The sequence below is a fragment of the Dipodomys merriami genome, unplaced genomic scaffold (assembly GCF_024711535.1).
Source record: "Dipodomys merriami isolate MVZ:Mamm:240054 unplaced genomic scaffold, mDipMer1.0.p SCAF_319, whole genome shotgun sequence".
Classification (NCBI taxonomy): Eukaryota; Metazoa; Chordata; class Mammalia; order Rodentia; family Heteromyidae; genus Dipodomys; species Dipodomys merriami.
In genome coordinates this window covers 1-72089 of record NW_027204704.1, presented here as the reverse complement: position 1 = coordinate 72089, position 72089 = coordinate 1, and the positions used below count along the sequence as shown (strand labels likewise).

Genomic DNA, 72089 nt, shown 5'->3' with positions numbered 1-72089 from the left:
TGCAAATTGGTCAAGAAATAAGAGCAAAAATTGAAAATGCTTTTGCATCAAATTAAACAACTTCTGGATGTCAAAGTAACTAAGTATTCGAATCTAAGGAATATCTATAAAATGGAAGAAAATGTTTTCTAGCTATTTGTCAAGTAAAGGACTATACTTTAAAAAAATTCAAAAAAAACTGAAAACTGAAGAAAAGAATCCAGTTTGTATCTGGACAAAATAAATGACCAGACAATTCTCAATGAAGCATATGTCGCCCATGGATGATTTTTGTTGTCGTTGTTGTTGTTGCTTTGTGTGTCCCTCCCCCTCGGTATAACCCCTGTTTTCACTGTAGTTGATGTTGATATAATTTGTGGAGGGGAAGGGAAAAAACAAATTGTTTAAATAGGAATACTGGTGGACCCATTTCAACAATGAAATGTACAAGACATTAAGTTGAAAAATGATTTTTACAACTTGAGGGTGTGGGGGACTAGATGTGGTGGAGGAGGAATCGCGACAGGGATGGTAATGGGACAGAAAGGAGGAGGCAACACTGCTTGATAAGAAATGTCCTCATTACCTTGCTCATGTAATTGTAACCCTTCTGTACAGTATTTTCACAATAATAAAACTTAATAATAAAAAATAAAACTGTCCAAGCCACAAATAATTTTTAAAATATCTCTATGGAAACCTAACCATCTTTTTAATCCTTTCACAAGTTCTCTAAACTGAATGATGTATTTTAAATGTTACTCTGATACCCCTACATATATTTTATTGTCCTAAGGAAACTGTCTTTAGCACATAGTCTATTGATTGATATTTTGTGTGTCAACTTCCCAAAATATGTTCTGCTCTCATATCCAACTAAAAAACTCTCATCTTCATCTTCCTTTTTGAAAAGTAAACACCTGTCATTTAGATAAGAATCAATACATGATTGCATTCACCAGATATTCAAACTGTCATCTCAGTTGTCAGGAATAATAGAGTTCATTCTATATACTCATTTATTCTAGATCAAACTCTTTGATACATTCTCATGACATTGATAACAAAACCAAGCATCAATATACATGACTTTATTTCATCTCATGTTCACTCTGGAATGTTTAGAAAATTGTCTCTTAAATGTACAGCCACAGAGTAGCTATATTTAGTTGATTAATAAATTATTTTATTTACTAATCTAATTATTCCAGTAATGGGGCTTGAACTCAGGGACTCAGTGCTATTGTTCCTTAGATTTTATGCTCGCAGCCATATCTCTATATGGTAGCCATATCTCTACTTCCTGATTTCATTTTTGTTACTGTTGTGTAACTGAAGATAAGAGTCTTACAGATTTACTTGCCTGTGTGGGAATCTGAGTTCTCAGCCTCCTGAGTAGCTAGGACTATAGGTATGATGCCCAGTTTCATACTTAGTTAATTTTAAATTATATTTACTCAGAAAGGCATCTAAGCAAAAATGCTATTTTTAATATTTTAAGATCCTAACAAACTCTATAGTCCTCTCCTCATTGTTGATGGACTCTTTTGTCCAGAGATGACTATTATATGGGTCCTTATAAGAAATTTATGACAATATGTGAAAAGAAACAAATTTGTAATTGTATACTGGAAAAGCAGAGTCTTATTTGCAGGACTACACCTGGTGAATACTCTCCAGCTGTGAACTCGTGAAAACTATAGACAAGGATGATCAAGAATGGCCTAATTAGGCTAGGATTCTAACCAGTGAATTTGAGGTGAGTAACCAGGGCAAATACAAGGCTTCATGGTTCAAATTTGATCATGAGACTCTAAGGGGAGCAACTGACAATCAGCCTCATCTAAAAGATTAGCTGGGAATGGGATTCTGGAGAAGAAAGTGTTGGTCATGAGTTTTTCCAACCTAATTGGGATTAAGATTTGTTTACACATGATTTCTCCAGGAGAGGTCACCATGACTGTCCATTCATTGAATTGTGTCACACTAAATAATGCCATTTCATCAAAAGTGATTTAGAATTACCGAGATCATCTTGGAAGACATTGAAGAAGATTCCTTTCTTTGTTCCTTCTGAAGAACTTTAATGGATGAAACTGGAAAGATGAAGGACAAAATTCACTCACTTTTGTGGCTGGGAAGGTGGCTCAGAGTGGAAGAGTGCTTGCATCGAATGCATGAGGCCCTGTGTTGGATTCCTCAGCACCACATAAACAGTTTAAAAAAATGCCAGAAGTGGCACTTTGTGTTCTAGCTCAGTAACAGTAACCAGGCCTAGAGTTCAAGCCCCACGACTGACAAAAAAAATAAATCACTTTTTTTTGTTATTATTCTTGTATGCCCGACAATGTTTTCTTCTCATAATAATTTTTTTGAATAACAAATTCTAAACTTGTCTGTTTCTGTTTTAGTTTTGCTCTATTTTGTTATGTCTTTCTTCCATACTTTAAATATTCTCCTCCATTTAATTGTTGCTTGCAAAAATTTAGAATATTTTGATAAAATCTTTATCTGTGTCCTTCTGAAGTAAGGCTCCACTGTGTGAAATTTTCTTTCTTTTTTAAATTTAATTTAATTTTATTGTAAAGGTGATGCACAGAGGCTTCATAGTTCCATAAGTAAGGTAGTGAGTTCATTTCTCGTCAAACCTTTTTACTGCTCCCTCATTTTTTCTTCCACTTCTCCTCTGACTCTCCCCAACTGAGAGACATTGTATTGGTACCAGACAGTCTTTCTTTGTCTCTTAAAAATAGATTTTATTGGGCTGGGAAGGTGGCTCAGTGGTAGAGTGCTTGCCTTGCATGCATGAGGCCCTGGGTTTGATTCCTCAGCAACACATAAGCAAAAAGAAAAAAGCCAGAAGTGGCGCTGTGGCTCATGTGGTAGAGCGCTAGACTTGAGCTGAAGAGCTGAGGGACAGCGGCCAGACCCACAGTTCAGGCGTCACAACTGGACCAAAAACAAAAAACAAAAAACAAAAAACCAAATAAAACCCCAAAAAACAAAAAAAATATATTTTATTATTTCTGTACAGCTAATACACAGATGTATTGTACAGGTAATGTTATAATTATGTAAGTCAGATAATAAATGTATTTCTTTTTCAACTCTGCCACCTTTTCCTTTGGTCTCTCCCAGTTTTTCTTTCCCATCCCTACTCACAGAATTAGTTTAATTTAAATTTAAATTTTATTGTCCAGGTTTTGTACCTAGGGGTTACAGTCACATAAGTAAGGTAGTGAGTACATTTCTTGCTAACTTTTTACCCCTGCCTTCATTTTTCTCCTGCTTTCTTTTCCCCCAAGTCCTCCCCCAAAGTTGTACAGAACATTTCCAACATATGGTTTTTTGAGTATCACTGTTGCATTGGTTCCCAACTTTGTCCTTTGACTCACCATTTTTTGTTACCCTTCCCTCCCCTAATTGAGATAATCATTTATACAAAACCCAGGGTACTAAAATCAAATACAGTGACAACAGGATACTATAGGGCAAAGAACATGCACAAAAACACATAGTACATAAAAACCACATAGTACATTAAAAAACACCACCAACAAAGAAAAACCTCTTGTGTCCATGTCTTGGGATTCATTTTTCTTAGCATGATCTTATATGATCATATATACATAGCTATTGAGCTATTCTGCTCATCTGCTAAGATTATCCTAGATGTATACTATTTATTACACATAAGGGAAAGGATGGGACCTATGTTTCTTTAGGTCTGGCTTACTTCACTTAATATGATTTTTTCCAAGTCCTTCCAAATGGGACAGTGTCATTCTTTCTGATAGAAGTATAGAATTCATATATATCTTTTTTTGGTCGGTCATGGGGTTTGAACTCTGGGCCTGAGCACTGTCCCTTAGTTCTTGAGCTGAAAGCTAGAGCTCTACCACTTGACCTACATGCCACTTCTGGTTTTTCTGGTGGTTTATTGGAGATAAGAGTGTCAAGTGCCCAGGCTGGCTTTGAACCACAATCCTCAAATCTCAGCTGAGTAGCTAGGATTATAGGCATGAGCCACTGGCACCCAGCATATATCACATTTTCTTGATCTATTCATCTACTGAGGGGCAGTTCATTTTCTATATACTGTCTAATGAATACCACTGCTGCATTTGTTCTCCCTTTGTCCCACCTTTTCTGTGCCCCCCCATCCTTCTAATGACAAATAACCTACCAAGAAACACTAAAGGAAAAAACAAAAACAGCAGCAGCAACAACAAAAATCTTATTTCCATCTCTTGGAGTTCATTTCTTTAAATATTATTTTATACGATCATATGCATGTAGCGATTGTTCCTTTTTGATCTGCTGCTATTAATATCTGCCTATAGTCTCACTGTGTGGTAGGTGACTTTTTTATTTCTGCTGTTGGTGTTCTGCCATTAAAATATGATTTTTTTAAACATTTTGCTTTGTTTTCTGTAAGCTTCTGGAATTTCATATAAATTTTGTTTAATTTTCCACTATTATCATTTGAACAGTTTTTCTGGCCTTTGTATTCTTGCTTCTCTGGTATTCATTATACATACATTATACCTTCAATAATTATCACATAGATGCTGTATATTATATTTATTTTAATTCATTCCTTTTCCCATCCCAATTTCAGGTTGGTAACTGTCTATTGAAAGGGCTTTAAGCTCACTGATTCTTCATATGTATTTTTTCCCACTACACTGATGAGTTCATCAAAGCCTTTTGTTTTCTATTTTATACTAATATCGTCAGTGATATTTTAAAAATTCTTTCTAATGTTGCTGTCTCTCTCCTTACCTGTATGTTTAATTCATGATGTCCAATTTGTTCACTACAGCACTCCATGAAGTAATTATGATTATATAATTCTTTGAAATTGTCAGTCTGATAATTGTTATATTGGATTAAAAATTCATACATATTTTCTGAACCTGGCTCTTAGTGTCTCTTAAATTTTTGTGAAAAGACAAATACATCAAGTACATAGAATACAAGTAAAAAATGCCAGTACTATGAGGATTTATATTTATCTGCCCAGGCATTAAGATCTATTTCAACTTTGCTGTACTTGTAGGAATTAAAAGTTCTTTACTTTTAATATTCTTCTTTTATTTATTCCGCCCTGCTGGATTTGGGGAAAATAAAACACCTTGCTGTTATATAGCATTTGTTATATCACCATCAATCACTTATACCCAAACCCTGTGGTAGGTTTGAAAGGTATCTGTGAAGATAATTGCTTTGTATTTTATACCTAAGTTTCTCTTGCTTTCCGTTTCCCTCTGTTTTCTCCATCTTGGGACCATCAGCCCAGTCTCTCTTTTTCTCTTTCTCTCTCTTCCTCTCTGTCTTCCTTTCTCCCTCTCCAAAATTTTTGGGCTTTGACTTTCCTAATACATGACAGAAAGGCAAGAAGAGGGTGGGGTTTCAAACAATCCTTCCCCTATTTCAAATCACACAATAGTGACACCGTTTTTCTTAACCAGAAGCCTATTGTTGCCAAGAACAAGATATTTTGGGACCATCTCTTTTCCTCGGATGTCAGAAATTATTAAACTCTGAACGTTATAATGGGAACTTGTTAAAACTCTTACAGGTAAATTTCATAGAAATATATCCTCATTACTCCCACTAAAGAAGGTTCTCACCAAGTTGTAACTGAACCTACTTCTCACCCAGTGTCTAGCAACTTAAAGATGTTATTGTGTGTGAGAGGAAACTGAGTGGATTTGAACATGGGTTACCCCAACCTATCTTTGTGTTAACAAAGATAGGCAGTCTCTCATTTTAAGTGATGTAAAAGAGGAGAAATTATTCTAGTGGAGAAATTGTAACTTGTCAAGAAGAGATAAAGTGGAGAATATCGATGCTAGTAACATTTTAAACTAGGAAAATCAGTAGGAAGTGAAAGGGATAAAAGGGATCAATATGTTTCACTAAGATATTTTTGTTTTATTGTGAAAATATCCTATAGAGAGGTTACAATTACATGGGCAAGATAATGAGTACATTTCTTATCAAACATTGTTGCCTTCTCTTTGTTTCCCCTTCCCATCCCTGCCCATCTCCCTCCCCACCCGTCCACGCCCCCGCCAAAGTTGTAAAGTTCCTTTTTTGACAAAATGACTTGTACATATCATTGTTGCAATGGGTCCACCTGTATCCCTATTTAAATGATTTGTTTTTTCCCTTCCCCTCCACAAATTATACCAATATCAAATACTGTGAAAGCAGGAGTTATACCGTGGGGGAGGGACATAATCACTAAGATATTTTAAAGGAATGTTCAAGCTTCATTGACTTCAATTCCCACGAAGAATTTCTTAAGTGAAATAATACTTCTTTGACCAGATTGAGACAATATGTAGAACACTAACTAAAACTTCGTTATACATTACATCAAAAAAACATACCACTTTGAGCAAGACCCAGTACCTTAATTTCCTTCTGTAACACTCCTTGACCAACACATTCTGAACTGTAGGTAAAAACCAACGATGTCCTTTTCTGGTTGACTCAGACATATACTAGATATTGCAAAAAAGGGAAACCATGGGACCTATGTTAATTTGGGCCTTACTTCACTTAATATAATTTTTTCCAAGCCTTTCCATTTCCTAACAAATGGGGCAATGTCATTCTTTCTGATGGAGGCATAGAATTCCATTGTGTATATATATACCACATTCATCTGGGTTGGTTCCATATCTTAGCTATAGTAAATAATGCTGCAATAAACATAGTCGTGCTGGTAGCTTTAGTGTGGTCTTGTTTGTAAACATTTGGGTAATTGCCCAAAAGTGGGTCATAGAGGAGCTCTATGTGGAGTCTTTTGAGGAACCTCCATACTGCTTTCCAAAGTGGTTGAACAAGTTTACACTCGCACCAACAATGCAGTAAGGTTCCCTTCTCTCCACATCCCCCTAAGATATGTATTCAAAGGTTTTTTTTTTCTTTCATGTGATTGGTTCTAACACATTTATAAGATTATTTCTTTGTTTCTATGTATGTCCTTCCCCCACAGTATAACCCCTGCTTTCATTGTATTTGATGTCAGTATAATTTGTGGAGGGGAAGGGGAAAAACAAATGGTTTAAATAGGGATACAGGTGGACCCATTGCAACAATGAGGTGTACAAGTTGTTATGTCGGAAACAAGCTTTACAACATTGGTACCGGGGAGGGTGGAGGGAGGGCGGGGAGGATTGGGTGGAGGGGCAGGGGGAGAATGGGAAGGGATGGGAAGGGAAAATAAAGAAGGCTACAATGCTTAATAAGAAATGTACTAACTACAATGAGAAGTACAAGGTCATGTCGAAAACGAGCTTTACAACGTTGGTGGGGGTGGTGGGGGTTGGGAGGGGGAAGGTTTGGGTGCGGGGGAGTAGGGGGGAGGTAGGGCAGGGATGTGAAGGGTAAACAAAGGAGGAGGCTGCAATGCTTGATAAGGAATGTACGCATTATCCTGCCCATGTAATTGTAAACCCTCTGTACAGTATGTTCACACACAAAAAAAATTAAATTAAAAAAAAGAAATGTACTATCTTGCCCATGTAATTGTAACCCCTCTGTACACTATTTTCACAATAAAATAAAATAAAATAAAAACCCAGAGCTGTAAGGCTACTATCAGTATGTCCATAGGTGAAACATTTGAGAGATCATGTATTAGAATTAATACAGTGAAGAGGCTGAATAAATTAGTAAGAACAGTGATAGATACTTTCAGTTGTGACAATAATTCCTAATCCACAAACCACAGCCCCATGTCCCTTCTGAGAACTATGCTCTGTCTGATTCCTCAGGCAAGTTCATTTCCCCTCCTAGTAGTTACCATTAACCTTCCAACAGCACCTAGTGATTGGGACTGTTTAGAGGAATGAGTACAACCAGAGTCTTGTGATCTAGGAAGTAGAACGAATCTTTGCTTAAGGCAAGGAAGCTGAAAACATGTTGTTCTTCTTTGCCTTTCTGCCTCTGCTCTGTAGGGCTTGTCAGAGTTGACAAGGTATCCTCCTTCAAGCATTGCTACCCTTCATTGCTTAACAGAAAGAAAAAAAAACAGGACCATCACACACTACTGTAATATCTCATGTAGACCTGTTCCTAGAAAGGTCGTGTACAAACACATGTGAAGTAAAGGCAGGAGTGCTAAGAAATCTAACAAGGGAGGAACAGAACAGAAACACTTCTAGGTAAACAACACAGAAACCCAAAATACAAGTGTAATATAAATGGAGTCAAAGCAGGCCCACACTTCACAATTTCACTATAATTGTTACCATGCTCATTTTACACCTGGGGAAAGTTTAATAAACTCACATGGGTTAAGAGCATTGTTTCTTAGTCATGGAAATATAAAGGCATAGTTCCCTGTTTTTCCTATTCGGGAGAAATACCCAACTTGCTGTCAGAGCTTTGTGAGCCAGTTTCTGGCACCTGGAGGCAAAAGTGCTTTGGAAGCACAAACTCTTGAACCCTGAATAAATCATCAGTCCAATACTGGAGTAACATGTGTAGGATAGACTCCTTCTTGGGTTCTGCATCCAGCTCGCAGTTCCTACCTGACATTGGTTCTGCAGCCTGAGATCCCTTCATGTTACACCTCCCAAGCTCCACTGAAGAGAAAATTTCCAGCAGCAAGGCAACTGGAAAGGAACTGGAACTTGCAGGCTGAAAATACCCACAGGGGGTGGGGAGGTACATGCTCAGAAGGATCTTTACCTTGCTTTTTAAAAAGAAAAAAAGAAAAACTAAACAACAAACAAACAAACTAACTAACTCTTCACTTTCAAAGGATCTGTGCTGCAATGCAGTCTAAAATTTCCACAATGCACTGTGCCACTCTGGAAGAAGTGGGGTTCCACAAGTGCAAGACTCTAGGTCCCAGGATTGTGCTAATGCAAGGGGACTTTTCTCTCCCAACTGTGGGAACATAGGTGATGTTTTGTTTTGCTTTGTTTTGTTTTGTTTTGTTTTCATGAAAAGCACTGTGTGCCTCCTGAAACATTGTTAGACCACTCAAAAAACTGAAATATATTGGGAGCATGAGATAAGTTGGCTTTTTAATTCTTAGTTCTTTTAATATAATTGAGGGTTGTGAGATTTTCTTGTGTTAATTTTTAACAGATAAGTTCTGTTGAATATAAATTATGTCTGTTCTTTACATTTTGTAATGGCCCTCTGGTCATTATAAAAAAGTATTCACAGCCATTGAACGGATTCTTGAATAATTTTCCATACTCTAATATATACACAGCAATAAAGTTGCAGAGTTGCTTGATACATATACAGCATAATCCTTACACCAATTTAGATTTTTAAAAAATCTAAACATTTCCCAGAAATGCCCAAATCCCATCTCTGAAATCTTCAGGAGTTTTTGGCTATTTCCAAAGTTTTCCCTTTTAAAAAGTTTTTTCATTTCTTTTCGTTGTTGGTTGTGTGGCTTGAACTTGAGGTGTCAATATGACCTTTTCTCTAACAATATTTTCAGCTAAGTAGTGAAAAGGATCCTTTGGGTGGGAGGAGGTCTTAGAGCATATTATATCACCATCATTGCTGTTCAAAGACATGGTGGTTTGGGGAGATCCAGGGGAATGTGGGTGGTGTGCAAGATTGAAGTGAAGAGTAGGTCTATGTGAAGCTTGATGGCTTGCCATCTGTTTTGCATGCCCTACTTTGGTTTGAATTCCTACCTCCTCTCTGATCTCAAGAGTTCCTTGCAGTAACTCTAAGTTACCTCAGAGTTGTCTGCCCATGGGGTTGGAAGGTGGCTCAGTGGTAGAGCGCTTGCCTTGCATCCCTGAGGCCCTGGGTTCGATTCCTCAGCACCACATAAGCAAAAAGAAAAAAAAAGAGTTGTGTGCCCAGATGTTACCCATTAGACTTTTGATTAAATCTTTATTATCTCAGGTCCTGCGTGTGGTAGCATTCAGGGGCCACTTCTAGAAATCAGGGTTGTGCCATGACCTTTGGCATTTGCCTCACAGTCAGGAATAGACAGGCATCATTGGGACAATAGTGTTCCTTTACTGATAATGCAGCTTCAACAGAGAATTCCTAAATTCCTCATGAAAAGTTCTCTCAAAATAAATGTGTAAGTTTAATCTATAAAGGCACAGTGGTACACCTATAATCCAGCAACATGTAAGGCTGAGCAGGGAGGATCATTTAAGCTCAGGAGATGAAGGCCATTCTGGGTAACAGGAAGATTGAGTCTCAAAGCAACACAAGTGCATTTCTTTATCAGAGGCTCCTGGTTTGATCCCCAGTACTAGAAAAAAAAACTAACCCAATGCATAGCATTTTTCACTAATAATACATCACTTTTAACAATGAGTGTACAATTGCTAATTTTTCTTTCTAATGATCAAATGTGAATCTTCAATTTCATGAAACTGCTAAATGAATGTAGAGGAAGTACATGCTTCATTTCGTAGCTTTGGGTAGAACCATGGGAGTAGAAAACAATTTTCAGGCATTTCTTACCTCATTCCAATGACATCGAGGATATGTTGCCAGTGTTCATTGATCTTGGTAAGCTTGTCATCATCTTGACAAGTCTCATATTGCTGCTGGCCATACCAACTGCTATCCCATTTACTTCAACTGGGACTGGATTGTACTGAGGAAGATTCTTTCCTTCATGCAGTCTTGCAAGAAAAAGTTAAATCAGGAAACACCATTATTATCCCATTTACTGTTTTCTTTTCTTTTTTTTTTCAATTCCAGCCCCCAAAGGCATTTCTTCTTTACGAAAAATATATGCATGCCTCTTAATATTTTTTGTAATTGAAAAATTCTCATCATATTGTGACTAATCTCAATTTTACAGGGAAAGGCTAAAAACTCAAGCAAGACCACCTAAGCATATTCACAAGTTTTGTTACTTGTCACTTTCTTAAGGCAACAGCCTCTCTAATTTCTCTACATTCTAACTTGAGATGCTACAGATGGATGGAATTCAGTTGGATTAACTATAGGAACAACAGTCTTGTTACTTACACCACATCTGGGGCCTAGTGACCACATAAAATTACCAAATTCCTTGAAATTGACCTCTGCCCTTTGGTAGTAACTAGAATCCGTCACAGGTCTGAGACAGCAAGATACTTCAGGAGACACAATTCCCCTGCTCCTACCAGATTTCCCAACCCAGAGAAAACAACTGCTCTCACTATGTGAATACCTACAAGGAGTTCACACTTTTCACCTCTTTGGACTCTTTTCTTTTCCCTCAGATAGATGAAAAGTAGTTCTAAAAATTCCTCAGTTGTTATAGGAAACAGCTATGTAACTGATTCTCACCAGTGGGAAGAGGGTTCTAACTATGTCCACCTGAGAATGCCTGCTGGCTCACCTTCTGAAATGTCACAACCTCTTCTTCAATGCTGAGGTCTGTTGTCTGTAGAACTGATTTCCATCAGGTATTCACATAGCTCCTCGTTTTCATCATTTAATTGAATCCATATATTGAGTCTGTCTTCAATCTCTACTTCCCTGATAGTCATCTGCTTATAAAGATGCATTTGGTTGCTAAACATACTCAACATACCATTCCCTCCTAAGAAAGGGCTGTGAATTTCATTCATTTTAGTCAGCATCATTAGGGATTTAAATACCTGTTTTTTCTGTCATGAGCCTTGAGCATTCTCAAGGATTGGTGATGTGATACCAGTAGCAGTGCAACAAAACTAACTTTTACTCATGGCAGATCTATTACCATCACGTTATATCAAACATGACAACAAGAAAGGCTGAATATATTAAATACCACATGAATTTCTTCTGTTTTCATTCCTTTGGATATTCAGTTATGAATGTTGATAATCTGCGAATTTAATTCTGACTCAAACCTTTCCCTTTTCCAAAACTATTCAAAAACTTACATTGTTAAAACCAATTTTCCTCTCATTTGATTTATGTATAATCCCCATCATGCTATATATAATCCATTTATAATACAGTGCACCAGGAATAATAAAGCCATAGTTAGAGCATTGAAAGAAAAGAATGAAAAAGCTAAACCAATGTCCACCAATCACTTGATCCCACACTTCACATGATACAGTATAGCTTTTGTTTGGAAATCATAGAAATGTCAACCTAATCTAGTCTACTCTACACAGGGAGATGCAAAATATCCTATGTGTCTTTGCTTACAAGCAATTCTAGCAAGCAGGCTTCAGCATAGAATCATTCTCCTCATAAGTTTAAATGGGTTACTGTAATAAATTTGAGAGTATATAATGCAAACCACCCTAGATAAAGGTACAAAGGAATTCTGAGGTCCTAAAAACCTTGAAATAACTTTTGTTAAAAAGGGGACACAGGAGGTCTCTCACAGGTAGTCGCACTATATGTCTCTGACCAAAAGAATATCTAGAGGCACAGCCACACTTTACCTGAAGAGATCCACTCCAATAAGACCCTAAATATGTTGACTTTTCCTACTACAAGAGGACTATTATAGCAGGCAAATAAGGAAAGCAAAACAAGATACAGTGAAGCGGAACCCTGTCGAGTTCCTGCACCAAAGGGCTCAGTGTGCCATGCCAGGAATTCCTAGCTTCATGCAGCCAGCCACAAGGCTGCCCACTGCCTCCCACTGTTTCTGCTGCAGACCAGCATGGACTACGCTGCCCACACCAGCCCACCAAAACAAGAGCCACCAATCCTCCCAACACCAGGACTTCCCATGCTGCAGAGGAGGCCCTTCAGCTGCTGCAGATACCACCCCCCAACCTGGACCTGCAAACACCCACACCCTCTGACAGAACCTGCCAATTCCATCCTGGCAGCCATAGCACAGGCTCTGTGGTCCAGTGCACTACCAGCTACAGACCTAGTGAGTTACCCAATTGGGTCCACTCCCTGGAGGTGGCAATTCTCTGTGGGATTCCAAAGGCCTCTGATTCAAGCCCCATTCCAAAATGGGGGATCACATCAGAGGCTAATATGGACATAGGGTCTGTTCCCAAGCCTCCCATGGCTACCTGGGAAAGCCTGAGAACATAGATCCACACCTGTGATAGCAGTCTAAAACCCTGAAACCCCCAAACTCCCTGCCACCAGGCCTGAGAGTAGGACTCTAGACAGTAGGCACACTCCCTCATCAAAAGGCCATCTTTTCACAACCAATACCCAAGGAAAGTGGACTATTGAAGGCAGACAGGTTCTATCAGGAAACAGTTTTGAGGACTACGTGGAGACTCAAGCTCCCACAAACAACCCGAAAAACTAACTTTTTAGGATTTTTCTTTGTTTTGTTTTGTGTTTTGTTTTTATGTCTTCTCATTTGCTGTTTGTTTTTATTTCTGTGCATTACTTTTGTGTATTCTGTTTTAGGATTTGCAATTTCACTTAAATCTTAGATTTTTCATTAGTATTTTATGGTTTTTTTTTCACTTTCCAATTTCCTAATTTGTATTTTTTCCTCTCACTCTCCTCTTTTTATTTCCCTCCAGATTATACTACTACTCCATCAGAACTACCCTGTTTAGTTCTATACACAAAGTAAGGTCTCCTTCTATGTGTGTAAACAATAATTAAAGGAGATATCTTAGAATAAGTGACTTTATAGTAATATCTGAATAAAACTTTTTCTAATGTCAGCAAATCTCTCAAATACACTTTTATGTAAGTTTTTTTCTTATCTTCATCTAGATCCCTAAGCTATTCTCTACATAACCTTTCTTTGAATTATTTGCTCCCTCTTACACTCGGAAACAAGGTCTCTATTCTCCTACTAATATAAATACCTCTCCTCCAAGCTGTTTTTACCCCACTACTATCATTATACTCAATTTCTCTTCTAAACTTAAATTTATATATCTCCAATCTTAGTCTTTCTCTTCTCCATGTGCTCCAGTCCATTGATCCCTGTTTAGATCTGATTCAACTTACAGTTGGTTCTTTTTAGACCATAAAACTGGTTCCAGTTGATTATTTTGAGTACAAGGGACCCATCTTGTTAACACTAAGGGCAAACCCAGATTGTCTCAAAAGTTACAATTAGGGCGCTGGGAAGGTGGCTCAGTGGTAGAGCGCTTGCTTTGCATGCATGAGGCCCTGGGTTCGATTCCTCAGCACCACATAAGGAAAAAAAAAACAAAGCTGGAAGTGGCGTTGTGCCTCAATGTTAGAGCACTAGCCTTGAACTGAAGAGCTTAGGGACAGCTCCCAGGCCTAGAGTTCAGGTCCCATGACCAGACCAAAAGAAAAAAGTTACAATTAAACATAATCTCAACCCCTGAGCCACAACAGCCTTCTCCAAGGACAGAAAGAGAACTATATAGGAAAAAAACCTACACATAACTCTGAAATTTAAGATTTATACATCTACATGACACAGACACACAGTTGGCTCCAGTCCTAAAAGACTGACCTATTCTCTACCAGTGGGTCCTTGTCTCCAAATGGGTAGACATAACTGCAGAAACAAAAGAAACATTGCCAATCAACTAACCCCTACAACATCTCCACATCAACAAGCTACAGAGTAGTCCCAGAACAACCTAGAGGATAATGCTCAAGATACTTTAAAAACATGGCTGGTCTATATGCTGAATGAAAAATCGAACACCTTTCATAGGGCTATAAGAGAACATGATGAGGCCAACCAGAAGCTAATAGATGACTTCATGGCCTCCACAAATAAAAGGATAAAGTAACTCCAGAAGAGGGAAAAAATATAATGAAAAGATAGAAACCCAGATAAAGGAGTAGAAAGAGAAGTCTGAAAGCCAATTCCAGGAGGTAAGGCAATCTATCAAGAATTAAAAGAAAACAGTAAGAGCTAATCATCATTAAGAAATATCAGCAAGAAGGAAGGGAAATAAACAGTAAAGTAAAAAGCCTTAAAAGCAGAATGGAAAAGGCAGAAGAAAGACTCTCAGAGGCAAAAGATAGTTTTGATTCCATAGAGAATGAGGACACAGATATTCATAACAAAACCAAGAATCATGACAGATTATTGCAGGAAATACAGGATACATTCAGAAAGCCTAACTAGAGATAATTAGGTATACAAGTGGGCCTGGAGAAGGAAGCCAATGATCTAGGAAATATATTCAGCAGAATCTTAGCAGAGAACTTCCCAAATATACAAAAGAACAGGCCCATTCAGATACAAGAAGCTTTTAGGACCCCAAATAGAATAGACAAGAACAGGTCATCTCACCACCATATGATAATCTATACCAGATCAATATCAACTAAGGAAAGAATTCTTACAAATGCCAGAAAGAAAAGAATAATTACATATAAATGCAACTCAATCAGAATTACCTCAGACTTCTCAGCAGACACCATAAAAGCAAGGATGGCCTGGAAAGAGGTATGCCATGCCCTAAAGACAAATAACTACCAACCAAGAATAATCTACATAACTAAGTTTTCATGCACAGCAGAAGGACAATAAAAACCTTCCAGAGCAAGGAAAATCTGAAGCAATATTTTGCTACCAAATCAGCTCTACAAAAAATCCTCAAAGATGTTCTACACAAAGAAAACAAACAAGAACAGAAAACAGGCAATGAATCAGTACACAAACAGAAAGCTATATAATAACAACAAGATAAGCCAAGGCACAGCTCCCCCCCCAAATATTAATGGAAATAAATCTCCAATTAAATTACATAGATTGTCCAGTTGGATGAAAAATCAAGATCCTTCTATCTGCTGTCTTCAAGACACACACTTGTCCACAAAAATAAACATATTCTGAAAGTGAAAGGCTGAAAAAAAAATCTAACAAGCAAACAGCCCCTATAAACATGAGGGAGTTGCAATCCTAATATCAGGTGAAATAGACTTCAAATTGAAATCAATGAGAAGAGATAAATAAAGTCACTACATACTAATTAATAGATCTTTCCTTCAGGAGGATATTACGATTCTAAATATCTACTCACCATATAACAGAGCACCCAAATTTACCCAAGAAACACTACTTTTCCTCAAATCAAACAGAGATCCAAAAACGATCACTGTTGTGGATTTAAACACACCACTATCCCACTAGATAGATCAACCCAGCAAACCTCAACACAAAACCTCGGATCTTAACATCTGCATAAATCAAATAGACAATATTCTCCAAATATTTTACCCAGCAACATCATATTACACCTTCTTCTCAGCAGCACATGGAACTTTCTGCAAAATAGACCACATTCTAGGCCACAAAGCAAATTTGTCCAAATTCAGAAACATTGAAATTATGCCCTGCATTCTTTCAGACCACAGGGAATAAAATTAGAATTCAACACCAAAAGCCACCAAAGGAGATCCTTTCACACAAAGAGGCTGAATAACGCACTGTAGAACCACCAATGGGACATGGAAGAGATTAGAAAGAAAATTCAAATGTTCATGATACTTAACAAAAATGAACACACAAACACTCAGCTCCTCTGGGAAACAAAAAAGCAGTACTCAGAGGCAAGTTTATAGCTCTGAGTTCCTACGTTAAGAAATTGGAGAGATCTTAAACCAACAATTTAATGAGGCAATTAAAGCTCCTTGAAAAAGAGCAACAAGCTAAACCCCAACACAGTAGATGGAAACAAAGAATTAAAATTTAATCAGAATTAAATGAATTAGAATCCAAAATTACTCTATAAAAAGAATCAATAAAACAAAAAGTTGGTTCTTTGAAAAACTTAATAAAATTGAGAGACCCTTAGCAAATCTTACCAGAAAAAAGAGAACACACCCAAATAAATAAACTAAGAGATGAAAATAGAAATATCACTAGAGAAAAAACCACTATTCAGAATATAATAAGGAGATACTTCTCATAACTTTATGCTAAATGTTCAAGAATCTGAAAAATATGGACGATTTTTAGCATTTATTGACATGCCCAAATTAAACCAAGATGACTTAAACCAACTTAACAGACCCATATCAAGCATTGAAATAGAAACATCAATAAAACTCCTCCAACCCAAGAAAAGCCCAAGACCGGATGGATTTACAGTAGCATTCTACAAAGCCTTCAAAGCAGAGCTCACACAAATACCTTCAATTCAAAACATTATATCTCCCAAAAAAAAAAAAAATCCTTAAAGAAAAACTGTCCAATTAATAAGAGGGCTAAAGACTTAAAGAGAAACTTTTCTGAAGAGGAAATAAGAATGGCCAATAGACACATTAAGAAATGCACAACTTCTCTAGCCATAAAAGAAATGCAAATCTAAACAACATTGAGATTCCATCTCACCTCAGTTTGAATGGCTATAATCAAGAAATCTAGTCTGAGGATGTGCAAGACAACTATTAAGTCACATAAAGAAGAACGAAAGAGAGGAAAAGGTGAAAAGGATAAGAAAGGAAGAAAAAAGATCAGAAGTTCAATAGAGCTAAACAAAAAACAAAAAGATAATTAAAAAAGAAAAAAAAGAGAAAGAAAACAAAAAAAGAAAGAAAAACACACACTCACATATCACTAAAATAAAAATTATAAGAGGAAAAAAAGTTACTGGAAAACAATTTTTTTTCAAAAAAGGCAAAAATTAAAGATTAAAGAAAGTTTTAGAAAAGAAAAAAAATTTTATATAAGGTTCCAAAAAAAAAAAAAAAAAAGAAGAAGAAGAAGTTCTTTGACTTTTTGGGAGGGGTGGGAAAAATCCTGTATCTCCCTTGTGTCCGCAACTGCCCAATAAATAAGTGGGCTAAAGACTTAAAGAGAAACTTCTCTGAAGAAGAAAGAAGGATGGTCAATAGACACATGAAGAAATGCTCAACCTCTCTAGCCATAATAGAAATGCAAATCAAATCAACATTGAGATACCACCTCACCACAGTTAGAATGGCAAAAATCAAGAACTTTAACAACAACAGATGCTGGAGGGGATGTGGACAGAAAGGAACCTTACTTCATTGTTGGTGGGAGTGTAAACTTGTTCAACCACTTTGGAAAGCAATATGGAGGTTCCTCAAAAGACTTCACATAGAGCTCCCCTATGACCCAGCAATCCCACTTTTGGGCATTTACCCAAATGTTTACAAACAAGACCACACTAAAAGCTACCAGCACAACTATGTTTATTGCAGCATTATTTACCATAGTTAAGATATGGAACCAACCCAGATGCCCCTCAGTAGATGAATGGATCAAGAAAATATTGTGTATATATACACAATGGAATTCTATGCTTCCATCAGAAAAAATGACATTGCCCCATTTGTTAGGAAATGGAAAAACTTGGAAAAAAAATCTATTAAGTGAAGTTAGCCAGGCCCAAAGAAACATAGGTACCATGGTTTCCCTTATTTGCAATATCTCATATATGTATGAGTCAAGCAGAAAAGGTCCGATAATGTGATGTTAGGAAAATGAACACTTAGATATGTATGTTAATGTTTTTTTCTTTGATGCATTTGTTTCTAATGCATTTATAAGATTATTTCTTTGTTGCTTTGTATGTCCCTCCCCCACAGTATAACCCCTGCTTTCACTATATTTGATGTCAGTATAACTTGTGGAAGAGATGGGGAAAAGCAAGTCATTTGAGGATACAGGTGGACCTGTTGCAACAATGAGAAGTACAAGTTGTCATGTTGAAAAACGAGCTTTACAACGTTGGTGCTGGGGGTGGGGCGGATTGAGTGGGGAGGGGAAGGCTGGGAAGGGATGTGAAGGGTAAACAAAGGAGGAAGCTGCAATGCTTGATAAGAAATATACGCATTATCCTGCCCATGTAAATGTAACCCCTCTGTACAGTATGTTCACAATAAAATAAAATGGAAAAAAATTTAAGACCAGAGAATTTAAGAATAATTGGATAATTCCAAAATTAAAAATTCAAGATTAATAATACTCTTTCGAATTCAAATTGTAGTTTAATTGTACATCAGTAAACACAGAGAGAATTTTAAGGGCTCTGAGGGAAAGAGGATTTTATATCTCCAAATAAATACAGTAACTGAATGGATTTTCTCTTACTTTCTTTTTTCTATCTAAGAGCTGGAAGCTTTCTGAGCTCAGCATTTATTTACTCCTTTTTTGGCTTATAAAAATCCAATATTTTTACTCCAAGTGTATATTAATATAAGAAGGGAAACAATTGTTGGTTTCTATAAAGAAGGTATGTTGGAAATATTGATATATTTATTTCATTTAAAACTATGATTGGGGCAATGCCAATCTTTCTGATAAAGGCATAAAATTCCATTGTGTATATATAGCACATTTTCTTGATCCATTCATCTACTGAGGGGCATCTGGGTTGGTTCCCTATCTTAGCTATGGTAAATAAGGCTGCAATAAATATAGTCATATGGTAGCTTTAGTTTGGTCTTCTTTGTGATCATTTGTGTAAATGCTCAAAAGTGGGATTTCTGGGTCTTAGGGGAGCTCTATGTGGAGTCTTTTGAGGAAACTCCATAATGCTTTCCAAAATGGTTGAACAAGTTTACACTCCCACCAACAATGCAGTAGGATTCCCTTCTGTCCTCATCGCCTCCAGCATCTGTTGTTATTAAAGTATTTGATTATAGCCATTCGAACTGGGGTGAGGTGGTAATTTAATGCTGTTTTGATTTGCATTTCTTTTATGGCTAGGGAGGTTGAGCAAGTCTTCATGCGTCTATTGGCCTTCCTTTCTTCTTCAGAGAAGTTTGTCTTTAAGTCTTTAGCACACTTATATATTGGACAGTTGTTTCTTTGAAGATTTGTTTTTGGGGGATTTAATTTTTTGAGTTCCAGGTATATTTTAGATATGATACCCTTGTCTGTTATATGGCTAGTAAAGTTCTTCTCCCAATCCGTGGGCTTTTGATTCATCTTGCGAGCTATGTCCTTTGCTATGCAGAAGCTCTGTAATTTCATGCAATCCCATTTGTCCAACCTTTCTTTGATTTCTTGTGTTTCTGGATCTCTATTAAGAAAATTTTGGCCGGTGCTACCAAGACCTAGGGTTTCTCCTATTCTATCCTGTAATGTTTTCAGAGTGTCTGCTTTGACTCCGAGGTCTTTGATCCATTTAGAGTTGATTCTAGTACAGGGTGATATATAAAGACTAGCTTTAGTTTTCTACAAGTAGTTAACCAATTTTGCCAGCACCATTTACTGAAGAGGCTGTCTTTCTTCCAATATATATTTTTTACCTCCCGTATCGAAGATTAGATGGCTATAGGTCTGTAGGTTCATTTCTGGGTTTTCAAGCCTATTCCATTGTCCTGAGGTCTGTTCTTGTGCCAGTACCAAGCTCTTTTGATTATTATGGCATAAAATTTGGTATTGATATTTCTCCAGCACTGTTCTTTCTGTTGAGGATCGTTTTCGCTATTCGAGGTCTTTTATTGTTCCATATGAATTTTTGGATTGCCTCTTCTATTTCCTTGAAGAATGAGTTTGGAATATTGATAGGTATTGCATTGAATTTGTAGATAGCCTTGGGGAGTGTTGCCATTTTTATGATGTTGATCTTTCCAATCCAGGAGCATGGGAGTTTTTGCCACTTTCTATGTTCTGTTTTGATTTCCTTTTTCAGGTTGTTAAAGTTGTCATTATATAGGTCCTTCACTTCTTTGGTTAAGTTAATTCCTAGGTAGTTTATTTTTTGTGGGGCTATTATGAATGGAGTAGCTTTCCTAATTTCATCCACACTTTCTCATTGTTGGCATATAGAAAAGCCATTGATAGTTTTAAATTTTAATTTTAATTTTTTGTGAACATACTGTGCAGAGGGGTTACAATTACATGGGCAAGATAATGAATACATATCTTATCTAGCATTGCAGCCTCCTCCTTTGTTTACCCTTCACATCCCTTCCCAGCCTACCCCCCTCCCCGCCACCCAATCCTCCCCCTCCCCCCGCACCAAATTTGTAAAGTTTATTTTCGACAAGACAAGTTGTACTTCTCATTGTTGCAACAGGTCCACCTGTATCCTTAAACGACTTGTTTTTCCCCATCTCCTCCACAAATTATACCGACATCAAATATAGTGAAAGCAGGGCTTATACTGTGGGGGAGAGACATACAAAGCAACAAAGAAATAATCTTATAAATGTGTTAGAAACAAATGCATGAAAGAAAAAAACATTAACATACATATCTAAGTGTTCATTTTCCTGACATCACATTATCTGACCTTTTCCGCTTTACTCATACATATACTAGATATTGCAAATAAGGGAAACCATGGGACATATGTTTCTTTGGGATTGGCTTACTTCGCTTAATAGAATTTTTTCCAAGCCTTTCCATTTCCTAACAAATGGGGCAATGTCATTCTTTCTGATGGAGGCATAGAATTCCATTGTGCATATATACCACATTTTCTTGATCCATTCATCTACTGAGGGGCATCTGGGTTGGTTTCATATCTTAGCTATGGTAAATAATGCTGCAATAAACTTAGTTGTGCTGGTAGCTTTAGTGTGGTCTTGTTTGTAAACATTGGGTAAATGCCCAAAAGTGGGATTGCTGGGTCATAGGGGAGCTCTATGTGAAGACTTTTGAGGAACCTCCATATTGCTTTCCAAAGTGGTTGAACAAGTTTACACTCCCACCAACAATGAAGTAAGGTTCCCTGCTGTCCACATCCCCTCCAGCATCTGTTGTTGTTAGAGTTCTTGATTTTTGCCATTCTAACTGTTGTGAGGTGGTATCTCAATGTTGTTCTGATTTGCATTTCTTTTATGGCTAGGGAGGTTGAGCATTTCTTCATGTGTCTATTGGCCATCCTTCTTTCTTCTTCAGAGAAGTTTCTCTTTAAGTCTTTAGCCCACTTATTTAATCGGCAGTTGTTTCTTTGAGCATTTGTTGTTGAGGGATTTAATTTTTTGAGTTCCAAGTATATTTTAGATATGAGATCCTTGTCTGTTATATGGCTAGTGAAGATCTTCTCCCAATCTGTGGGCTTTCTATTGAGCTTGCTAGCTATGTCCTTTGCCATGAAGAAGCTCTGCAACTTCATGCAATCCCATTTGTCCAACTTTTCTTTGATTTGTTGTGCTTCTGGGTCTCTGTTAAGAAAATTTCGGCCTATGCCAAGGAGACCTAGGGTTTCTCCTATTACATTCTGTAATGTTTTCAGAGTGTCTGCTTTGACTCCGAGGTCTTTGATCCATTTGGAGTTGATTCTGGTGCAGGGTGATATATAAGGTTCTAGCTTTAGTTTTCTACAAGTAGTTAACCAATTTTGCCAGCACCATTTACTGAAGAGGCTGTCTTTCTTCCAATATATATTTTTTACCTCCCGTATCAAAGATTAGATGGCTATAGGTCTGTAGGTTCATTTCTGGGTTTTCAAGTCTATTCCACTGGTCCTGAGGTTTGTTCTTATGCCAGTACCAAGCTCTTTTGATTACTGTGAAAACCATTGATTTTTGAGGGTTAATTTTATACCTTGTTACTTTGCCAAAGTTTTCATCACCTTCAGTAATTTGGGAGCAGAGTCCATGTGATTCTTTAAATACGAGATTATGTCCTCTGCAAATAGGTAGAGTTTTACTTCTTCTTTCCCTATTTGGATCCCCTTTTTGTTTGCATCTTGTCTTATTCCTGTAGCTAGGCATTCTCATACTAGATTGAAGAGCAGTGGAGAGAGTGGGCATCCTTGTCTCATTACCGAGTTTAGAGGAAATGGCTTTAGTTTTTCACCATTGAGTATAATAATGGCTGCAGGTTTGTCATATACAGCCTTTATAGTATTGAGTATTCCATGGATTCCTAGTTTTTCCAAAACCTTCATCATAAAGGGGTGTTGGATCTTGTCAAATGCTTTTTCTGCATCTATTGAGATAACCATGTGGTTCTTATCCTTGCTCTTATTGATGTGATGAATTATGTTAATTGATTTGTGTATATTGACCCAGCTTTGCATCACTGAAATGAATCCTGTTACATCGTGGTGTATGATTTTTTGGATGAATTTTTGAAGTCGATTGGCCAAAATTTTGAGAAGTTTTGCATTAATGTTCATCAAAGATATGGGTCTATAATTCTCTTTCTTTGATGAGTCCCTGCCTGGTTTTGGGATGAGGGTTATTATAGCTTCATAGAATGAATTTGGTAGTGAACTTTCTCTTTCAGTTCCATTAAGGGTTGAAGGACTATTAGTGTGAGTTCTGCTTTGAAGGCCTTGTAGGATTCCGCTGTAAAACCATCTGGTCCTGGGCTTTTCTTAGATGGGAGGTCTCTTATTGCTGTTTCTATTTCAATGCTTGGTATGGGCCTGTTAAGATGGTTTAACTCATCTTGGTTTACTTTCGGCGTGTCCATATTTGCTAGGAAAACATCCATTTCTGCCAAGTTCTCAAACTTATTAGCATAAAGGTTTGAGAAGTATTTCCTCATAATTTTCTGAATCTTTTTTGTTTCTGTGGTGATATTTCCATTCTCATCTCTGAATTTATTTATTTGGGTGTATTCTCTTCTTTTTCTGATAAGATTTGTTAAAGTTCTGTCTATTTTGTGTTTTGTTTTGAAGAACCTATTCTTTGCTTTGTTGATTCTTTCTATAGTTTTTTGGATTTAATTCATTTAATTCTGATTTAATTTTAATTATTTCTTTCTGCCTACTGGATTGGGGTTTATCTTGCTGCTCTTTTTCAAAGTGGCTCAGCTGTCTCATTAAATTGTTGGTTTCAGATCTGTCCAATTTGTTGATGTAGGAACTCAGAGCTATAAACTTGCCTCTGAGTACTACCTTTGCTGTTTCCCAGAGGAGCTAGTAGTTTGTTGCTCATTTTTGTTGAATATCGTGAACAATTGAATTTCATTTCTAATCTCTTCCATGACCCACTGGTGGTTCAAAAGTGTGTTGTTCAGCCTCCATGTGTTACAGGACTTTCTTTGGTTGCTTTTGGTGTTGAGTTCTAATTTTATTTCCTTGTGGTCTGAGAGAATGCAAGGTATAACATCAATGTTTCTGAATTTGGACATATTTGCTTTGTGACCAAACATGTGGTCTATTTTAAAAAATGTTCCATGTGCGGATGAAAAAAACATGTATTCAGATGCTGCTGGGTGAAGTATTTGGTAGATGTCTGTTAAATCTAGTTGATCTATGCAGGTGTTTAGGTCTGCGGTTTCTCTGTTGAGTTTTTGCCGAGTTGATCTATCTAGTGGCGAAAGTGGTGTGCTAAAGTCCCTGACAATTAATGTCTTTGGAGATATATGATATTTGAGAGAAAATAGTGTTTCTTGGATAAATTTGTGTGCTCTGTTTGGTGAATAGAAATTTAGAATTGTAATATCCTCCTGAAGGAGAGATCCCTTAATTAGTATGTAGCGACCATCTTTATCTCTTCTCATGAATTTTAATTTGAAGTCTATTTTATCTGATATTAGTATTGCAATGCCTGCCTGTTTATGGAGCTGTTTGCTTGGTAGATTTTGTTCCACCCTTTCACATTCAAAATGTGTTTGTTTTTATGGGCAAGTTGTGACTCTTGAAGGCAACATATAGAAGGATCCTACTTTTTAATCCATCTAGACAGTCTATGTCCCTTAATTAGACAGTTAAGCCTGTTAATGTTAAGAGATAAGACTGAGAGGTATTTGGGGGTTCCTGCCATTTTATCCACCTTCTTGAGGCTGCCTCAACTGGGGTCTTCCTATGGTTCTTGGATTCTCAATTTGGGTGCGTTTTCTTGGCCTTTATTGTGGTCTTGTTGGTTTTCTAAGTGTATGACATTGTGAAGTATCTTTTGTAGGGCTGGTTTGGTGGAGATATATTGTTTCAATTTTTCTTTGCTATGGAAGGTTTTCATTTGACCTTCGGTTATGAAGGAGAGTTTAGCTGTGTACAGTATTCTTGGTTGATAGTTGTTTGTCTTTAGGGAGTGTCATACATCATTCCTGGCTCTTGCTTTATTGTCTTTGCTGAGAAATCTGAGGTGATTCTAATTGGTTTCCCTTTATATGTGATTGATCGTTTCTCCTTGACAGCTTTAAAGATGTTTTCCTTGGTCTGAATTGATCCTGTGGGGATTATAATGTGACAGTAGGATGTCCTGTTCTGGTCTGGTCTTTTTGGAGTTCTAAAAGCTTCTTGTATCTGAATAAGCCTATCTTTTTGCATGTTTGGGAAGTTCTCTGCTAGGATCCTGTTAAACAAATTTCCTAGACCATTAACTTCTGTTTCTCTGTGCTCCTCTACACCCATTATCCTCAGATTAGGCCTTCTGATGGTGTCTTCCAGGTGTTGGATAGATGTATCATATTTCTTGGAGTTGTCTTGGATGGTTGTATGTTCTTTCTCTATAATATCCAGGCTGTCTTCAATCCCCGAGATTTGATCTTCCTCATGGTCTAACCTACTATCAAGACTTTCTACTTTGTTTTTATTTCTTTTCCTTCTAGTTGGTCAGCTTTGATGGCTTCAAATTCTTTGTTGGAGCTTTGTTTTAGATCTTGTATGAACTTCTTTACTTCCTTAATTTGGTGTTCAATGTTTATTCTCAAATCACTTACTTGATTGGACTCCCATTCCTTCTGTTGGTCTCCACTGAGCATTTTCTTTGCGATCTCCCTGATTTCTTTCAGCTCTCAGTTTATGTATTCCATGAATGCCTCCATTGATCTTTGTCTGTTCTCATCCCAATCTCTCAGTTCCTGTATTTCTCTTTGATTAGCATCCTCACATTCACGCATTTCCTGTATTTTTCTTTGAGTGTTCTCAGCCTGTTCACGCCATTCCTGACTTTTTCTTTGTCTGTTCAGCCAGCTCACGCAATCCCTGTCTATCTCTCTGACTGATCTCAACCTACTCACACAATTCCTTTATTTCTCTTTGAGTGTGCTCAATCTGCTCATGAAATTCCTGCATCAATCTTTGAGTAGCTTCCTCATGCTCATGAGACTCCTGTATTGATCTTTGGTTTGCCTCCTCCCTCTCCCTATCATGTTCACACTGAGACCTTTGCAGGTTTTCACTCTTTTCATTTACCTTGTTTACCTGTATTGTTTGTAGAGATTTTTGGGAACTCTCCTCTGGATTATTCATTATCTGTTCTGTCTTCTGATTGTCATAAGTGGGAGTTGAGATCCCCAGGCTTGCCATTTTTCTTGTGTTTTTCTGGCTTATTCTGCCCATTTGGGATGAGAATAACACCAGTTTTGCAGAACACTATTTTAAGGTAAGCATCAACCAAAGTCGGTAGTTGCACAGTCAAAACTCTGCAGATACAGTCTGGTTCAAGAGATAAAATCTATTGAACATCAAACAACTATGTCTTAATGGCCTAAGAACAGCAAAGGAGAATTTGGCAACCAGAAATTATTAGGTTTAGGGAAAATGTGGGGAAAAATAGGATTAGATGGATGTGGGAAGGTGAAGGAGAATGGAATTAACCATGTCCTAATCCCAAAGAGGGAAATGGATTGGACAAAATGATAGCAGAAAGAGAAAAAAAGAAAAAAGAAAAAAAGAGACAAGAAAAAATGGAAAACAAAAATTAAAATTAAAAAGTGAAACCCTTAAAAACTGCAAGTTTGAAAGTGTTGTATTCAGAGAAGAATGGGTATGGAATGAGAAGAGAGGAGGGATAGAAAGGAGACATGAAAAACAAGAAAAATAAAAATGTTTTAAAATATTATATGAATATAAAGAGGTAATACTGCTATTAAGGAATTTAAGTCTAAGAGGTTTTGAATTGAGTAATAAATTTCTGGATTAGGTGTGTACAAAATGGAGGATAAGATCTAGTAATCAACGATGGGTATATTTGAGGGTGAGCAGAACAGCAATGAAGTCAAACAGAAAAGAATGAAAAAGAAGAAGTGAAAAGAATGAGAAAAGAAAGAAAGAAAAGAAAAAAGGATCAAAAGTTCAGTAGATATAAACACACACACACACACACACACACACACACACACACACACACACACACACACACACACACACACCTAAAATAAAAATAATACGAGGAAGAAAAGAAAAAATAATAGAAAAAAATTAAAAATTAAAAAAATAGAAATAAGGTACCTAAAAAGAAAGTTCTTTGATTTATTTTGGGGGGGGGGATGGGAGGATTCTGTATCTCCCTTGTGTCTGAAACCAGTGTTTTGGTGGAGTCTCTGGTCTGCTTGTGGTGTTTGGTTTTCCTGTGGCTTGATTGGTTAATTAAGTCAGTTTGTTTGGGCAAGCAGAAAAATGCTCTGTTTTACCCAGGATTTTGTGATCCTCTCCCAGGCTAGTTCAGTGGGAGAGGGATCTGTTTTGAGTATTACAAAAGAGGGAGATGGCTGTTTTCTCTAGTTTGGAGATGATGAGATGAGGCTGGGTTCTGAGTAGAGTTGAGACCTTTCAGCAAACAGTAGCTTTTCCCTGAGGGGCTAGCTTCTGAGACACTAACAGAGCTCAGCCAGGAGCCTTTCTGAGGGTTTATGTTTACTGAATTTCAATTGATTGACTAGGCTGCTGTAGGGAGGGGCAGACTCTGGCTCTGTTTACCCAGTGAAGAAAGCCACTCCGGGGGCAGATTTTCCTCTGCCTGGGGTGCTTGACTTCTTCCTGGCTGGAATTGAGCCTGGCAGTTCTGGGCAGGTTCCTGTGACCTGCTAAATGACTGTCTGGTTTTCTCCCATGGCCGGAGTAGGAGCTGGCAGCTCACCTGGGCCTTTGTCAGTATCAACGATGGAGATCTCCAGTAGTGGGGTGGGGGATGGGTGCCTCCCCTCCTCTGCTCCCTGAGAAGGAGTGAGGATGTCAGGCTTCTACTCACACAGCTGCAGTCTTGGTTCCTGGGTCGTCTCTGGTCTGCAATCTGCAGGGTGAAGATATCTGCTCCTTGTCAGTTCTTGCTGGTGATGAGTAGAATATGCTCTCCTGCTGCAGCTGGTGCCTTTGTCCCAGACTCTCTCTGTTGCAAGTATGGCAGCTATGGTCTCCACCGCCGCTGCCACCACTGCTGCTGCCACTAACGCTACCAGCAAGTGCTCAGATCTGACTCTTTGCCTGGATTTTCCCTCTCTAGCCATACTCTCTGTACTGTGATGGCACACTTGGTGTAACTCTCTGGCCTAGGACTGTTCATTGGAACACTAAAACTGCTTTCTGTGGGAGAGGTTGTCTGTCCTCCAGCTTCTCCTCCACCATCTTCCTCCTCCAGATACTCCCTGTTATTTGTTTTTATCTTTTTTAAATAAGAATTCATCATTGAGGTGATGTATGGAGGGGTCACAGTTACACATGTCAGGTATTGAGTACATATCTTTTGAACAGTGATGCTTTCTGTTTTTTGTTCATTTTAGTTTTGCAGATTGGTTTCACTATGGTATTTCATAATGTATATATTTACTTTAAACAGATGATCCAACTCAGATGTCCTCTCTTCCCTTATCTATACCTTTCCCCACTTCTATTTCTCAACACCTTTCCATTAGTTTTTTTAATGCACTCTTTATACATATACACAATAGACATCATTATTATTCAATATTTGTCTTTCCCATTCCCTGTACTACTTCCCCTTGGTATCTCCATACAGACATACTATTAAAAAGTTGGTTTAAGAATAATATTAAACATATTGCATATGTAGGTATGCATTTGAATTTTTTGTGAAAATACTGTACAAAGGGGTTACAATTACATGAGCATGGTAATGAGTCCATTTCTTATCAAGCATTGTTGCTTCTTCCTTTATTTCCCGTTCCTATCCCTTCCCAATCCACCCACTCTCCCCTAACCCCCTCTCCCACAGCACCGAAGTTGTAAAGTTCATTTTTCGTCATAATGGCTTATACCTCTCATTGTTTCAGTGGGTCCACCGGTATCCCTATTTAAACAAACTCATTCACAAACTCCTCCAAAAACTACAAAAACAAACTCCTCCACAAACGACACCAACATCAAATACAGTGAAAACAAGAGTTATACTGTGAGGGAGGGACACACAAAGCAATAAAAACTTATAAATATGTTAGAAACAATAGCAATAAAGCAAAACCCTTTGAATCCTTATTGGAGTTCATTTTGCCTAACATCAATTATCTGACTGTTTCTGCTTGTCTCAGACATGCTAGTTATTGCAAATAAGGGAAACAATGGGATCTATGTTTCTTTGGGCCTGCCTTACTTCACTTAATATAAATTTTTCCAAGTCTTTCCATTTCCTAACAAATGGGACAATGTCATTCTTTCTGATGGAGGCATAGATTCCATTGTTTATATATATATATATATATATATATATATATATATATATATATATATATATATATATACCACATTTTCTTGACCCATTCATCTTCTGAGGGGCATCTGGATTGGTTCCATATCTTAGTTATGGTAAATAATGCTGCAATAAACATAGTTTTGCTGGTACCATTAGTATAGTATTCTTTGTGATCATTTAGGTGAATGCCCCAAAGTGGGATTGCCGAATCATAGGGGAGTCCTATATGAAGTCTTTTGAGGAGCCTCCATACTACTTTTCAAAGTGTTTGAACAAGTTCCCACTCTCACCAACAATGCAGTCGGGTTCCCTTCAGTCCACATCCCCACCAGCATCTGCTCTTATTAGAGTTCTTCATTATAGCCATTGTAATTGGGGTGAGGTGATATCTCAATGTTGTTTTGGTTTGCATTTCTTTTATGGCTAGGGAAGTTGAGCATTTCTTCATGTGTCTATTGGCCATGACCAATAAGCATGTGAATATTTTTAAGATTCAATTACTTAGAAGAGCAAAAACACATAACTGTTGCACATATAAACCTAATTTATTTGAATTAAGAAGTTGATAGCCATTTGTAGACTTTTGACAATAAATGAAAAGTGTCTTTCTTATTTATAGCTGAATAAGGGTACACTAGGTATGTATGCCACGTTTTCTTTTTTTTTGTTTAATTTTCCTTAAGCAGTTGAATAAAAGAGTTGCTATTTAACAAATCAGTTAATGAATACAATGTAGTCAATATTCTCATAATCTTTCCTTTATGACCCTTCTCTTACTCTTCTTCACCTTGCAAGTTATACATTGGATTCCTGACTGTATTCACCGCCCTTTATTTCTCTTCATTTCTCCACCAATTTCCCCAGAACCCTACTTAACCCCTCTCAAGTATCCACTTCTTGGTGTTTTGAAAATATAATTTCCAATCTCCTGTGAATGTAGTCTCTAGTTTTTTCATTTCATCCTCCTGCCAACCAGGATGAGAATGACCACAAAACCATAATACCAACAAGGAAGTTGAGTTGTGATTCTTTCCATTCAAGTGACCAAGACAAGCAGAGATAGCCTAATCAGGAAATGTGCAACTCCTCAAGTTGTGTCAGAGGTAATTTCTCCAGGAGATATACCTTACATTCAGTAATAAAAATCTGCTCATTCATGGAACAAGCATACATGGATTGCCTGGAATTTTGTGAAATATTCTAGAGTTCTCAACCATTTCCACTTTTTAAAAATCTTCACATTCATCTCTGCTAATTGTATAGATTGCAGACATGTTGACTGTTTTTGTAACTCACTAACACTAGGCTCAGACATATTTCAAAACCCTTGGGCTCTGGTTTCTTCTATTTGATGGGAGACACACCGCATGCCTCTGTAACCTGGATATTGATACTAGTTCTGAAATCATATTATTGTTAGCAGAAGGAAAAAGATACAAGATATAAATTACCAGAATATGTTAGGTCTAAGCCCCATTTTCATTATTTACTCATCTATTGTTTCTAGACTCCTTCCAGATTGGCTATTAGGAGTAGTGCAGCAATACAAATAGTTACCTCTATTCTATCATTACATAAATTTTTTCACATGCATGGATAGTATTGCTGGATCCTCTGGGACTTCTATTTTTTTGATGTATGAGGGACTTCAATACCAGTTTTTTTCCCTAGTGGTTACACTAAATTATACTCACACAAACAGGAACCTTATGGTTCCTTTTCCTGCCATCCTCACTAGCAGTTGTTCTTGTTTACTTGCTGATTGTCACTCTGACTGGAATGAGATGAAATGTCAATGCCCTTTCGATTTCCATTTTCTTATGGCCAGGCATGCTGAGCATTGCTTCATCTACAGATGCTCTCATTTGTACTTCTTTTGGAGCTCAGTTCACTCTTGTCTCTTCCATTCTTTAGCTGGTTCATTAATTGGATGATTGGTTCTTTGAGAGTTTAGCCATTTGAGCTCTCTTTGTATCTAGGTTATTAGTCTATTTTCAGATATACAACAGGCAAAGGTGTTGTCCCATCCTGCAGTCTGTTAGACCATATTTTAATCCTACATTTAGTGGAATCTGTATAATAACATTCAAATAATTAAAGTCCTTATACTGTTACTGAACACATAAATGCTGGAGAATTTTCATGATACAAAAATCTGTACAAACTTTCCGTTGCAGATATCTTTTTTTTATTTACTTGGCTTTAATGGTAGGTTCTTTCCTCTTTTTTTTTTTTTTTTTTAAACCAGTTTTGTGCTTGGTGAATTTCCTTGCTCATAACTAGCTCTCCAAGTCTTAACCCATGCCTCCTACTCATATTTTTGCTGGATAATTAGAACTAAAGTGGTGTAGGCTTTTCTATCTCAGCTTTCTCTATTCCTTGATCCTCACATGTCAGTTTCATGAGTATCTAGACTTAGAGGCAAAAGGCACTGTTAGCTATCTGTTTCTTTCTTTCATGTTTGTTGCAGTACAAAATAAGTTTAATTTTCAAATGCTACTTCTATTTGGACCAATATGTACTGAGAGAGAAAGAAGAAGATACTAAGCACAATCCTGGTTCACCGTGGCTGTGAACATTCTTTTCACGTACCTAGCAGTATATTATTTGTGTATATATGTAAGTGTGTATGCTTATATATGTGGATATATATATCTATATAAACATAAATATATACACACATCCATACACAAACTCAGAAACACACACATATAAAGAGAGAGACAAAATATTGATAGACAGTAGCTATAGATAGATAGATAGATAGATAGATAGATAGATAGATAGATAGATAGATAGATAGATAGATAGATAGATAGATAGATAGATAATAGATAGATAGATGAAGAATTTCGAGGCAAAGCCTTAGTGTGTACCCTGAGTTGCTGTCAAACTAGGGAAATTCTTGTCTTCACCTCGTAAGTTATAATTTATAAGCCTTCTCAAACAAACTTGGCTTATTAAAGTTATTTAAAATGAGTTATCTGTTGTCCTCAAATCAAATGAAGTGGAATATTTAGCAAAAGATTTAAAGTGAGAAATACCTACATAGCCCCATCACAAAAATTTCATTTTTTGCATCTAAGAGCATTTATTAAAAGTGTACCTTTTGCACAACTATACACACTTACTACATCTGGTATACATGTGCATACATCACAGTTAAATATCTAATATGAGGGATTGAACTCATTCCCTGGGTGCTATTCCTGAGCTTCTTTTCCCATGTTTACTGCTCTATGACTTGAGCCACATCACAAATTCCATTTCCCACATTTTAATGATTAATTGTTGATAAGTTCACCTGGAATATTTTGTCCTGGCTGCCTTTAAAGCTCAATGCTCAGATATCAGGTTACAGGCATGAACCACCTGTGATCAACAGCTTTAGATATTTTTATTTACATGTATTGTTTTTTCTGGTACTTAGTAAGCATTTTTTTATGTTGATGCTGGTCCTGAGGCTTGAACTAAAGGTCTATGTGCTAGTCTGAGCTTTTTTGCTCAAGATGAGCACTCTAGCACTTGAGCCTCATTTCCTCCTCAGGCGTTTTCATGATGAATTAAAAAATTTATCTCAATGACCTCCCTATCTCAGGCTCACTTCTAACCATCAAACTCAGAACTCAGCTTCCAGAATAGATAGGAGGACAGGTTTGAACCATAGGTGTCTGGCCAAATACTATGTCCTGAGGCCTCCTTGAATACTTCACAATGACCAGCATTTTTTTCCATTTTGTGGGTTACATATTTGGAGTTTATAAGGGGGGAAGAAGAAGAGTAAGAGAACCAGGAGTCCTTGCTGAGGGTTCTGATATGTCAGAGAAACTATTCACATCAAGGTGAACTGTGTTTTTAGTTTTTGAATGAACTATATTCCTGTCTTTTTACTCCCCTTCTTTGTAGAGATCTTCATTTCTTCGTTTTTCAATCCCAAATAATTTAATAATCTTACTGATATCCTGTTTTTGGAAATGGATCTCACCACTTTTGTGTTTATGTTTAAGGCCCTGATATGGGCCTTGTGATCTGTTCCCTCATGGCTTCTTCTGAGATGAGCTTAGTCAGAAGGGCCAAAACTTGTGCAAAAGATCTGATAAGTTTACAGGTGTTATGACGGAGCCTGGGTGAATTCAATTAACTGGATGAGTTTGTATTGATTTGTACATAGCATTGATTTTTATATTTCTAATTATGTAAATGTAATCTTACAGTTAACCCCAAAGCAATATATGTGTGTGTTTATATACATATATGTGTGTGTCTATATATCTGTCTGTCTTTGAAATAACTGCAAACTTTTTATTTTAAAACTATATCAAACTCAAGAATAGTAATTGGTATGGCTGATAATTCAAATAAAGAAAGTAGATTTTTTGCCTCAGATCATCACTATTTATTGTGCATTTATAGTGTACTAGACACAATATAACATACAAAAAATATTGTCCCTGCTCTGGAAGAACTTACATTTTGTAAGAATAAAAACAGCTTTTTAAAATGGTCTTTTTCTTTGGTATTTCCTGTAAAGAACTTAGGAAATATTCTATAAGGTGAGATTTAGGTATAACAGCCTCATCATTAATGAAAGAAGAAAGATTTAAAGGCAAAAATGACAGACAGCCCATTCAGGATAGAATTTATAGGAGATACAAAATCGCATCAACTAAGGAGACCTGTGCCACAGTAGAGGATGTTAGAAATAGTTTGTGGGAGGCAAGCAAAGGAAGCAAGTGTAGAATGTGAGTAGAGCCAGAAAGTTCATGTGGCCTTTTCCCAAGTACATGGCCACCAAAGAGGAATGGTTGGTGACAAGACAGAAGGCTACAAAAAGGAAGGTAATCCTATGCACCTGACAAACAGAATTACCAAAATTGAAGGCAAACTGTATCAAGAAATTCTCAAAAACCAAAACTGACTTGGAAGCACAGAATTTACAGTTAATGCTATGCACTGTCATAATGGTCCAAGAACTTTGTGGGTTCTTAATTTAGAAAATGCCAGATACTTAAATTTTAACTTGAATATATCACTTTTCCAATCAGTTTTCCCCGCCCTAAAGGAAAAAAAAAATGTTTTTTAGTTGGGGGAAGAGTTGGAATATGGGAAGTTGCCAGTAGTTAGATTTTTCTTTTAATGTTTTTCTGTTATGTTTATGTTATGTTTTGTAGTTATGATAAACTTTGCACTTTAACTTGGTAAAAGTCCAATGTCTCCCAAAAGGGACTAAGGAACAAATTTTTAATAATGTACAATTTCTTTAGAGGAGATTCAAAACCAAAAGATTGTTTATATGAAAAGTTGTAGAGAAAGTAGTTGAAAAAAGTCCATTCAAAAAAATTTTATTCCACTTACATGAACTTAATACATATGTTCTTAACAATTATGCTTGGATTGTTCATAAAAATTTCAAAAAATATTGAACAAAGCTAGCCATCATCTCAAGTTATTTCCCTGTTCACTACTTTTTTTTTAACAGTACGTGTATTTGAGGCACGTATCAGAAAAGAAAAAAATTATAAAAGCAAAAAAATTCGAAAAACCAATTTAATACATATAGGGTTTTTGTTTAATGCTCTGCTGGATATACATGAATAACGAATACCAAGGAGTTCATTTTTACTACACCTTTATTTCTACATTTGTTTTTAGGTTGGTTAAAACATTTATATACAAATAAAATGTGTAACAAAAATAATGAGAGCAAACAGCAGTTCACTTTACAAATGGAATGTGAGACATTTTTGCCCTTACCTGGAATTAATTGGGTCACAACTTTGTCTCAAAGAGCAGATCTGGTGCTGAAATCAAAGGTGTGAACACTGAGATAGACTCTTCCACAGAAATACATGATTCCAACATATAATATCCATGGAATATCTGTGAAGTGAGGCTAAGACTCTGTCCGTGGATCTCCCAGCTCACAGGCTCCTGCGGCTCTGCAGACATGGGGTTTCCTCCAATAAAATTTTATTGTTTTTACATGTCACCTATATCCTTAATTTACATTGAAATTTTCATAATCAGTGAAAGTATATTTTGATTGCTGCTCATTTTTTGTCATTTTAAAATGATTGTATAATTAGACATTCTAGTACCATGAGATTGTGGGATTCACTTTTTGAAAAAATACTGTCTATGGAAGTGTGTATGGTATCAGGAGCTCAATGTCAACATTCTATGATGACCTTGTACCATGATGATGAGATGATGAATGAAGTTTTGCCTTCTACTCAAACTGTCACTCAGCGCCAAGAGGTTCATATTTGTGAACAGTTGGGATATGCTCAGCTGCAGGTCCAAAGTCCTGAGAATGGGAAATCTGAGCTTTGGTATGAAAATATGTTCATACAGATTTTTTTGAATGCTGCTTTTATACATGAGACTGCTCATTGTTACTTAATCTATATTCCTCATCTTTTAAAAAATTCTGCAATGTTTCACTTATTTTTAAATGTGCAACAAAATTCCATTAAATTACTAAGTTTTTATTTAAGGTTCTGCGATGAAACCATTTTTAAAACATTTTTATAGGGCTGGGAAGGTAGCTCAATGGTAGAGTGCTTGCCTCACATACATGAGGCCCTGGGTTTGATTCCTCAATGCTACATAAATACAAAAATCCAGAAGTGGTGCTGTGGCTCAGGTGTTAATGCACTAACCTTGAGATGAACAGCTGAGGGACAGAGCAGGCCCAGAGTTCATGCCCCACAATTGACAAAAATATATACATATATTTTTTTCTATATAAAATATCATAGTTATTCCAATGTAGTTTTTGTAAACATCTTGGAAGAATAAATATAACAGGGGGCACACTTCACTGCCTTTATTAGACAAGGGGACTCATGATACAATATAGAACAATGTCAGAATCTGATGTGTGGCATGAGTAGAGTGTCAAGCTTGAACATAAAAGCCAAGAATTAAAGCACCATGAGTTTAAAGTTAACTACCAACATAAACAAAAGGAAAGGTAAATATAGTGATAGAATTTCATGAAACCGAAATTATGCATCATCTTTTTATTTATGTAGATGTCCAAATAGAGAATATTAGCCATGGAAATCCAGAAATTATAGATGGGTTTTCAGAGTACAGTGAGAGAGAAAGAGCATACTGATAATTTTTTCCCTTTGATTTGGAGGATCCTGGGGAAGTGGTCATAAGGAGTGGTGTCATCAAGACAATAAAGTGGACAAAGTGTGATGAAGGAAAAATATCTTGTGTGGTTCTCAGTGAGTTAGGGACTGTGGCAGGGACTGGGTTTCTATAAGGTGAAATGATCCTTCACATTCATCCCAGGGGACCACACATATGAAGGCAGGCACTGGATAAAGATTATTATAAGGTTTATTAAAGAAGCCATATTGTCCTGGGAGATGGAGCACATGGCATCTGTCCCTATCCAGGTAGAAGGTGGTTCTGTGGCAGGAAGTGAGGTAGGTGCTTAGATAGGTCTGGGGAGAGAGGGAAGGGACAGCTGTATGGTGGGAACTTCAGGGTTGGGAGGAACTCAGGTCTGGGTGGAGCTGAGGACCATAGGAAGGCATAATGCTTACATTCCCCAATTTGTTGTTTAATAAAAATAGGGGTACCAGACCAAGGGATATGGGTGGAGGTCGTTTCTTCTAGAGTGTCTTCCTCCTGTAAATGGGTAAAGTAGTAAGGGGTTCCTGCTTTATTGCTCGGCCAAATGATGTCTCGGATTGCTGTTATCCTGTTATCCTGTTAAAAGAGACTTTTGGAAAGATCAGGCAAACATTGACAAGGTAACAAGTTAACAAGGTAACAAGTTAAACGTTAACACAAATGGCATAGGAGAACACATATTGGCCATGGGCTGGAAAAGTTCCATTTGGAACATAAGCCCAGTTGTGGCCCATTACAGAGGAGGAGTAATACTCGGGGCAGAAATGCAGAAAGAGGGTGTCTAAGGTCTTTTGGGCAACCAGGTACCAGAGAACATAATGGACTGCTTGGAAGTACCAGTTAGAGGCTACTATAAATACAAATAGCAGGGAACAAAGTAAGACTGGAACTTCTGTCCACGAACAAGTTAGACAGGTATGGACATTAGGTGGGCAAGCAACTATTTCTCTTGATCTCCCTGCTCTGATTAATTTTGAAAGGGCAAGCATAAAGTAACTCCATTTAGGAAGTAATCTCCTCTTACTCCTCTCCATAGTTTTCCATTGTCTGGACTAAATTTGTCTTTGGGGGTCTCAATGTCTGTTGCTGGGATAGGTTGTCCTAGTTGACATTGACTGGGTTTGAACTCAAGGTCTGGGCACTTTTCCTGAGCACTTCTGCTCAAGGCTAATGCTCTACTACCTAAGAGTTCCTTGGAGGTGAGAGTCTCTTGAGCCATGTCTCCAGCCTGGCTCTTGGCTGATTAGCTGGGAAATGGAGTTTTAGACAGATCCTTTGTGCCCAGGATGGCTTTGAACTGTGGCAAAAAGAATCTTTGTCATAAAAGCCATTTATATTTCCAATTCAAGAAACAAGGAGATCAATGAGATAGAAGTTACCTATAACTTGTTAATAATTGACTAACAATTGCTTTACAGAATTTTGTAGTAAAACCCAGTAGATATTTTAAAGTACAACTGATTGACATTCTAAGTACTGCCCCTTGCCTCTGGGCAGCCTGTTTAAAGTCATACAACATTTAACCTTTAACAAATGTCAGACCCTTTCTTAGGCTATAGCAGTATATCTTGTTTAACAGTTTGGTTTGTAAATGCATTTTTCTGGTTAACTGAGAAGCCTGATCTGTAGTGGTTCTAAAAATGCCTGCCCTTGTAGGCCTTTAGACAAATCTCACTAGGGACCTAATCTCAGGTCACAACCACTTTTCCTTAACGGATAAGTTAATGTGGCTGGGCCAGCTCAAAAGTCATTGCCATTTAAGACTTTGAGCAGATACAGAGCGTTTGGGATTTCAATTATCCCTCACATTTTACAACTTTAGCTTTTATAACCCAGTACCATAGATGACTGGCAAGTCCCTGCCAAGTCAGACAGACATGGGTATTAGTCATGCCTACAAATTATCTTCCCATGACTTCTGGACTCTGATCAAGCTTTGAAGGGCCAAGCAGAAGTGACTCCAGGATCGGGTACCATCTCTGCCATCCAAAAAGCAGTGGCTTACTGCCTCTGCATGTTCCAACATTCCTGGGGTTCCAGGAATGCCTTTCTCCATGGTGGGATAAATACTTTTTTAGTAGTTTCCTTCATTGCATGCTGGACTTGAACTCAGGGTTTGAGTATTGTCCCTCAACTCTCCAGATCAAGACAGCCCTCTGCCACTTGGAACTCCAAACCAACTATGCTTTTGAGCACTCTGCTGGCACATTAGAGATGACAATCTCACAGGACCTTTGTCTGCCCAACCTGTCTTCACACTACTTTTCAGCTTAATGAGTCTTTACTTATAGCCACATTTACTCCAAGTAAAAGCAACAACGATGGGCACTGGAAGGAGATTTAAAAGCGTGGTTTTACCTTGAAATTATTCAGGGCCAACATTCCATCTAACAAACTTGTCATCTGTCCTTAATTGTGGGCCTTTAGGAAACTGTTATAAAGACCCTATAATGGCAAAGTAGGTTAAACAATCATTTTGGTAATCCTAATTTTTATTTTCCACGTTGAAATCAACCTTTAGGACAATTTTTCCTTTTAAACTTTCCTTTTTCTGGAAGGCCTGCCACTCCTAGAAACTTTACAAATTTCTGACATTGGAGAGGCCATTTTTAAATCTTTTTGAAAAGTCATTTTACTTTGCATTTAAATTCCTCATTGAAACACTGGGCAATACCCTTTACCTCTTGTCTGAAGGTTTAAACTGGCTATTTTTTCCTACAGTATGAGTTACATTTAGCAAATTAGCAGTTTATTTTAATGCAGTAGCTCTGTACCAAGAATCTAGACTTAGTATCTCTTTCCCTTTAGAGATAAGTCAACTTAGATTTTTTGCTCATACACCCCTTATGGTCTAACATGGTGGTGATTAACATTACAGAAACAAATATCTTTTTTTTCAACAGAAACAAATATCTTAATTGGCTTGTTTTTTATTCTCTTTTTACCGCAAATTCGCAGGCTTTTCATCATGTGTGATTTAGCAAGGCTGGAGTCTAGGCAAGGATGTGGCATCTCCCAGTGTGTATGGACTGTCGCATCTCTTGCTGGTTACCTGCAAAATTCTATATGCACTAGTTAAAGACCACTGGTGAAAGACCACACTGGCTTTTGCAGGCTGGTGTCACTGGTTTAGGCAGCTGTGACAACTTTGTTCTGTTACATGGGTATTTCCCATGCCTAGGAGCAAACTGCATCTTGACACACTGTGGTCCCTTGATTATAAAGGGAGTTGATCAGTGCACAACAGAGGAAACAGAATTAAAACCTTAGGCTTAGTTTACCAGTCATGGTCAGAGGTACAATATTTAATCTTAGCATAGATAGACATCAGAAATAACATAAATCACAGCCAACTTAATTACCAATTTCATTGACTTTGGAAAGGAAACCATCTTTTCTAAGTCCTTTCCCATGGCCTTTTAAAACTGCCTGTTTTTTTATTTGGCTTATAGTCAGGTCACAAAGCAATTCAGATTAAACGACAGCTTCCATTGACAAAGATTTTTAGCAAGCAGAATACTTGGTAACTTTGGAACCATTACTGTTTACATATATTACATATAGACAGACAGAGATGTTGGTGCACAGATTAGAGAGCACACTTGAATTCTAAAATTGGCCATTTAAAGTTTTGGAATTTTAGCAGTAATACTTTGCCTAATCATGGTAGAACCACATAGTCAGTTCAAAACAAAAAACTGCCAACAACAAGAAACTTTTTATTAAACAGGAGTCAAGACATGAACAGACATATAGCGTGACATAATGGCCCCTATCCTGGTCAGGTAAGGGGGGATGTTTATAGGACCCAAAAACATCCAAGGAAATTTATTGTGAAAGCCACCTTCACGCCCTCCCCCTCTTCACTGGGCTTCCCTCAGAGCACCTGGACCAGTTCCCTCCACCCAGGCACCCCTGTCATGTGACACCAGGCAGCCCACAAGGATCATTTTCGCCTGTATTTTACCCTACCAAATATCTAGCACAGTCTTACCTCTTTCTGCTTATCTCTATAAACCCATGGCTATCTATAAGTATTCTAGCTAGCTTTTGTCCATAATTTTTTCCATGAGTCTAGATTTTTAAATTGCTACAGAATTAAATTTAGCAAAACAATAACTTATAATTTGTTATAGAACTAGAAATTTGGAACTGGAAAAAGCAATATTGTCCTCTTGAGAAATTCACTTTCACCCTCCATAACAGTGAGAAAACACAGACTCTCCACAATATCCACACTAGTGTTTTATTACTCTGAAGAACAATAGCATGGTCTACAAGTTAAAAATTCATAACAGACTCATGAGTAGTAAATAGAAAACAGCATGTAGTAAAATCATTTTGGCATTACTCATCCAAACCCAAATGCTTAAGAATCATGTCTTAATTTTTTCACCAAAGAAACTAGAAATGGAACTGTGATTCTAGTGCTAGAATTTAGCCTTGAGAAAAAGTAGTTAAGGAATGTGGCTAGGCTTTGAGTTCAATCTACAAGACTTGTACCCACACACAAAGAAAATGTATTCCCAAATATGTATTCTTTCAGGTTTTCTGAATGTTTCATGAACTTGGGGATGAAAGATGATGAGACAGATTTTATTCTTGTGTACATTTTGTAATAAACAAGGAGTATTATCTTCCAACAGACCTTCCATTAAAGAAATGAATTGGAATAGTAATAGTGTTATAATGTATACATAGACCACACATATAGTGGAAGACTTTTGGGGAGCAGTGGAGAAATTGATGCTTTCATGTCCTTGGATTAAATCATGATAGTCCTTCCCCATCTATCACTACCAAACCAGCCTGGATGATTTGAGTTCAATCTCAAAGGTCCAGAGCTCCTATTCTGAGAAGTGTTTATTAAATTTCCTTGAACATCCATTCCTCAATATAAAAGACACAAATCAACGATTTCACTATCTTAATACTTTGTCAAGCCTGGAGGTAATTGATACCCATCCCTTTGGTCCAACCCTGAATAATATGAAGGGGCATCATCCCTACTCTACACAATGAGAGGATGAGAAATGTTGACTCAGTGAGTGGTTTCCCCTTACACCTAGCTTAATTCTACCATGCAGGATTTCTCTATAATTTATAGAGGTTTCTGCCAAAGGTTTCCGTATATTGGGTTTCTTTTTTGTGTGAGTGCTCTAATGCTGGCTGAAGGTTCATTTCTGCTTGAAAGACGTCCTCTAATGTTCACTTCACATTTTGTCTTGTCTCTAGGTCTCTGAAATATGTAGAGAAACCTCTGAAACTTCTGGCTAAATATTGGTCTACATTTATTATACTCACATTTTCTCTCCTTTTTATGTTCTTGGATGTAATGAGGACTGACTTCTATTAAAAATTGCATATTTTTTAGACCTGTTAGTTTTCTTTTCTCCTATGTGATTCAGTTCTCTGATGAACACTGGGCTATGCTGTCGAAGTGGGATTTTCTACATTGGTATTATTCATACCTTGTCTTTCTTGTCTGTGCTCTATAAACATCCCTGCATGATTACTAAGTGAAGGACTTTTTTGATACTTGTTTCGTTTTCTCCTGAGTGTTTTCTGATGAAAATTTAACTATGACTTCTCAAAAACTTTCCACATTTTTTTCATTCATAAGATTTTTCTCCTGTGTGCATTCAATTTGGAACCATGAGGTATGCCTTCTGGCTAAAAGGCTCCACATTTGCGACATTCACAAGGCTTCTATCCAGTTTTGGTTCTATCATGCAAACTTATTTTTCTTCCAGGTGAAACTTTCCATAGTTATCACATTCCTAAGGTTTCTCATGTGTGTGGATTTTCTTATGCTTCCTGAGGTATGAACTCCGGATGTAGGACTTTCCACATTTGTTACATTCATAAGGTTTCTCTCCTGTGTGTGTTCTCTGATGAATAGTAAGTTTTGACTTATGGTTGAAAGACTTTTCACACACATTACATTCATAAGGTTTCTCTCCTGTGTGTGTTCTCTGATGGCGAATAAGGTGAAACTGCTGTCTGAAATACTTTCCACATTTGTTACATTCATAAGGTTTCTCCCCTGTATGTGTTCTCTGATGGACAGTAAGGTGTGGTTTTAATCTGAAATACTTTCCACATTTGTTACATTCATAAGGTTTCTCTCCTGTGTGTGTTCTCTGATGAACAGTAAGGTATGACTTACGGGTGAAAGACTTTTCACACACATTACATTCATAAGGTTTCTCTCCTGTGTGTGTTCTCTGATGAACAGTAAGTTCTGACTTACGGATGAAAGACTTTTCACACACATTACATTCATAAGGTTTCTCTCCTGTGTGTGTTCTCTGATGAACAGTAAGTTCTGACTTACGGGTGAAAGACTTTTCACACACATTACATTCATAAGGTTTCTCTCCTGTGTGTGTTCTCTGATGAACAGTAAGTTCTGACTTACGGGTGAAAGACTTTTCACACACATTACATTCATAAGGTTTCTCTCCTGTGTGTGTTCTCTGATGAACAGTAAGTTCTGACTTACGGGTGAAAGACTTTTCACACACATTACATTCATAAGGTTTCTCCCCTGTGTGTGTTCTCTGATGGCGAATAAGGTGAAACTGCTGTCTGAAATACTTTCCACATTTGTTACATTCATAAGGTTTCTCCCCTGTATGTGTTCTCTGATGGACAGTAAGGTATGATTTTAATCTGAAATACTTTCCACATTTGTTACATTCATAAAGTTTCTCTCCTGTGTGTGTTCTCTGATGAACAGTAAGGTGTGACTTACAGGTGAAAGACTTTTCACACACATTACATTCATAAGGTTTTTCTCCTGTATGAGTTCTCTGATGAACAGTAAGGTCTGACTTCTGTCTGAAATAATTTCCACATTTGTCACATTCATAAGATTTCTCTTGTGTGTGTATTCTCTGAAACATATTGATGTATGACTTCATTCTACATGAATTTCCACATTTGTTACATTCATCAAACTTCTGTTCTTTGTCAGTTCTGTGATGCCTTCTGAGACCTGACTTTTGAGTGGAAATTTTCCTACATGCTTCATATTCATAGGGTTTCTCTTCTGGTGTTGTTTTAGGTTTGTCAGAACTTAGTTCTGACTTCTTAGAGATAGATTTTCCACATTGCTTAAACTCATCAGGCTTCTCTGGATATTTCCTCTCAGGTTTTGTAAGGTGTAAATCCTTACTGAATGATTTCTTACATTCACTACTTGTATAAGGATTCTCTCCTGTGTCTCTTTTCTGAGGCATAGTGACTGGAAACCTCCTTCCCTGACAAAGTTCTTGGGCAAGAAGAGCAGACTTATCATATTCTTCTCTATATTCATTATGGTTAGAGGTGGAATCTCTGACGCAAACCCAATTATGTGGAAAGAATATCATCTTTGAATTTAATATCTTCTCTCCTCCATATTCAAAATATGGACCATCATAATTTTGACTAAAAGCCTCTGAATATCTAAGCGATTGTTTAACTACAGGAGAAACACCAGGCATATATGCAGCCGGCATCTTATCAGGCTCACCGTAGGGGAGCATGTTCTGACACTGAATGAACTCATCCGTCATCATCCTTAAGGAGTTCTCATCAGTCCTATTCAGATCTGGCTTCTGTTTTGAGGTCAAGTTAGAAGTTGTCACTAATCTCACTCTTTGCTCTATTGTGTTAATATTTCTGACAGCTACGTCACACAGACATTCATCTGGACCTTCCTGGTAAGTCTTAATCACATGCTTCATTTTTTGAACATCTAAAATGAGTTATATAAAGAAGAAAAAATAAATAAATAAGATCCAAATACTCCTTAATATAAAGGTAAAGACATTTTTCCCATCTTAACTGTTACAAATTTTAAAATATTAAAGTAGGAATTGATTTATGAGAAATAAATTTCTTTCACCACAATGTATTGATTAAGAAAGTAATACTCTTCCTTACACCCTTTTTTGTCATGGGGCATGAACTCCAGGCCTGGTGTTGTCCTTCAGCTCTTCAGCTCAAAGCTAGCTCTCTACCATTTCAGCCACGGCAAGACTCCCAGGTTTTTCTGCTTATGTGGTGCTGAAGAATCGAACCCAGAGCCTTATGCATGCAAGGCAAGCACACTACCACTGAGCTACTATAATCAAGAACTCTGATAACAACAGATGCTGGAGGGGAAATGGACAGAAGGGAACGGTACTGCATTTTTGTTGGCAGTGTAAACCTGTTCAACCACTTTGGAAAACAGAATGGAGACTCCTCAAAAGACTCCACATAGAGCTCCCTTATGAATCAGCAATCCCACTTATGGGCATTTACCCAAATGATCACAAACAAGACCATACTAAGGGTACCAGCACAACTATGCTTATTGCAGCATTGTTTACCATAGCTAAGATAAGGAACAAACACAAATGCCCCTCAGTAGATGAATGGTTCAAGAAAATGTGGTATATATGCATAATGGAATTCCATGCATTCATCGGAAAGAATGATATGGCTCCATTCGTTAGGAAATGGAAAGACTTGGAAAAATTATATTGAGTGAAGTATGCCAGGCCCAAAGAAACAGGTCCCATGGTTCCCCTTATTTCAATAACTAGTATATGTCTGAGACAAGCAGAAACGGTCAATAAGTTGATGTTAGGCCAAACGAACCCCAAGATAAGGACTCATATTTTTTTCTTTCTTGCTATTGTTTCTAACATATATATATATATATATTTATGATATTTCTTTGTTGCTTTATATGTCCCTCCCCCATAGTATAACCCCTGTTTTTACTGTGTTTGATGTAGGTATAATTTGTGGAGGGGAAGGTGGACCCATTCCAACAATGAGATGTACAAGACGTTATGTCAAAAAATGAACTTTACAACTTTGGCTGGGGCGGGGGGCTGGAGGGGAATGATGGGAAGGGATGGTAACGGAAATCAAAGGAGGGGGCAACAATGCTTGATAAGAAATGTACTCATTACCTTTCCCATGTACTTGTAACCCCTCTGTAAATGATTTTCACAATAAAAAAAGAGTAACACTGACAGTTTATGATGGAAAATGTTTTTCTGTGTTTCAGGTATTTCTTTTGTTTATGTCAGAGGAATTATTTATACAAATTACTAAACTATTTACTGCTAGCTTTTTAACCTGTATAATTTAATATGTATCATTCTTCATTTTTTCCCAAAAATTGATTTGTTTGATCTTAGGGGAATAGATGCTTTGTATTGTTTTATTTTCTTAAAATAATTTATATATTGTGCTACTTTACTTCTCAAACATTAGGAGAACAGTATTTTCTAACTTTGGAGATTGTACCATTTTTATACAAACCTTTGCTTTCACCTGAGAATAAAGTTTTATAACCACATTTCTTCAGTTATAAGTTCTCACTGTGAATTAAGTATCTTTAGAAATTTTAAATTTGTTTCCCTCCATCTTAGACAGAATCTCATCAGACTTTTAAACCCTCAGACTCATGAACTAAAGCCACATCAGCTCACCACCTAGTTAATCATTCTCTCTAGACTGAAAGCTTTGGTTCTGTATCCTGGCCTCTACCCTCCATATCCTTATCAGAGGATAGCAGCCTTGGCATAGTCATTTGCTATACCTGCCTAGTCCTAGTTTCAAAGAAAACTAAATCTCATTTTTCACATTTCTAATTTTCTTTTTTCAAAATAATTTCCACAAGAGAAAGAGTTGCTAACTTTACCATTACTGCCCTACACAGTTCAGTGTGCATCTACATGCATTTTTGATTCACAAGTCTAACACAAAGATCACCTAGTTCTCTGCTACACGTGGGACTCAAGGGAATTTGGAATATTATTGGTCAGTACATAGCAAGACAAATTTACCAATTTGGTTCTGGATCCAAGATCATACGCAAGATGCTTTAACTCACCTGAGAAATTCTTGTCTGAGGCTTCTCTCATATATGACTCTTCATCTTGCTCCAGCTTGACAATCAATTGAGGTTTAGGACCAGTGTGCCCTGTTAATAAGAGTGAAGACCTATTGCTCATGCTGTGTCAAAATTGTTCTAAGTTTTCAGATATCCTGTTAACAAGGTTGCTCCCAAATCTTCTTTCATTTCTCACTGGCTCCATGGTTGAATCTCCCTTAGGTTTGAATTAATTTTGCAGGTTGTGTGACTTGAATGCAATTCGTTTTCTCAAGGTTAGCATTCTATTAGTTTGAGTTCTAGCTCCACTTCCAGTTTAAAAGTGGTTATCTTGAGATAAGAGTCTCATGGAGACTTCACTGGCATTTTTTCTTCCAACTGAAAGCCTCAGATTTCAGACTCCTAAGAATTACAGGCATGAACCACTGCATCTAGTACTAGGTTTGGATTATAAATACTCCCTCTAATCTAGTGATTTCCAGTTCATGCTTCCAATAATGTTAAATAGGTATGTATGTATGTATGTATGTATGTATGTATGTATGTATGTAAGTATGTATGTATGTATGTGTTTTCTAGATTGTATATCTACCCACAATAATCACCTCAAGTTTGGGAAGACAGTCTTCTCTTTACGGAAGACAGTTTGGAACTTTTGTCATACTGCTGATTTGGATTCTTGAACAATGAAAATAAAATTGCCTCTGAATGTATATAATTTACCTGTATATAATCTACCTTCATTCAAAACAAGTGACACTTCCCACAGACTGGAAACTTACATCCAAATAGCATTGAAAGTTCTATAAATATTCACATATCTACTAAAAACAAATCATTTTCCAGGCACCAGTGGTTCACACCTGTAATCCTAGTTACTCAGTAGGCTGAGATCTGAGGATTGCCATACAAAGCCAGCCCTAATAGGAAAGCTGTGAGATACTTATCTCCAATTTAACCATCACAAAGCTTGAAGAGGCGCTGTTGCTCAAGTGATAGAGTGCTCACCTTGAACTGAAGAGCTGAGGCACTGTACCAATGCCCAGAGGTCAAGCCCCACTTAACTTTTCAAGTTAATGTGATATTTTTGGCTTACCTAAGGACACCAGCATGCTATAGGTTTCCAGCATCACATCTCTATACAGGGTCCTCTGAGAAATATCCAATTCCTGCCACTCCTCCCAGCTGAATTCCACAGCCACATCATCAAATGACACCAGCTTCTGTAAGGGCAGATTCCATCAATCCCTGAGTCATGAGAACACCAAAGCTAGAATTTCATTCTGCTACATGTCTGCTTTTGTATTTCAGAATGTGGTTGGAACTTTCTGTTATTTATAAAATGAGAGAAAATATAATCAAAGTAGAAATATTTGCCTCTATAGTAACTTGGTAATTATGCATACAAAATTTTTCTAATACATCAGAACCCATTTCTGGTTCCAGCAATAAAGACAAGAAAACAGTTCTATGAAGCTAATAACCTAGCAAAACAACAATAAGTATAAGTAGGAGTCTGAAAGTGTGTGTTTAGCTTATTTTGGTAATATTTACTACATATCTGGGTAACAATGAAGTAAACAAATATTTTCTGCATTTTCATATTCTGCCTCACTGACAATACTATTTAGATTTTCTATTAAATAGTGCACTCATAAACAGTCACAACATAGTCATTACATCATATGGAATACATAACACATTAGTAGATCTAAGAAAAGCACAGCATCCAGTGAATGTTAAAAGGAGTAAAATTACTCAAAAAATAGTAAATGAATGATTTGGCTCTCATAAGATTTGACTTAGTTTTCACAATAAAACATACGATGTTAATCATTTTTGTTATTAAATTTCTAGATATAAAAGAATGGTCATAGATAGCCATATGTTTCCTTCATATGTAAAAACGAATTGCCAGCATGAATCTTTGTGAACATTGACTACTTCCTACCACACCAAATACTTACTTATTACCAGAAAATGTTTCTTAATCAGCTTTGCATTTTAATAGGCTAAGGATGGATGTAAATGGATAGAGGTTTAAGGAATGCTCAAGATGATCTCCAAAAATGTGAAATATGACCACCACAAGAAGGATAGAGAATAAAAACTATGAATTGGGACATGATCTAAAAAATATAGTAGTTTTAAGAATTAGAATAAAATACAGCACTAATTTGTTGTACAGCATCTAAAAGGAATACAGTAATTCGTGACAATATCAGAGGTGAATGATAACTAACACACAAAAAGAAAATATATCTATAAAATGTTGAAAGAAAATAGACTTTAATACACAATCCATTGGGCAAAGGGCCTCTTCTAACAATATAGATTGAAGGTATTCCTAGGGAAAGATAATGCATTATTAACACATCTTCATTTTAAGTGCTATAAAAATTATTCTGTGGGGCTTGGAAGGTGGCTGGCTCAGTGGTAGAGCACTTGCTTTGCATGCCTGAGGCCCAGGGTTCGATTCCTCAGCACCACATAAGCAAAAAAGAAAAAAAGCCAGAAGTGGCGCTGTGGCTCAAGTGGTAGAACCCTAGCCTTGAGCTGAAGAGCTGAGAGACAGGGCCTAGAGCCAGAGATCAGGCCTAACAACCAGACCAAAAAAAAATTATTCTGTATCAAGAGAAAAATAAAAATAGCTAACATAGATCTACACAAAGGACAAAATTATTAAAAAGGTAAATGTGTAGGTAAAGGAATGGTACATGTGTAGGTAAAAGAATGTATAGAAAACATTGCATGCAATTTCTCTTGTGAAAAGAAAACTTATAGTACCATATTCATAATTCATAAGGAATTGAAATTCTATATACAAACACATAAGTGTTTTAAAAACAAAGATTGTGAAACCTGCACATGGATCAATTAATTTTGTACTTGCCTTGGAAATATGGGGGTCTGAGTTCAAAGAATTATTTCTACAAAAATGTAAAAGGAGAATAGAAAGGTTATAAATTCCATTCAATTCCATTGAAAAGTAACTATATTATGCTATATGCTACTACTATGATAATATTGTAAAGTTTAATGTTCCTAGTAAAAATGCATCCAGCAAGTTAATTTCCTTTGTGTTCCTACCAAAGAATCCCACAGGGTAGAAAGTTAATTTTCTTGCAGTACTATAGTATAACAATTTTCCTGCACATTTTACCTCTGCTGAAGCTCTATGCTTCAGCCTGAGAATGGCCTTTGTTCTTTACATGAAATGTCTGCTTATTTCTGTATGAAGAATATTAATAAGACCATTTTAAAAAAATCTTGCAGTCCTTGCATATTTTGAGTTGCACAAATTCAATGGAACATAGAAACAAATCTTTGAAAAAGTAGGGCACCTGTATTAAGCATACAGTCTTATTTTTATCCTATGAACAATGCAGTATAACAAGTATTTACATCAGATTTAATTTGTAATTGGTATCAGAGGTAATTCACAGTGTACAGGAGAATGCCTGCAGCTTATATGAGAGGTGATTTACAGTTAATTTGAGGTGTGTGCAGGTTACATAGAAGCAAAATAAGAAATAAATATGAGACAAACAAATATTAAATAGCAAAATGTTCATCGAAATAAGACCATATTTATATTGTAAAATATAGTAAATATATAAGGCACTGTCTGAAATGAACAGAAGAAAGAAAACGTAATGAGCAATCCAAAGTCATGGACTAGAGAGAAATAAAAATTTAAAAAAATATACAAAGATACCATGAGCAAAAGTTAATGATGAAAAATACAAATTGGGATAATATGTAGGAAATAAGCATCAGCCCCAAATGTATGACCACAGATACAGATAATTGCTAATAACAGACAGATTATACATTATGATAATAAAAATTTATGCTGAAAAGCAAAGTGTACAAAGACATGTTTAAAAGACCATGCAGTTTTAATACTTTAATGTACCATTACTATTGCAGAACTCATACTCCTCTTACTAACTGATATAACAACCAGACAAAAAATCAGCACTAACATACACATGGATGCCATTTTCTTAAACTTAAAAAAAAACACTATGGTGTTACATTTATCAAGACACATATTCCAAGATTAAAAGTAAATCAGAAGACAAATGATGTAGAAACCAATATGAAAAATTAAAGTTATGTTATAAATACATGAAAATTAAAAAATATATTTGCAGTATACTATGAATGAAATAAACACAGGGAAATTACAATGGATCTCAAAGAAATGTATTCCTTCATTGTGATTTATAGAATATTAAATGTAGCCTCTTTCTTACTTCACCTTTGAAATAAAAACAAATAGTTTGGGGCTGGGAAGATGGCTAAGTATTAGAGTACTTTCCTGCCATGCATGAAGCTCTAGGTTCCATTCCTCAGCACTACATAAACAGAAAAATTAAGAAATGGCACTGTGGCTCAGGTGGTAGAGTTGTAGACTTGAGCAAATCAAGATCAGGAATGGTGCCCAGGAAGGCTCCAAATTCAAGCTCTAAGTTTGGCAAAAAAAAAAAAAAGGTTAAATATATATGGTGTATTCACATGGATATCTTCTGGAGAGTGGGGGAAAGCCAGAGAACTAGAAGGAAATGGGGTAAAAAGTGCATCTATGGAGGTCATTAGGCACTGATGAAAGTAAGCTATATAAATCATGAGTCAAGATGGAAGGGAAACATTGGGAGAGAGTGAGGGTATGGAAGACACAGCATGACAGGAAATGTACTCAATACCTGGCCCAAGAACTGGTAGTCTCTCCATACATCACCACTATAACAATAAATTCAATTTAAATTTGAAACAATTTCTTCATGGAGTTGTGTGAGCATAAAGTTAGTGAAGAAAATGTACCACAGTTAGAAGAACAGCTACAATTATTAGAAATAAAATACATCACTTAATTGATACATGAAATACTGGAGCTTAGGTTGAATTTTAAATATGCTGTTAACAATAATCTAACTTCATTGTAGTATCCAATTAACTGTTAATGATAAATATTCAGGTAAGTAAAAACAAAACAAAACAAGTGCTTCTGGCTCAAGATGCTTATCCTACCCTAGCTACTAAGGAGTCTGGAAGCCAGACAACTGGGTAGACAACTCAAATGAAGCAGCTAATCAACAGATTGGAGGAGGTGTGGCTCAAGAGATAGTACCAAAAAAGAAATTAAAGCACAACTTAGGAAGTGGAAAAACCTACCATGCTCCCGGAATGGGAGAATCAACATTGTGAAAATGACAATACTTCCAAAGGCTATCCACAAATTCAATGCAATACGTATCAATAGTCCAACCTCATTCTTCAATGAAATAGAAAAAGCAAGCCATAAATTTATATGGAACAATAAAAGACCCTAGATAGCAAAAACCATCCATACCAGAAAGAACAATGCTGGTAGAATATCAATACCAAATTTCAAACTGTACTACAAAGCCATAGTAATCAAAACAGCTTGGTAATTGCACAAGAACAAACTTGAGGATCAATGGAATACTGAAGTCCCAGAAATGAACACACAGACCTATATCCACCTAAACTTTGAGAAGGGAGCTAAAAAAATAGAATGGAGGAAAGACAACTTCATCAGTAAAAGGTGGTGGCAAAGTTGGTTCATTACAAGAAGAAAACTAAAGCTACATCTCTATATATCACCCTGCACCAGAATCAACTCCAAAAGTAACAAAAACCTCACATTCAAAGAAAACACCCTGAAAAACATTACAGAAAAGAATAGGAGAAACTCTAGTGGTACTTGGCACCAGCCAAAATTTTCTTAATAGAGACCCAGAAACACAACAAATCAAAGAAAGATTGGACAAATGGGATTGCATGAAACCACAGAGCTTCTGCATGCAAAGGACATTGCTAACAAGATCAATACAAAGCACACAGATTGGGAAAAGATCTTCACTAGGCATAAAATGAACATGGGTCTCATAACTAAAATATACTTAGAACTCAAGAAATTAAATCCCCAACAACAAATCCTCAGAGAAACAACTGCCCAATAAATAAGTGGGCTAAAGACATAACAAGAATCTAATCTGAAGAGGAAAGAATGGCCAAAAGATATCTTTAAAAAAAATGCTCAACTTATAAATATGTTAGAAACAATTACAAGAAAGAAAATACATTTGAATCCTTAACGGGGTTCATTTCGCCTAAAATCAACTTATCTGATCGTTTCTGCTTGTCTCAGACATATACTAGTTATTTCAAGTAAGGGAAATCATGAAACCTATGTTTGTTTGGGCCTTGCTTATTTCACGTAGTATAATTTTTTTCCAAGTCTTTCCATTTCCTAACAAATGGAGCAATTTCATTCTTAAAAAAATACAAAAACAAAACAAGGCTCAATTCTCTAGTCAAAAAGAAATGCAAATTAAGACAACCCTGAAATTCCACCTCACCCCAGATAGATTGGCTATAATCAAGAACACTAATAACAACAGATGCTGGAGGGGATGCAGACAGAAAAGGGAACCCTACTGCATTGTTGGTGGGAGTGTAAACTTGTTCAATCACTTTGGAAAGTAGAATGGAGGTTCCTCAAAAGACTCTACATAGTGCTCCCCTATAACCCAGCAATCACACTTTAGGGTATTTACCCAAAGATCACAAACAAGGGTATACTAAAGCTACCAGCACACCTATGTTTATTGCAGCTTTATTTACCATAGCTAAGATATGGAACCAACCTCGATGCCCCTTAGTAGATGAGTGAATCAAGAAAATATGGTATATATATATACATATATATATATCCATATATACATAATATGCATTTATACATATATACGTGTGTGTATACACGCGCACACACACACACACACACACACACACACACACACACACAATGCTTTTCTATGCCTCCATTAGAAAAATGGTATCACACCATTTATTAGGAAATGGAATGACTTGGAAAAACTTGTATTAAGTGATGTAAGCCAGGCCCAAAGAAACATAGGTCCCATGGTCTCCCTTATTTGAAATAACTAGTACATGTCTAGGACAAGCAGAAACGGTCAAAAGCTATGTACATATGACCATATAAGATGATATGAAGTGAAATGAGCCCTAAGACAGGAACCCAAGTGGTTTTTCTCTTTCGTGCCATTGTTTTTAATGCACTTTTATAATGTACTATGTTATTTTTTTTGTTCCTTTGGTATGTTCTTCCCCCAAGGTATAACCCCTGTTTTCACTGTATTTGTTTGTGGTACCCTGCATCTTGTATATACATTTTTCTAATTTGGGGATAGGAAAGGAAAAACCAAAAGGCTTAAATAGGGATACAAGCTGACTCATTGTAACAATGAGATGTACAAGGCACTAGGTTGAAAACCAACTTTGCCATTTGTGTGAGGGAGGGTGAGAGGGGTTGCAGATGTTAGGAGGAAAGAAATGGTAGGGAAAAAACAAAGGAGCAGGTAACAATGCTCCATAGGAAATATAATCACATAACTGTAACCCCTCTCTAAACTATTTTACAATGCAAAAAGATTTAAAAAAAAAAAACAAGTAGTGCCAACACTGAAGGAGGAAGCTGACAGAATGTGAGGCCTGTGAGTTCCTGTTCCAACACTAGCACAAGAAAGGCACAGTGGAGAATGAGGTAGGTGTATCCCATCAGTTTTGAATTTAGACACCAAGCATGCAACACAACAAACCTTCATCTCAGACATAAAGATAAAAGGGGTAAGAATAATTTCAATTCAAAGAACCATGTCAGCAAAGGAAAATTGATCAGTAAAACAAACAAGTTCCCAGATACAGCATTTGAAAAATGGTGAGAGACAGATGGAGAGAGGGGGACTGAAAGAAAAGAAGACACAAGGAGGAAAATATATAAAAAGTGAGAGAAAGAGAGAAATGATGAAAGCTTATGAGTAGGAAACAGAATGAAGAGAGTAAATAGAGAAAAAAAATCTTGTGAGGACACCTTAGAAAAAATACAGAGGGCTTTCTAGGAAATATTATCAGGTTTTATGTAATCAAAGACCAGGAAGACCAGAAGTATGTATGGAGAGTAATTTAATTACATATATCTTACTAAATAATCTCTAACATTTGAAGTTGTGTGTATGACCACACTATTTCAGAAACTCCAGTAAAACCTCTTTAACATAATTCAACATTACTAATAAGGAGGTGATCTCTGACAAGTTGTCAGCAAATGTCCACTTTACATGACAAGTGACCCCCTCAATGGCATTGAATCACAAAACAAGTGTGACTACTTTATCTCATATCAGAAAACTCCAAGCAAGTCTGCTCTCAATAAGACAGATTGTAACATTTTATAATCTACTCATTCTAAAAACCATCTTTACCTGATTTAGGAGCAAGTTCTTGAAGCTGAATCTTTTTTTTTGTTGTTGTTTTTAAATCTTGGATAAACTTAGCTTCCTAAAATGGAATGTAAAAAATGAGATATAAAAAGCAACTCACCAGAGATCCTCTCATTCTTTCTTGCTGTTGACAATGAAGAGAAGATTCTGGAAGCATAGCTTGGAGAAAAGGCAATTGACATAGTCAGGAAAGAACCTGTGTGATTATGCCCAGATTTTCCTGCTCAAAACATTATACATGGAGTGAAAAAGCACAAAGCCTTCTTATGGGCGAAGAATATTGGATGTCTCAAGTAGAGTATTAAATGCTCCACTGAAGATGACTCCACAGTCCATTAGTAGGTAGACAAACAGTATTCTAGGTTAATATACATACAGAATTCATAAAAACTCAGGTTCCTAAAAATAATTGAATAATTAAAACAAAAATCCACACCTTTAATACTACTAGTTATTAAGGAAATATATTTAGGGTTGTATGAATTATTTTTCTATTCATTAAAATGGATCCTAGGACTCCATTGAACTTTTTTAAAAAAATTATTGTGAACATACTGTACAGAGGAGTTACAATTACATGGGCAAGATAATGACTACACTTCTTATCCAGCATTGTAGCCTCCTCCTTTGTTTCCCCTTCCCAACACCTCCTCCCCCGGCCCCCTCCCACATCCTTTCCCCCCCACCAAAGTTGTAAAGTTCATTTTCGACATTACAACTGTATGTCTCATTGTTGCAATGGGTCCAACTGTATCCCTCTTTAAAGGATTTGTTTTTTCCCTTCCCCTCCACAAATTATGGCAACATCAAATACAATGAAAGCAGGTGGGGGAGGGACATACAAAACAACAAGGAAATAATCTCATAAATGTGTTAGAAACAATTGCATGAAAGAAAAAAAAACATTTGAATACATATCTTAGGATTCATTTCCCTAACATCAACTTTACTGACCTTTTCTGCTTGACTCAGTCACATACTAGTTATTTCAAATGAGGGAAACCATGGGACCTATGTTTCTTTGGGCCTGGCTTACTTCACTTAATATAATTTTTTCCAAGCCTTTCCATTTTGTAACAAATGGAGCAATGTCATTCTTTCTGATGGAGGCATAGAATTCCATTGTGTATATATACCACATTTTCTTGATCCATTCATCTACTGAGGTGCATCTGGGTTGGTTCCATATCTTCGCTATGGTAAATAATGCTGCAATAATCATAGTCATGCAGGTAGCTTTAGTGTGGTCTTGTTTGTGAACATTTGGGTAAATGCCCAAAAGTAGGATTGCTGAGTCATAGGGGAGCTCTATGTGGAGTCTTTTGAAGAGCCTCCATACTACTTTTCAAAGTGGTTGAACAAGTTTACACTCCCACCAACAATGCAGTAGGGTTCCCTTCTGTCCGTATCCCCTCCAGCATCTGTTATTAGACTTCTTGATTATAGCCATTCTAACTGGAGTGAGGTGGTATCTTTTGCACTCTGTCTTATTAATTTATATATTTAAACTCCATGGAGAGAATATACATTATAACTCAATATTAACTCATGCAAAATTGTACAGGAAAATGTATAATACATATTACTTGTATTATAATATTTCAATAATGGTTTTCAAATGGCATAGTTCTCTGCATCCAAACTCTTGGAGCACCCTTGAGCAATAACTTGAAATTTGTCATTTAGCCTACTTTATGTAATCAGTAAAGGTTATGTAAATGCAGGTTTGAGAAGTCCCTAATGGTCACTTTCCTAAACAATTCTGTGAAGAATTTTGGCCATTCTCTGGGAGATAAAGGGCTTAATAAAGATGAAACATGAAATATTAGTCATAGGAGTGACAGAACACCAACCACCCAATCACAGAAAGAACCAGAAGATTAAAATCTTATGTTGCACAAATAATACTAACACAAAATTCTAAGCTGAGGACACCCCAAAATACAGATTTATAAAACTAAAAAATGATTTAAATACCTATATGCTTTTTCTTATATTTATTGTTTGGCTTCTACACAGGAAATGCTACTATCCAGAGGATTTTTTTTTACACAACTATATGGAAGAGAAACTCTTTATATAAAATAACAAACTTTACAGTGACATATGAAATCTGAAATCTACTCTGTAAACTTCAGTTAGGTCGTTTGTGCTAAGAAACAGTATGAATCACTAAAAAACAACATTTGTACATTCATTTTGGATTGTTCCACGTCACAAGAATGGTTTCTTACTTTTAAAAAGTTACAAGAATTTTCTGTAGGCTAATTATCCATATTCCATTACTCAAAACCACAAGTGTTGTAGATTTCAGGGTGGGATATTTTCTTTTTGTTTTGGGATTTAGAGTATCCTCCTTAAATTTAAAGTCTGCTATTTCATATTATTTCATTACAAACATAATCTATGTTTAAAAGAGTTTATTTTGTAACTGGGCTCTGGTGGCTCATGGTTGTAATCCTAGCTACTCAGAAGTTTGAGATCTGAGCACCACAGATTGAAGCCAGCTGGGGCAGGAAAGTCTAAGAGACTCTGATCTCCAATAAACTACTAAAATACCTAGAAGTGGAAATGTGGCTTAAGTGGTAGAACATTATGCTGGAACAAAAGGAGCTCAGGGTCAATGTCCAGTGCTTGAGTCCAAGAACCAGGTCTAGCACACAAAAAGAGCATTTTATTGTATTGTATTTAAATTCTATTGAACAATTGTTTTGGAATACATATTTAGGCAGTCTCTCATTTTAAATGATGTAAATTAGGCTTAATAATCTAGTGGAGAAATTGTAACTTGTCAAGGACAGATAAAGTGGAGAATATCCATGCCAGTAACATTTTAAGCTAGGAAAATCCATAGGAAGTGCAAAGCATAAAAGGGATCAACATGTTTCACTAACATATTTTAAAGGAATGTTCAAGCTTCATTGACTTCAATTTCCATGAAGAATTTCTTAAGTGAAATAATACATCTTCGAGCAGATTGAGACAAAATAGAGAACACTACCTAAAACCTCATTATACGTTACATCTAAAAAACACACCACTTTGAGCAAGAAACAGTACTTTAATTTCCTTCTGTAACACTTCATGACAAACACATTCTCAACTGCAGGTAAAAACCAACGCTATAACGCTACTATCATTATATCCACAGGTGAGACATTTGAGAGATCATATACAAGAATTGATAGTGTGAACAGGCTGAATAAATTAGTAAGAACAGAGATAGATAGTTTCACTTGTGACAATAATTCCTCCACCACAAACCACAGCCCCATGTCCCTTCTGAGCACTAGGTTCTGACTGATTCCTCAGGCAAGTTCATTTCCCCTCCTACTAGTTAGTGTAAACCTTCCAACAGCATCAAGTGATTGGGAGAGTTAGAGGAAAGAGTACCACCTGAGTCTTGTGTTCTAGGAAGTAGAACCAATCTTTGCTAAGGCAAGGAACCTGAAAACATGTTGTCCTTCCTTTGCCTTTCTGCCTCTGCTCTGTAGGGCTTGTCAGAGTTGACAAGGTATCCTCCTTCAAACATTGCTAGGATTCATTGCTTAACTAAAAGAAAAAAAAACAGGACCATCACACACTACTGTAATATCTCATGTAGACCTGTTGCTTGAAAGGTCGTGTACAAACACGTGTGAACTAAAGCCAGCAGTACTAAGAGAGCTAACAATGCAGGAGAAGAGCGGAGACACCTCTAGGAGAAACAACACAGAAACCCAAAATACAACTGCAGTATAAATGGAGTCAAATCAGGCACACCCCTCACAATTTTACTGCAATTGTTACCATGGTCATCTTACACCTGGGCAAAGATAATAAAGTCACGTGTTAACAGCAGAATTTCACCGTCATGGAAATCTAAATGCACACTTTCTCCTATTCTGAAGAACCTCCCAACTAGCTGTCAGAACGTTGCAAGCCAGTTTCTGACACCTGGAGTCACAAGAGTTGTGGCAGCACAAACTCTTGAACCCTGAAGAAATCATTAGCCCCATGCTGGATGAACACATGGAGGATCAATTTCACCTTGTGTTTTGTATCCAGCTCGCAGTTCCTACCTGATATTGGTCTGCAGCCTGAGATCCCTTCAAGTTACACCTCCCAAGCTCCACTGAAGAGAAACCTTCTCCACTGAAGAGAAACCTTCTAGCAGCAAGCCAACTGGAAAGGAACTGGAATTTGCAGGCTGGAAACACCCACAGTGGGTGGGGAGGCACATGCGCAGAAGGATCTTTGTCCTGCTTTAAAAAAAAATAGAGAATACAAACCCTGCACTTTCAAAGGATCTGTGCTGCAACATAGACTACAATTCCCACAATGCATGGTGCCACTCTGAGAGGAAGTATTTTCCATCAATGCTAGGCCCTTTGTCTTAGGACTGCAGGGATGCATGGGAAGGTTTTCTACTGCTTGCACGAGCATAGGTGAGTTTTTTTTTGTTGTTTTTAAATGAAAATCACTATGTGTCTCCTGAAACATTGTTAGAATATCCGAGAAATGGACAAGTATTGGAAGCATGAAATAAGTTGGCTTTTTAATTCTTAGATCTACTAATGTAATTGAGGTTATGAGAGGTTAGCTTTTGAGTTCTGTTGAATGTAAATTCCACCTGATTTCTTTACATTTTGGAATAGCTCCCTGTTCAATATAAATAGGTATTCGCAGGCACTAAACTGATTCTTGGTCATTTTTCATGCTCTAATGTATACACTGCAATAAACTAGCAGAATTGCTAGATTTACAGCATAATCCTTGCACCATTTAAATTTTTTAAAAAAATCTAATAATTTCCCAGAAATAACCAAATTTCATTTTTGAAATCTTAAGTCGTTTCTGGCTCTTTCCAAATTTTTCCGTTATTTTAAGATTCTTTTCTTTTCTTTTCTTTTAATTTCTTTTCTTTTCTTTTCTTTGATGTTCATTGTTGCTCTTGTGGCTTGAACTCATGGTGTTCCCATTACCATTTCTTAAACAATTTGTTCAGCTAAATAGTGAAACGCATCCTGTGGGTGGGAGGAATGCTCTTAGAGCATGCACCTCACCACCATTGCTGTTCAAACAGATGGTGGTTTGGGGAGATCGGTGGAATGTGGGTGAGGTGCAAGTGTGAAGTGAAGGGTAGGCCTCTGTGATGCTTGATTGCTTGCCCCAAACCAGTGTGTTTTTGTCTTTGTTTGCATGCCCTATTTCAGTGTGAATTCCTCCCTCTTCTATGATCCTGAAAGTTCCTCTCAGTCACTCTAAGCTATCTCATATTGTCTTCCCAGGTGTTACCCATTAGACTTTGGAATAAATCTTTGTTATCCCAGGTCCTGAGTGTGGGAAGAGTCAGGGGCCACTTCTAGAAACCAGGCTTGTGTCCTGACCTCTGACATTTGCCACACAGTCAGGAATAGTCAGGCATCATTTGGGACAACACAGTTCCTTTACTGATAATGCAGCATCACCAGAGAATTCCTAACTTCCTGGTGAAAGCTCCCTAGGAACTTGTCTCAAAATAAATGTGTAGGCCTAATCGTTCCAGGCCCAGTGATACACATATAGTCCAAGAACTTCTAAGGCTGAACAGGGAGAATCATTCAAGTTCAGGAGAAGAAGGCCATTCTAGGTAACATAGGAAGACTGAATCTCAAAGAAACACAAGTATAGCAGTTCTTTCCCAGAGACTCTGGGTTTGATTCCCAGTACTAGAAAAACAAAACTAGCCTAATGCACACCATTTTAAACTAATAATACATCTCTTTTATTGCTGAGTGCACAATTTCCAATTTTTCTTTCTAATCACCAAGCATGAAACTGCAATTTTATAAAACTGCTAGATGACTGTCGAGGAAGAACATACTTAGTTTCCTAGCTCTGTGAAGATCCATGAGAGTAGAAAGCAATATTAGGGCATTTCTTACCTCATTCCAATGACATCAAAGACATGTTGCTAGTGCTCATTGATTTGCTAAGCTGGTCATCCATCTTGACAGTGGTCATATTGCTGTTGGCCTTAGCAACTGCTACCCCATTTTCTTCAAGTGCGACTTGATTGCACTGAGCAGGATTCTTTCCTTCATGCAGTCCTGCATGAGGAATTAAAAACAGAAAGCTCCATTATTACCCCAATTCCTTTTAATTATTTTTTCAATTCCAGTCCCGCAAATGCATTTTGTCCATGCCTTTTAATGATTTTTGTAATTAAAAAATTTTCATTGTCCTATGACAACACAATTTTCTAGGGAAAGGCTAAAAATTGAAGAAAGACCCTATAAGCATATTTACAATGTGTTAATTGTTGCTTTCTTAATGCAACAGCCTCTCTAATTTCTTTCCATCCTAACTTACTTGAGAACCTACAAATGGATGGAACTCAGTTTAATTAACTATAAGAACATGAGTCTTGTTATTTATATTACATCTGGGGCCTAGTGACCACAAAAGGTCCTTTGGTAAACTATTAACACTCATTGCATAAATAGTGAAGCAAAAGAGATTTTTTTTGTTACATGAAAAACCTCCCCAAGTTTTTCAGAGAGAAGCAAAAGTACCAAATGTAGAACCAGGAATAATTACTGATGGTGCTGATATGTCAGAGAAACTATTCACATCAAGGTGAACTGTGTTTTTAGTTTATGACTGAACTAAATTCCTTTCGTTTTGGTCCCCTTCTTTGTAGAGATCTTGATTTCTTTGGTTTTCAATCCCAAATAATTTAATAATTTTACTGATATCCCATCTTTGAAAATGTATCTCACCTCTTTTGTGTGCCTGTTAAAGGCCCAGATATTGGTCTTGGGTTCTTTTCCATCATGGCTTCTTTTGAGATGAGATTAGTCAGAAGGGCTAACACTTGTGCAAAAGAGCTGAAAAGTTTACAGGTTTTATGAAGGAATCTGGGTGGATTCAATTGACTGGGTGAGTTTGTACTGATTTATATATAGCATTGATTTTATATTTTATGTTAGGCAAATGTAATCTTACTGCTTACACCAAAGCAATATATGTGTGTTTATATACATAAATGTATGTCTATATGTCTGACTGTCTTCGACATAACTGCAAACTTTTATTTTAAAACTATATCGAACTCAAGTAATTGGTATAGCTGGTATTTCAAATAAAGAAGGCAGATATTTTTTGCCTCAGACCATCAGTATTTATTGAGCATTTACAGTGTACTAGGCACAATAGAACATACAGAAAATATTGCCTGCTCTAGAGGATCTTACATTCTGTAAGAAAAAACAAATGCACCTTTTCAAATGGCATTTTTGTTTGCTGTTTTCTGTTATGTACCAAGGAAATATTCTGTAGGATGAGATTTAGGTATAACAGCCTCATCATTATTGCGAGAAGAAAGATTTAATGGCAAAAATGACAGACAGACCATTTGGGATAGAGTTTATAAGAGATACACAATCTCATCAACTAAGGTAAGATGTGCTACAGTAGAGGATGTTGGAAATAGAGTATGGGATGCAAGCAAAGGAACAAGGGATCTTACAGAGTATGTAGAGCCAGAAAGATCATGTGGCCATTTCCCAAGTACACAGCCACTAAGACAAGTGACAAGGTAGAAGGCTTAAGAAAAGAAGGAAGTCCTATGCACCTGATAAACAGAATGACCAAAATCGAAGGCAAACTGTACCAAGAAATTCTGAAAAACCAAAACGGATTAGGAAGCATAGAATTTACAGTTAATGCTATCCAATGTCATATGGGCCAATTTTTCACTCCTCAAGGGAGAAAAAAACACTTTTGCTTTTGAGGTGAGGGGAGAATGGGGAATATGGGAGGTATTTGGTAGTTACATTAGTATTTTTGTTGTTATGATAAACTTTGCACTTTAACTCGGTAAAAGCCTGCCAAAAGGGACTAAGAAACAATTTTCTAATAATGTACAATTTCCTTAGAGGAGATTCAAACTCAAAAGAAAGATTTACATGACAAATAATAGAGAAAGTAGTTGAAAAGTCCATTCAAAAATGTTTTATTCCACTTAAATGAACTTAATACATGTGTTCTTAACAATTATGCTTGATTGTTCATGAAAATTTCAAAAGACATTCAACAAAGCAGGCCATCATCTTATTTCCCCGTTAATTAGTTTTATTTTACAACACATGTGTTTGAGGCACATAGCAAAAATGAAAAAAAATCACAGAAGGAAAAATAATCTAAAAATAAGTTAAATACATAGGGTTTTTTTTATTGTGAAAATACTGTACAAAGGGGTTCAATAACATGGACAAGATAATGAGTACATTTCTTATCAAGCATTGTAGCCTCCTCCTTTGTTTCCCCTTCCAATCCCTTCCCATCCTCCCCCCATCCCCCAACCCAATCCTGCTTCCCCCCCACCAAAGTTGTAAAGTTCATTTTTCCACATAACATCTTCCACATATCATCTCATTGTTGCGATGGATCCACCTGTATCCCTATTTAGGCAATTTTTTTTCCCTTCCCCTCCACAAATTATACCAACCTCAAATACAGTGAAAGCAGATGGTATACCATGGGGGAGGGACATACAAAGCAACAAAGAAATAATCTTATAAATTTGTTAGAAACAATCACCTGAAAGAAAAAAGCATTTGAATACATATCTTAGGGTTCATTTCCCTAACATCAACTTATCTGGCCTTTTCTGCTTGACTCAGTCATATACTAGTTATTGCAAATAAGGGAAACCATGGGACCTAAGTTTCTTTGGGCCTGGCTTACTTCACTTAATATAATTTTTTCCAAGTCTTTCCATTTCCTAAACATAGGGTTTTTTGCTTATAGCTTTGCTGAATATACATGAATAGTCAATACCAAGCAGTTCATTTTTACTACACCTTTACTTTTACATCAGTTCTTAGGTTTTCTAAAACAATGAAATACAAATAAAATGTGTAGCAAAAATAATTTTTGAGCAAACAGCAGGTAACTTCACAAATATTGGAATGTGAACTGTTTCTGCCCTTATCCAGAGTTAATTGGGTCACAACTTTGTCTGAAAGCACACTTCTGGTACTGTAGTCAAAGGTGTGTTCACTGAAATAGACTCTTCCACAGAAATACATGATTCCCACTTGGAATAGCCATGGAATATTGTTTGAGCCACAGACATACAAGGGCTCCAAAACTTTATAATACCCACAATAACTACAACTGTGACTGGAACCAATTTCCCTCTTATTTCCCACCAGTACAAACCAATATGTAGGAAGATTTCTTTGCTTAGACATGGAATCAGTTTCAACACTGGCCCTTGTGAAGTCACCATGAACCAAAGCACATGCCAAACATTTATAACATTTAAAAATTCCACATCATCATACTGGCCATCTCATGATGAAAACCGATAACTCACTAAATGTTAACAGGCTCTACTCTCCTAATATGAAACAAACAAACAAAAAACACATGGTAATACAGAAATTAAAATAGAAGTAACATAACCCACATAAAGTATAAAGTTCAGCAATGACTTCATCAAAAGCTGTGTTTTCAAGAAAGGAAACTTCCTCTGGGGAGTTCAGAATCTCATAATAGAACACTGAGAAGTTAAGGGCCAGACACAATCTGATAGGATGCACTGGTTGAATTTCCTTTTTGCTGATCTCAAAAACTTCTTGGTATGCTTGGTGTGACTGATTCACAATTCCTTTCTTGTCATCACCAGCAGCAACCTCAGTCTTGGTAGCAGTCTTTCTTCATTCTCAAATAGGAGACTTTGCTCTCTGCTTGTGGAGCGTTAGGGATCAAAAACTTTCCCAAAAGAGACAGTATATCATTGCAGATCTCTTAGCTTGTTCTCAATTCTTTCTGTGTTCTCAAACAATCTGCTGATTTTTCTCAGCACCTTCTGCCTTTTGCTCAATACTTGAAACTACCCTCCAAGAGGACCTATGGGCTCCAATAAGCAGCTGAGAGAAGATTCCTTTCCTCATTAGGTAATTCAGCTTCTTGCTCACTTACAGACTTGATGCAGGCTGCCATGTCAGCATTTCGCTCAGCCTGCTTGGCCATTTCAGCCTTCTGCACCATGTCATTTCTTTCCATGACTGGATGTTCTGTGTCCTGAAGGTGGAGGAAAGACAAGGGGTCATTGGTCTCTGGACGGTGGCATAAGCAGAGGTGAGGCTGAGACTCTGTCCCTAGATCTCACAGCTCACAGGCTCCAGCAACTCTGCAGACATGGGGCTTCTTCAAATCCAATTTTATTGTTTTTCCATGTCACCAATATCCTTAATTCGCCCTGAAAATTTCACAACAGTTAAAGTCCATTTTGCTTGCTGCTCATTTTTTGTCATTTTAAAATGGTTTCATATCCAGGCCTAGTAGTAGCGTGTGAATGTGGGATTTATTTTTTGAAACAATAAGGCCTATGGCAGTGTGTATGGTGCCAGGTGTTCATTCGAGGATGACCTCACACCATGATGATATGATGAATGAAATCTTGCCTTCTACACCAAGTGTCACAGAGCCAAGAAGTTCACAATTGTGAAGAGTTGGGACATGCTCAAGTTCCTGTCTAAAGTCCCAAGAAATGGGAAATCTGAACTATTTATATGGATCTAACTTCATACAGAGTTTCTGAACACTACTTTTACACATGAGATGCTCAATGTTAGTTAATCTATATTCCTCATCTTTTAAAAACATTCTGCAATATTTTTCTGTTGTTTAAATGTGCAAGAAAATTCCATTAAATTACTAAGTTTTTATTTAATGTTCTGTGATGAATCCACTTTTTAAAACATTTTTCTAGGGCTTGGAATGTGGTTCAGTGGTAGAGTGCTTGTCTCGCATGCATGAGGCCATGGGTTTGATTCCTCAACATCACATGAACAGAAAAAGCCAGAAGCAGTGCTGTGGATCAAATAGTAGAGCCCTAGACTTGAGCTGAACAGCTGAAGGACAGCACCCAGGCCCAGAGTTCATGCCCCACGATCTACAAAAATATATATACATATTTTTTATTTAAAATGTCATAGTTTTCCAATGTAGTTTTTATAAACATCTTGGAAGAGAAAATATAACAGGGGGCACCACTTTATTACCATTATCAGATGAGAGGACTCATGATACAAAATAAAACAATGTCAGAATCTGAAGTGTGGCATAAGGAGTAGATCGTGAACATAAAAGCCAAGAATTAAAGCATCATGAGTTTAAAGCTAATTACCAACATAAACAAAAGCAAAGGTAAATATAGTAATAGAATTTCATGACACAGAAATAATGCATCATATTTTTGTGTTGAGGTCCACATAGAGAATGTTAGACATGGAAATCCAGAAATTTTAGATGGGTTTTCAGAGTACAATGAGAGAGAAAGAGAGTACTGATAACTTTGTCCCTGTGATTTGGAGGATCCTGGGGAAGTGATCACAAGCAGTGTCATCAGGAGAGTGCAGTGGATAGTCGATGATGAAGGGAAAATAGCTTGTGTGGTTCTCAGTGAGTTAGGGACTATGGCAGAGACTGGGTATCTACAAGGTGAAAGGATCCTTCACATTCATCCCAGGGGACCACACATAGGAAGGCAGGCACAGGAGAAAGATTATTATAAGGTTTATTAAAGAGGCCATAATGTCCTGGTAGAGGGAGCACATGGTGTTTTTCCCTATGCAGATAGCAGGAGGGTCTGTGGCAGGAAGTGAGATAGGTGGGTATTCAGGTGGGTCTGGGAAGAGAGAAGAAGGGAGCAGCTGTATGGCTGGAAGCTCAGAGCTGGAAGGAGCCCAGGTCTGGGTGGAGCTGAAGACCAACGGCGGGCATAATGCTTACATTCCCCAATTTGCTGATTAATATACATAGGGGAACCAGGCCGGGGGATATGGAGGTTATTTCTTCTTGAGCAACTTCTTCTGTAAAGGGGCAAAGTAGTCAGGGGCTCCTTCTTTATTGCCCGCCCAGTTACCATCCAAGAAGCGTCTGCTTGACTGGTTGGTAATGGTCTTTTTTTCCATGAAAATAGTTATCTAAAATTCAAGACACATTGAATAAAAAGCAAAGTTGCTGTTCAGGCAAAAATTGCTCTTAGCAGCCCAAGAAAGAAACAAGCCAGGAAGGCTTGATTACCAGAAGACACAAAGCATGGTACCTGACTCCTGGGATCCTGGAGGGGGGAGGTAAGACTTTTTCCACTTTAGGATTATAGTAGCCTGAGGAGGGAGGTAGCAGAGATATTTAAAGGTACCAGAGTCAACAGGTGTCATGGGCTCTTTCGGCTACTTCCTGCTGGAGAAGTGAAGGAGTCACTGGAGCTGGGGTCATTAGAGTCCAGCAGGGCAATGTAAATGATGACTCCAGTTGCCTGTAGTAACAGGATAGCCATGACTTGCTCCTAGGTGTTGCCCTGGGTGGGGGCTGTTATCCTGTTAAAGGAGACTTTTGGATACATCAGGCAAAAAGATGACAAGGTAACAAGGTCAATTAACATGAATGGCAAAGAAGAACACATATTTGCCATGAAAAGTTATATTTGAAGCATTAGCCCATACTCAGGGCAGTAGGGAGAAAGGGGATGTCTAGTGTCTTTTGCACAACTAGGTAGGGGAGAAGATAATGGACTAGTTGGGAATACCAGTCAGAGGCTACTATAAATACAAATAGCAAGTAGCAAAAGCAAGACTGGAACTTTCTGTCCAGTTAGAAGATAGACAGGTATGGACATTAGGTGGGCAAGCAACTATTTCTCTTGTTCATCCAGCTCTGATTAATTTTGAAATGGCAAGCCTAAAGTGACTCCATTTAGGATGTTATCTCCTCTTACTGCTCTCCATGGTTTTCCATTTTCAGGGCTAATTTTGTCCTAGATGGTGTGGGGGAGGGAGGAGGGAGGGGAAGGGAGGGGAGTGCGCGGTGTCTCAGTGTCTGTTGCTGGGAGAGCTTGTCCTAGTTGACATTGACTGGGTTTGAACTCAAGGTCTGGGTAGTCTCTCTGAGCACTTCTGCAAGGCTAGTGCTCTACCACCTAAGAGAGTTCCTTGGAGGTGAGATTCCTTGAGCCATGACTGGTGCTTGGCTGATTAGCTGGGATACTGAGTTTTAGAGAGATTCTTTGTGCTCAGGATGGCTTTGAACTGTGGCAAAAGGAGTCTTTGTCACAAAAGCCCTTTTTATGTCCAATTAAAGCAACAAGGAAATCAATGAGATTGAGGTTACCTATAACTTGTAAACAATTAAGAAACAATTACTTGCCAGAGTTTTGTAGTAAATCTCAGTAGATGTTTTTAAACTGCATCTGATTGGCATTCTAAGTACCTCCACTTGCCTCTGGAAAGCATGTTTAAAATCACTTATATACAACATTTAACCTTTAACAGATGTACAGACCCTTTCTTGCCTACAGCAGCACAGCTTGTTTAACATTTTGGGTTATAAAATCATTTTTCTGGCTGGCTGAGTAGCCTGATCTGTAGTGGTTGCAACAATGCCTGCCTCTGTAGGCAGTCAGATCTCAATAGGGACCTAATCTCAAGTCCACAACTCTCTTTTCTTAACAGATGAGATAATATGGCTGGGCCAGCTCAAAACTCACTGCCAACTGGAACTTTGAACAGATACAGGGGGATTGGGATTTAAATTATCCCTCATATATTACAACTTTACCTTTTACTACACACTATCTTAGATGACTGGGAAGTCCATGCTGTGTTAGACAGACATGGGCATTAAGCATGCCTACAAACTATCTTCCCATGACCTCCAGGCTCTGATCAAGCTTTGAAGAGACAAGCACAAGTGACTCCAGGATCTGATACCATCTCTGCCATCCAAGGAGCAGTGTCTTACTGCCTCTGCATGTACCAACATTTTCAGGGTTCCAGGAATGCCTTTGTCTATGCTGGGATAAGTGCATCCTTGGCATGGTTGGTGGACTTGAACTCAGGGTTAGAGCATTGTCCCTCAGCTCTCCAGATCAAGGCTAGTACTTTGCCACTTTGAATTCCAAACCAACTCTGCTTTTGAACACTCTGCTGGCAGATTAGAGATGACAATCTCACAGGGACCTTTCTTTGCCAAGCCTGGCTTGACACCAGTTTTCAGATCAATGAATCTTTACTTGTGGGCATATTTACTCCAACTAAAGGCAAATGATGGTCATTGGAAGTGGATTTATAACCATGGTCTTACCTGGAACTTATTAAGGGGCAAAATTACGTGTGTCAAACTTGTCCTCTGTTCTTTATTGTGGGCCTTTTGGAAACTGTTATAAAAAAAAACCTATAATGGCAAACTAGGTTAAGCAATCATTTTGGTGATCCTAATTTATCTTTTCTACTTTGAAATAAACTTTAGGATAATTTTCCCTTTTAAACTTTTCTTTGTCTGGGAGGCCTGCAACTATCCACAACTTCCCAAATTTTTACAAAGTGTAGGCCATTTTTAATCCCTTTTTAAAAGTTAGTTTAATTTGCATTTAAATGCTTCATTGAAACACTGGGCAACACCCTTTACCTCTTGGCTGAAAGTTTAAACTCTATGTATCTACCTATGCATTAGAAAGCCACAAGGATCATTTTTACCTGTATTTTACCCTGCAAAATGTCTAGCAGAGTCCTATTTTTTCTTATCTCTATAATCCCATGGATATCTGTAAGTATTCTGCTAGCTCTTGTTCCTCATTTTTTTGAAAGTCTAGCTTTTTTAAATTGCTACAGAATTAAATTTAGCAAAACCATAACATAATTGTGATTTGTTACAGCCATCTTCATGGAACTGGAAAAAGCAATATTAATGAGGGTAGAGAGATATTCATACTCTTGAGAAATTCACTTTCAGCCTCCATAACAGTGAGAAAACACAGGCACTCCACATTATCTACACTAGTGTTTTATTATAACTCACTCAGAACAACATCATAATGAACTAAAAGTGAATTAGTCACAATTGACGTGTCCGCAGTAATTAATTAAATATAAAAAAAAAGTACTAAAGTCATTTTGGGGTTACTCATCCAAAGCCAAATGTTTCTGAATCATGTTTTCATTTACCCACCAAAGAAACTAGAAATAGAGATGTGATTCAAGTGGTACAATTTAGCCTTGAGCAAAAGTACTTAAGGAAAGTGCCTAGGCTTTGAGTTCACACTACAAGACTTCTACCCACCCACAAAGAAAATGTATTCCCAAATATGTGTTCTTTCATGTTTTCTTTCTTTTTTGGGGGCGGGGTCCGGTCGCGGGGCCTGAACTCTAGGCCTGGGCGCTGTCCCTTAGCTCTTCAGCTCAAGGCTAGTGCTCTACCACTTGAGCCACAGCACCACTTCTGTTTTTTTTTTTCTTTTTGCTTATGTGGTGCTGAGGAATCAAACCCAGGACCTCATGCATGCAAGGCAAGCACTCTACCACTGAGCCACCTTCCCAGCCCCTCTTTCATGTTCTCTGAATGTTTCATAAACTTGTGGATGAAAGATGATGAGACAGATTTTACTCCTGTACACATTTTGTAATAAACAAGGAGTGTTATCTTTCAACATATATTCCATTCAGAAACTCAACTGGAATAGTAATAGTGTTATAATGCATGGACCACACATATAGTGGAAGAGCAGTAGAGAAGTCAGTGCTCTCATGTCCTTGGCTTCAAGCATGATAGCCTTTCCCCATCTATCACTACCAAACCACTTTGGATGATCTCAGTCAAATCTCAAAGGTCCAGAGCTCTTATTTCTGAGAAGAGTTTGTTCAATTTCCTCCAACAACCATTCCTTAATGTAAATGATACAAGTCAACAACTTCAGTATCTTAATTATTTCTCAAGCCTGGAAGTAATTGATACCTATCACTTTTGTCCAACCTTTCAATATGAAGGTACATCATCCCTACTCAATACAATGAGAGGATGAGAAATGCTGGCTCAGTGGGTGGTTTTCCATTACACCTAGTTTAATTCTGCCATAAAGGGTTGCTCTATAAATCACAGAGGTTTCTGCCAAAAGTTTTCCTACGTTGGGTTTCATTTTGTGTGAGTGCTCCAATGCTGACTGAAGGGTGATTTCTACTTGAAAGACCTCCTCTAATGTTCACTAGACATTCTGTCATGTCTCCAGGTCTCTGAAACCTGTAGAGACATGACTTCTGGCTAAATATTTGTCTACATTTATTATATTTACTTTTTCTTTCCTGTTTATATTCTTGGATGCACTGAGGACTGACTTCACAGTAAAAGTCATTGCATATTTGTTATATTTGTTAGTTTTCTTTTCTCTTATGGGACTCATTTCTCTGATGAACACTGAGGTATGACTTCGAAGTAAGATTTTCTACATTGGTATTATCCATAAGTTTTCATTCTTGTTTGTGCTCTATAAATACTCATCCATTCATGTCTACTTAGTGAAGGACTTTTTGAATACTTGTTACTTGAATACTTGTTTCTCTCCTGTGTATTTGCTGATGAAAATTTAAGTATGATTTCTTCTCAAAAAAATTCCACATATTTTATTCATAAGATTTTTCTCTGTGTGCATTCAATGTTGAACACTGAGGTATGCCTTCTGTGAGAAAGACTGCACATTTGCTATAATCACAAGTCATATATCCTGTTTGGGTTCTCTGATAAAAAGCTGATTTTTCTTCCAGATGAAATATTTTCCATATTTATCAAATTCCTAAGGTTTCTCATCTGTGTGGATTCTTTTATGCCTGATGATCTGTGAACTCCATGTGAAGGACTTGCCACATTTCTTACATTCATATGTTTTCTCTCCTGTGTGTGTTCTCTGATGGACAGAAAGGTGTGTCTTACATAGGAAATACTTTCCACATTTGGTACATTCATAAGATTTCTCTCCTGTGTGTATTCCCTGATGGACATTAAGATGTGCCTTCTGGGTGAAAGACTTTCCACATGCATTATATCCATAAGGTTTCTCCCCTGTGTGTGTACTCTGATGAACAGTAAGGTCTGATTTCTGGGTGAAAGTCTTTGCACACACATTTCATTTTTAACATTTCTCTCCTGTGTGTGTTCTCTGATGATAACAAAGGTGTGTCCTCTGAGTAAAACACTTTCCACATTTGTTACATTCATTAGGGTTTTCTCCTGTGTGTATTCTTTGATGAGCAGTAAGTTATAACTTATGTCTGAAATACTTTCCACATTTTTTACATTCATATAGTTTCTCTCCTGTGTGTGTTCTCCGATGAACTGTAAGGTCTGAATTTTGGGTGAAAGACTTTGAACACGCATTACATTCATAAGTTTTCTCTTCTGTATGTGTTCTCTGATGGAGAGTTAGGTGTGACTTACATATGAAATACTTTCCACATTCATTACATTCATAAGGTTTCTGTTCTGTGTCAGTTATCTGATGCTTTTTGGGACCTAACTTCAGAGTGGAAATTTTCCTACATTCTTCATATTCATAGAGTTTCTCTTCTCATGGTGTTTTAGGTTGACAAGTCAGTTCTGACTTCTTAGAGATAGATTTTGCACATTGCTTACACTCATCAGGCTTCTCTGGATATTTCCTCTGAGGTTTTGTAAGGTGTAAATCCTTACTGATTGAATTCTTAATTCACTACCTGTATAAGAATTCTCTCCTGTGTGTCTTTTCTGATTCATAGTGTCTGTACACCTTAAGTGGAATGTTTTTCCACATATAGTGCTTTCAGGTC

General features: G+C 37.1%; 1 protein-coding gene across 1 annotated transcript; it reads right to left on the bottom strand.

The window, feature by feature from the left end:
* Positions 1–42044: 42044 nt before the first annotated feature.
* LOC138841382 (zinc finger protein 420-like) lies at positions 42045–71525 on the bottom strand (the record flags this gene model as incomplete). The annotated part of the gene is given in 3 exon segments (XM_070042050.1): positions 42045–43096; positions 60862–60867; positions 71131–71525. Coding segments are annotated over 3 exon segments (1453 nt in total), but the record flags the coding sequence as incomplete, so codon positions are not given.
* Between the last annotated feature and the right edge of the window lie 564 nt (positions 71526–72089).